The following is a 72,089-nucleotide window of genomic DNA, read 5'->3' on the forward strand; positions in this document are numbered from 1 at the left end:
TAACCCTAAAGCTATTTGAACGAATTCAAGTTCTCTCTTTTGCCTATTGCCACCGTTCAATAATCCAAAGTGGGACGAGCACAAAGGTCTCCAGGTGTTCCTCGAGCATTAAATTTAACGTGGAAGGGGCGTTTAACCCCGCCACCGGTGTTGCTGCTTTCGGGCTTGTTGTACGTAACCACCATGGTATGGTTGTCGGGGGTCTTGTTACGTAGGCTGGAAGGGACCCACACATCCGAATCGGTCGAGGCTTGTAGTTTTACGACAGGACTCCAAATTACCATTGAGAACGGTTGGGACAAGGTATTCGTCGAAGGAGAAACCATATCAATTGTTAATCGCCTGAATAACCCACATGAAGATATTTCAATGATTGAATTGATGTTCAATGACACTCGTTTAATATCGGTTTGTAATCCGGACCTTAAGATTCTTTATGTTAATTGAGATGTTGATTGTGTTATTTATTCTATTGTTCAACGGACTTTGTTGAGAATCAATCTTTTTTATTTCAACTTTGATATTCCAAATTATATATCAAAAGATATAATTTTCCATACTATTAGTATTTAATTTTATCTTTTCATTTCTTTAAAAAAAATCCAAAGAAGAGAATTGGTGCTTCGAATACTACAAGTGTAAAACAAAATAATAATAGAATTTACTTAACGAGCATGGATTAAACCTTAATTAACTCGCAATTGACTTGTTCGATAATTACCCCTAAATATATTAGGTCAAATCAAATATGAAAAACAACAAATTTAAAAATCTTCTATCATCAAGAGAATGATTGCACACATGTACACACATATTAGTGAACATAAGTCGCAAATGAGCCTAAAATACAATCGATTAATATAAGATTAAAAAACTGTTGTAATCAGAGATAATTGAAAATTTCATAAAGTGTGTAACTCTTTAAAGTAAATTGAATAACATTTTATGTTGAAATCGAAAATATTATATTCTCCGTAACAAAACATATATAAATTGCATAACTATTCTTGTTGTAACCTAAAAAGTTATCGTCAAGAAACATACGTAACATTATATAACTGAAATTATTACTAATTGTATAATTTAGAACAGATAGAGTAATATTCTAGTTTAAAATCGTTGCAATATAACAATTTTTTTTGTAACCGAATGATATACTTTTTATAATAGATAATGTAACATTTTAGATTAAACCATAAATTAACCTTATATTTTTCCCGACGCATGTTATGTCCAATTCGGAAAAACATTAGAATCATGAAAACATGGGAAAAGGAGGATTGATTTACGTACCAAAACAGCCTCAATTTCGTCATTGGAAAACAGGCGTTGGGCTGAACAGAAGCTTTCCCTCCAATGGTTGCCGGAGCCTTGTAACTATAGAAGACTGTTAGATCATTATCATCGGATATCGTAGAATCTACAATCAAGAATCTACAAAGTTTCGTTTCCAATTAAAAGTTTTAATCTTTGTTGCACAAGTACGGCAACTCAATGCCGTTTCAAATACCTAATACGTCTTTGAGATAGGTACAAGAAGGGTATATGTGAAAATCGTCTCATGTTGAAAGGATATTGATAGAATTAATTGAATATATTGGAGATATTTTCAAAGACGTATCAGAGACACATTTAGCCTTCATATTCAGTTAAAAATAATTAAGGAAAAGGATCTTTAGCTGTTAAAAAATCAGTTTACTTACATTTGTTCACTAAATTCAATTTGATCCACAATTCTCGTGGAAACAAGAAAGTAGACCATCCCTCAAAGCTCAAGCATTAAACTAGGTTTTAATCCGGTTATAGCCAGCAGACGCCTGAACCCAGCAACTCACTTGGTGGTTCAAGCTGAGAACTGGAACACTCCGGACTTGTCTACTCCATATTTGAAGAACCCCTCAAAGGACTCGATGCATTTCTGAATCTCTGACGGAGAACCAAGTTCTTATGGTCAACAATGAAGGGAAGTCAAACAGCCCATCAAAGTGGCAGTCTCGTCTCGTGTGGTAAAATGATAGCAGGTCATTAGTTTTTCATTTTCCCGATAATTACTATTAATATCGAATGATTAATTTATTATAAATCAATGATATCAATCACCAAATCATTAGTTTTAAAAATAAAAACTCAAATACAGGGACCATTTATGTAGTTAATCCAGAAATACCATATAAGAATTCGAAGATATGTATCTTTATAAATTAAACTCTCGAAGTTGAAAAAAGGAAAAAGAAGAAAATCTTACTACTTTCTACTAAATCGATTAGCATTCATCCTGCCCACCCGTCGATCTTCATTGTACCTGGAAACTGTTGTGCCAAAGAAAACATGTGGCTCTTTAGCTGGAAAGGAGCATCTAGTTTCTCCGCATATTCTACGGCAGAGGACATTACTCAAGGGATTGATGGAACTGGTCTCACTGCCATTGTTACAGGTTTTTAGTCCTTTTCTTAGATTTTTGTCTTCTGCCTCATTTAACTGCCATTTTCTTAATTTAAACTTCTCTTTGATAGGGAGACAGCTTTGGGGAATCATTTCAAAAAAAAATTCAAGTCTGTAGAAAGAAAAAGAAATGAACTTTTTGTTCCCTGGTGAACTTAATCCCCGGCTGTAAGCTTCCCATATTTACTAAACTTGTTGATGATCTTTTTGCGTTTGAGGTTGCGTATATTTTTTTCTGGGTTTTGGATATATTCACATAAATTTTCAGTAATTTATAAAAAATTTGAGTAGAGAAATGGAAAGATGGATTTTTTTTTTTCATTCCTTTGGTGTTTTAGTAGGATAGATGGAAAATATGATTCTATTCATTGCTTGCTTTATAGAATTGAAAAATGAGAGTTAGAAAATGAAGTTTTTGAAAACTACATCATTTTGAACTTATACCTTTCACATTTTCTTTCCTACTAACTACACTCAAAGTTTATTTTCTTTCCACTTTTCCACTCAACCAAACACACCCTTAGTGTTTGACATTCTAGAGGACACCTTCCTGAAAGAAGAATGGGAAGAAAATAGAGAGAAAGCATCCAACTTCTTGCTTGACAAATTTGCATTCATTAATTATTACCACTGCAGCCTTTATAATGGTGTTTTGATGTTTTTCTGCTCTTTTACTTGCATATCCTTAGTGCTTATATGAGTTCATTTCAGGAGTATCGAGTGGTATTGGCGTAGAGACAGCACGCGTCCTTGCATTTCGGGGTGTCCATGTGGTTATGGCAGTAAGAAATGTGGATGTAGGTAGGAATGTGAAAGAAACAATACTTGAAGAAATAAATGGTGCTAAGATCGATGTGATGGAATTAGATCTTAGCTCAATGGCATCAGTAAGGAAATTCGCATCGGAATTCCAATCTTCTAATTTCCCCCTTAATATCCTAATGTAAGGATTAAACTGCTGCAAGTTCAACCATTTATGGCATCGTTCTTCTATTTTCTGCACAATTGTTCGTGTGCATTTACGGTCTTTTCTGAATTAACAAGTAGCCTTTTGCACTTATTATTGCTTCTGTTATTTACTTTTTCGTTTTCTTTTGCCAATTACTATTTCCTTGAGCTCATGCTTGTGAGTGTGAAAACTAATAGTTTCTTTCTTTGCTTGAAAGTAACAATGCAGGGGTTATGGCTACTCCATTCATTCTATCACTTGACAACGTAGAACTGCAGTTTGCAACCAACCATTTAGGTTAATATATTTCATATAACTATGTTATATGTAATAATGTGTTGACAATAAGTAAATTATTGCAATTCCTTTGAATTGCAAATTAGCTTGTGATGTCTGTCTTCCTGAATGTCAAATCTAATGAGATATACTAACTATTTTCCAGGTCATTTTCTTCTTACAAACCTTTTGTTGGATTTTATGAAACGTACTGCACGAGAAAGCAAAAGAGAAGGGAGGATTGTTAATTTATCTTCAGAGGGTCACCGGATTGCATATCGTGAGGGAATTCGCTTTGATCAAATCAATGATGAATCAGGGTAAAACTGATGAGAGGCTTCACCGATTTGATCCCCTTAGGAATGTAAAATATTGGACGAATACTTCCCTAAATGCTCGATCATTTCTTTCTCATTTTTCTTGTTGACTTGCAGATACTTCTCTTGGTTTGCTTATGGAAATCAAAGCTTGCTAACATATTGCACACTAACGAGCTTGCGAGGCGACTAAAGGTACAAAATTTGGTAAATTTCTGTTTGATGTACAACCTGTGCAATCCAATGCATTTTACAAGTTCGGCATCTTATACACCATTAACATGCCGAGTGGGTTCAAATCTTTGAATGCTTTTCATTTTTCTCGATATAAGCAGGAAGAGGGAGTGGAGATTACAGCAAATTCACTTCATCCTGGATCGATTATTATGACCAATCTCATGCGCCACCAAACAGTAATCCTTCGAATCATTTTCGATCTAGTTGTTTTTGCCATCCGAAGACAGTCTCAGTATATTGAAAGTTAAAAATAAGTTGATTACTTAGCCGATGTATTGCCTTGATGCAGCCGTTGGACAGATGGTTGGCAAATACTTCCTCAAAAGTATTCCACAGGTAGTGCTCTTTATGAATGGTGATGAGATTTATTACTGTAAAAAGGTTGTCCTTGCCACAGAGCTCAGTTGCATATTGATTACTTTTTGATACGGTTGCAGGGTGCTGCAACTACATGCTATGTGGCATTACATCCGCAAGTAAAAAGTTTTAGCGGAGAGTATTTCATGGACAGCAACATAAGCCAACCAAGTTTTCAGGGTAAAGATGAAGACCTGGCAAAAGGACTGGGACTTCAGCTTGTCCTTAACCAATCCCAGGTAGTTTCTTGAGAAAGTCTTCTGGGGGAGGAGTTGCAGGCAAGGATGAACTGAAGGGGGACAAGTGGAGACAGTTTTCTTGACAATTTTAAGTTCTCATATATTTTAGATTTTTTTCTATATTTTCTATTGATAATATATTTTCGCCCTTAAAAATTTTATAATTTTGTCTTCTATCATAAAATTCTGCATTTGTCCCTAGATGCATACCAACTTTATCTTTGAAATCCAAAATGTATGACTACAACCCAATGCTCAAGTTGACAAATAATCTATGGCAGGCTAGCAAATTTTCAACAGAGTTCATTTCCCAGTTTTGGAATGTAAATACAAGTCAAATTAGAGTTCAACAAATTACATAGATGCATCAATATCAACAGCCAGAATTAAGTTTTTGGCTGAGTTGTTACATCTGATGGTAAAAAAGAAAAAAGAGAAATAAAATTACCAAAACCAGTCTTGGCTTGATTTCCATAAGTCATCCTGACAAAAGCCTAGAATTGGGTTTGGTTCCCCGCCTTCTGTACATAATTTTAATACCCAACCACTGTTCTTAGACCTGTAAAAATGTAGAGGGAAAAATTGCAAAAGAATAGCTCTTCTAACTATATGTGTTTCTTGGGTGTAATAAATGTACAGTTCTGTTTACGCTAGCTGATGCAAATTGTTGTCGGGAACTGCTTAAGTCGATCCTTATGAATGAACTATGCCTCCATTCTGCGCAGTCTACTACTCTCAAGTGACAATAGAATGCCTACTATGATGGTGAAATACATGCCAAAAGTGTCTTCGACACCATTGGCGATTTCATGAATGCAGCTAATATCCAGCCTCCAAGAACATCAGCTAATATATTCTGTTAAAACTTCCATAAAGAAGCATGTATCATCTCCAAGGAAAGTTGAACTTGTGCCCCTAATTTTTAGGAATGAAACCTGAGATTTCTGGAGCAAACTAGATTCCTCCATTTCGACCTAGCATCGATGAACCTGGATTAAGGTCCAGCACTGGTTTCAGCTTCATATGGTCCCTCAAAAGTTGTTGAGACACATGATCACCCAGGACTGGCCGTCCATACTGTTTTCCAAAAGCACCCGTATCTGATGAAATTGTTTCTTGAGAAACATTAGAAGCTTGTAAAATCCCTTGAAACATGTCAGGCTTGGGTTCTTGATAAGGGTTGCTAGCATTTGCATAGAAATTATTTTGGGTCCTTGGGATTATTCCAATACCTTCATGCAAATAGGTCATTGGCTGATTTTGGTGATGAAATGGAATGGCACCACTACCACCAGTAAGAGGAGTGGATGAACCAGAGAGAGCATGAGGGCTTGATATAGGAGAGGGGGACATCCTTCCACTAAAATTTTGCGGTGACCTTGGATGTAGTATAGGACTGCCACTGGGAGATACTGGGCACGACATGTTCCTTGGCGTATGAGCATCACTGCAATGTAGCATAAAAAATTATATGATAAGAATCATGATAACACCAGAAGATCATGATCAGATATAGTTGACATGTCAAAACCTTGGTAGCGGTTGCGTTTTCTCTAAATGCAATTGCAAAAATAGATAGAATTCAATACACCAAGAATCCCCGGGGGGTTAAAGACCAAAGGGCTTGGCAGAAAAAAAGACCTTAGTTGCATGTCATCAATCTATAATCATTCATGAAAACACAGTACAACATCTAATAACATGCATTATGATGGGAAAAGAGTATCGTTAGAATCAAATTAAAAACAGTGATCTATATATTGATTGGATGCTGACCCATCTATGACTACTATCATGTTAATGCCAAGGAAGTGGTAGCTGAAAATGCAGTTTCTTATGTTAACTTCCCCCATATATTGTTCTCATTGTTCAAGAAATTTAGATAGCACATGTCAGCAATTTTGCTAGTTCTTTTAAAAGTAGAGCTATTTTGAGCTCAAAGCAACCAAAGGCCCTCTGTCTACTCAAAGTTTGTATGCAGCATAGCCACTCATATGCACATTTACAGCACACTGAGGCATCCATGTCTAAGCTGCACCTATAAAGTACCAGCTGTATACATGAGTGAACAAGTGCATCCATGTTAGAGAGAAAGACCTGGATCCTGATCCTGTTTTCAAAGCTCTGCATGGAAGGCTAGCTGTCCCTTCTGAATCTATGCAAGGAAAATTTCTGACATTTCCAATTCCCTAATGAGAAATTCAAAAGCAGAATGCAACAGTCAGCAATGTCAGTAAAAACCTGAACAGATACTAATGATCAACAAAATCTAAAATGTGAAACTTGTAATTATGTCAATACCAGCGTTCTCATTGCATTTGTAACTGAAAGTGATGGATCTGATGCATCAGCGCTAAAAATAGATCTTTCTAGTGGTGCCGCATTTTTCACAAAAGGATGCTCTAGAAGCCAAGCTGCTGAAGGGCGATGTAACGGGTTTCTTTGTAAACACTGCCTCACAAAATCCTTTCCCTCATCTGAAAGACTATCAGGAATTGCTGGAAGTTCTTTACTGTTGCCAATTTTGAACATAGCAGCAACCTTTGAAGTAGTACAAAAAAGAATGAAAATAAGAGATTGAGACATTTTCACGAGGCAGACAATGTTCTTCATTAGAAAGGAATGTGATGCACTAGGATGCCAAGGGGGAAAAATACTTCTGTATTAGTGATGACACTTATTATTATTATTATTATTTTTTGAAGTATCAGGCAAATTCCAAATTCATGCCTGCGTATTTAAATTCACTTACCCCTTCATACTGGCTCCAAGGCGGCTTTGTGGTAGCCATCTCCAAGACAGTGCACCCAAGGCTCCATATATCAACAGCTAAGTTACATCCATTTGAGTTCTTTATAACCTGAAACACGAAATGGAATAAACAATATCAACAAAAATCAACAAAGAAAATATGACCTTGGAATAGACACTATAAAACCATGTAGACCTCAGGTGCCATCCAATAGGGGCTTCCTTTGAATGATAGCGGACAAGATGACCCCGTAATCTGCAAGTTATTTCAGATAACCAACATAAGCATCTAGAGACAAGCAATTTGAGCAATTGTGCATTAAGTATCCTAACAAATAAGCAGTAAATTGCAGGTATTACTTTTTCTTACTAGGATTAGGATAGTAGGATTATTGTAAGAAATGACTCAGGAATTTAAATTAATTAAGATAAAATTATATGCGAGGATCTATTTTGGTTAAACCAAACAGCATATGTATGACTTCCTTTTAATTTTATATGTAAGACCATTCATTATGAAATTATAGATAAAGTGCTCTTACATGCTTTGCCATCCCAAAATCAGCCAGTTTCACACGTCCATTGGGGTCAACCAGTATGTTTGCACCTTTAATGTCTCTGAAAATATTGCACAAAATAGCAAATGACACTCCAGCGTGATTGACACATTGGAGTGAATCCCAACGTGAAGTCCAAAGTATAACTAGAAAATAAATTCCAAAGTATAACTAGAAAATAAACTCACCTATGAACAGTATTTTTAGCATGCAAGTAAGCCAGCCCAGACAAAATTTGTTGAGTATAATTTCGAATGGCACTTTCACCAAATGGGCCATACTCTTGAAGAAGTTTATAGATGGAGCCACCAGAAACATACTCCAAGTATATGTAAAGTTTATCATCTACCTGTTCATGAAATAAAAAGATATACAACTGAATTAGAATAAACCAACCGCTCAAATTGATCTATTTATATTTAACATGAACTAAAGATGACAAAACAATCACATGAATGACCCTTTTACAAGGCCTTAAAATCAAAACAACAAATACTCACAGTTTCATATCCATAATATTGCACTATATTTGGATGTTGTAAGTGACTGAGCAGCATAATTTCCTGCCAAAACACAAACCATTAGTATAAAGATCACCTAAAATTATTAACACAAAAATAAAATTAGAACTTAAATGAACATCCGGGGAATACATTTATGTTCTTAAAACCATTATTTCCAGCAAATGTCTTTTTAGTAATTAAAAATTCTAAAAGAAAAAGACATGCCTGTCCCAACTGCTGTGCGCTTTCCTTTGATTTCGCATCATCGGAGAACAAGGTCACTTCCTTCATTGCACACATCTCCCCGCTTTCACTAATGCAAGAGAAAGAAAGCCAAGAAAAAGATGAAGAGAAAAAACAATTGAAGCATGAAAATAGCAAGAAAAAATTGCAAAAATCTATCTATATATATAAACCACCACTTGGGAAAACAAGAAGATCAATAACTTTGAACCAGGAATGTCCATATTCAAATTTGATGATAAAGTTAACAAGCATTTATCCAAGCTCAGACATTATAATTAGAAAAATAGCTGGGAGCAATCTCACATATAATCATATAAAGATAAAGTTGTGGCAAGCAATAATCCTTTTGACACACCTGTTAAAACCAAGATAGACATGTCCAAATGTACCCCTCCCCAGCAATCGTCCTTTCTTCCATCGAGAGCAAGGGCTTGTTGGGTTTTCTGCCCTACCAGGACTTCGGGGTAACGATGGAGATGCTGCTGCAGAATACCCAGGAGAAAACTGGCAAGTATTAGATATTGTTATTGGGGGAAGAGGCAACCTATGGCTTTGCTGTTTCCCATCATCAGGTCGACTTGTAGGTGACTCAGTGGCAGCCCCTGTTGCTCGTGGATGCAAAGGAGTGACAGCACCACTGTGTATTCTAGAGCTGGGACCAGGGCTTGTCATTCTAGGACTAGGTATAGGAGAACACTCAGGGCTACACCTGCTTTGCGGCCAAAGCAACTGTCCAGACATATTTCCACCAACAGAATTATGGCCTGAACCTGGACTAGAGCAGTGCCCGGATCCCAGGAAAACTATATCAGAGAAAGGCTTTCCTGTGCCTAGACCAGAGTTCCAAGCTTGCTCAAGACCAAATGCTCTCATTGGACTTCTAGAAGGACTTGACATTGAGCTGTCCAGGGCACTAGAGAAAGCACCACGTTGAGGAATCTGTAAATTCTGAACACGACTGTTCGCCGATCCTCGCTTAGGTGATGTGGACAGGTACTGATTGTTAAAAGATAAATTAGCTGGTTTCAGTGTCTCTTTGGTGTCCTGATTGACAATAGGCAACTGATCCATGTGCTTTGTGCTTACATAAAAATTAAAATGATAGTTGATCAGGGATGACATATAAGAACTGAAAGGAGGCTAGTTCATAGACACTATAAGTTTAAATGATATCATATCAGTTAAAACTCACCCAGATGGACTGTTCGCTGCAGTTCTCTGTCCATTCTCATAATCAGAAGTTAGGGGGCTACGGGAATCAGACGGGTCATCACTATCAATAGAGCTATCACTAGAAATAGAAGCAGTAGCAAAATCTCCCTCACCATCTACACGATCCAGTTTCTTAGCAAATTGTCCAGGTTCCGGCAAGGGTAGAAACAGAGATGACTTTGAGCCTCTGTCAAATCCTGGTCTTATTGATGCATTCATTCCAGAATTAGTACGTAAAACATTAGCATGATGCCCTGAAGGAAGAGGAAGTGGTTGAGCATAAGGCCTTTCTACAAAACTTTGACAACGTGATACTTGCAGGGAGGGTGATGGTGATCGTGACGGGACTCGAGAGAGAGATCCCCTTTCCGAAACAGCAGCAGTACGGCTTCTTCGAGAACCCCCTGATCTGCTAGTGGATTTTTCATCAGATGTGATCTTAAGCATACGATTCATAGTATAGATTAAACTCTCCTTGCTTGTTTTCTTTTTGTCTTCTTTAGAGGAAGACTTTCCCCACCATGGAGGCATATTGACGTATTACAGGAAAAATTCAGAGCACAAGATCCCCTTCTTAGTTACAATTGCCTGCCGCTAACTTTGACACCAGAGATCATTTACAATTACCACCAACTTCGAAACCAGTGATCATACTTGCCGCTAAGACATTAAACTTCAACCAAATCCATTGAATTTTTCCTTAACATGATTATGTTGCAAGCACAAAGACGGGAAATAAATTTGTGCTTGCCAATTAAAGCATGTTGCAATCTCTAAAAATACATCATCCTGTAAGAACCTGTATAAAAGCTTCATCATGTACCTCTAGCAAAGGAAGTAGCAAAAGATAATAAAACATAAACAAGGATTATACTAAATATACAGGTAGGAAGTTAATGATAACATACAAGCAGTACACAGACAGCACAATTTCAGAATGTGCTCGTCCGAAAAAATCTTAGGATGTTTAAAAATTTCCGCCATTAAATTTTTCCTTTAAAAGCATCCATACAAGCTGCATTAATTTCAATTTAACATCTAAAAGTCATAACTTTGAATTTATTGGCTAACTAATCATTGGTCCACATTCCTAGATAGACAATTTAGTCCAAAACTACTTCTAAAGTTGTAATTAATCAACATAGCATTTCAGCTCAATTTTACAGCTAAAAATAGAGCAGCTATTGAACTATTTGCACAAACAAAGAAGGGGACCTTGTCACTCAATTTATTAATACCAAAACAGATCCAAGATTCGGATGCCCATTTTTGCACCTAAAGTGAGATATGAACTCAATCTCAAAAACCCAAAACGCAGTTTTTCAAGCTGGGTCTACAAATTAAACCAACTCATATATCCAAATAAAGGGGAGCGGAGCGGAGGGGCAAACGAATTCACAACAATTCGCAAAAGATAAGAGGTTAAAATCTGACAAATTCTACCAAAAAACAACTCAAATCAAAATCCCTTCTCTAAATTCATCACAACCTAAAAAAATGAACAATAGCTCACAAGTTAATATAATAAAAAGTGGTTAAAATGAAGAAAGAAACGCTCAAATTACATTCTACACGCCAGAAAACGAGTAACCCTCGCTTCACCAGTTCCAAACTTGAACAGAACAAACAAATCAAATGCTGAAAACCACCAGAAATCATCAAGATACTCCAAATGTTTAGCTCAAAACACCCAAAAAGAAAACTTGAGAAATAAAAACAAAATAAATGAGCAAAAAACAAACCATTCCTTACAAGTGAAGGGTGGGTATAGCCCGTATAAAATAAGTGTCAGTTTTCAGAGCGAAAGCTCATAAGGCTCTAAAATGAATGAAAGAGGGAAGAAAGCAAATGAGAGAGAGAGAGAGAGAGAGAGAGAGAGAGTTTTTTTAATAAATTATTTTTTTAGTGAGCAAAATAATAGAGTGCTGTCTTTGTGCGTTTAAATCAGAACCTTAAAATTTATATATTTTTTATTTTATTAATATAAAATAATATTTATTCCAAAAATTCTTACTTATCTAATAACATATCTTTATAGATGTTATTCATAAATCCAATTTTTTTTTTAAAAAAAATCGTCTTGTCGGACGTAACTGAAAAATTAAATTATAAAATATGGAAATCTTCTTACATATATTTCGACGCATAATAATGGCCGTTGGATTTACCTTTGTTTGACAACAAGTTCATGATTTCCGTCAAGCTCTTGATGTAGAAATGGGGTGTATTGTGGCTATCGTGGTAATGGATGCGGTGGAGTGATTACCCTCCCTTTTTTTTAATCCATTTAAACGGCAACTTACTTGAAAAATATTCCCACGATCATTTATCCCATATGCTTTACGCAATTAGGTGTCTTTTTTCCCCAATTGAATATCCCTTGTATTTTTTTTGTTCAATAAATATTTGAGAATTAATTCAATAAATGGATTAAAATTGAATTGAAAAAGCAACATTAAATTAATTTAGTAAATATACCAAAATTAAATTAACTAATAGAGTAAAAGCGAAATCGAAATGAACAATTATAAAATCCTAATTTTTCAATTAAACATATAAATTATTAATTAGAAAGAAATCCAATTGTTGTGATTGGATGATTTCATATTTCATAACTCACATTAACATCTTTTTATAAATGGAATGAATTATCAAAAAAATTACTACAAAATACAAGAGTATATTAAAAAAGTCCCAGACTATACAAAAGAATGAATTAATCGAATCAACTATATCTATGCACTTTCTAACACTCTTAATTCTGCTTTGAAAAATGGTGAAAAGAAGTACATCTAAGATGTTTATTATGTATCTGCTTTGAAAAGCAATATCATCATTCTTGGTCAACTCCTGAAAAAGGATATGAAGTACATATGAAAAATTCGCTCGTTTGCCATCAAAAATAAAGAATGAGAATTGATAGCCCAGGTTGATATAACTCAAAATTGTATCTTTACAATTAATATCGAGTCGGGAGAAGACAAGTGCATGAAGATCACGATCAAAGATGATTCATGGTTATGACATCTATGATATGTGCATCTTGGATTTTCGAGCTTGAAGCTATTATCAAAAGCAAGCATGGTGAAAGGACTGTAAGAGATCAACCCTCCAAATCAATTATGTGAGGCTTGCATTAAATGAAAGCAACGTAAACAAATCTTTGAAGTTGGTAGATCTTGGCGTGCCCGAAGACTGTTGGAGATAGTACATACATATATAGCTGATCCTTTTGACATACCATCGCTTGGCGGTAACATGTACTACTTAACTTTTATTAATGACTTTAGAAGAAAATTTTAGATATATATTTTGAAAGAAAAGTCAAAAGAGTTGGAAAAATTGAAAGAATTTAAAGTAATGACGGAAAAGCAAAGCGGCCAATATTTAAAAATACTCAGATCATATAGATGATGCAAATATATATCAAATTTATTTGAGGGCTTTTGTAAAGAGCATGACATCATCCATAAACTAACAGTTAGATACACGCCACAATAAAATGAAGTTGTAAAAGGGAAGAACCACACAATCCTTGACATGGCAAGAAGCAAGATAAAAGGTAAACACCTACCGAGAAATTTTTGGGTCGAAGCAGTATGATGTGCAGTTTACCTGCTAAACTGATGTCCAACAAAAGTGTGAAGTATATGACGCCGAACGAAGCATGGAGTGGCCAGAAACCAGGAGTTGGATTCATCAAGATGATTTTTGGGTGCATTACATATGCCCACATTCCAGAATAGACAAGAAATAAGCTTAGTGACAGAGGAGAAAAATGTATTTTTATTGGATATGATGAAAGAAACAAAGCATACAAGCTATATAATCCTCTTACCAAGAAGGTAATAATTACAAGAGATGTCGAGTTCGATGAATGAGAATACTAGAGATGGAGCAAAGAAAAAAATAAGATTGAAGGATTTTTTTAATGAAGATAAAGATGATGATGATCTTATCATGCAAGATGAACAAAATGATGATCAAGGTCCTCAACAAAATGCACCATCGTCATCAAGCAGTGGTAGCAACATAATAGAAAATTATGAAGTACCTCGAACAGAAGTTCGAAGATCTACAAGAGAGAGAAAGATACTAGAAAGATACAATGATTATGAATTACAACATGTTTCATTTCTCTGCTTACTTATGAATAGTGATCCAATAACATACGAAGAAGCGATTAAAGATGATAAGTGGAAGAATGCAATGGATGAAGAAATTGCATCAATAGAAAGAAATGACACATAGGAGCTAACAAGCCTACCAGAAGGTCACAACCCAATTGGAGTCAAATGAGTTTATAAGACTAAGACCACCAAAGAAGGAAATATCGAGAAACACAAAGCGAGACTAGTTGCCAAAGGCTACAAACAAAGACAAGGAATATACTATAATGAAGTATTTGATCTAGTGGCAAGGGTTGTGACCATTACACTTTTCAAGTGGTTGCAGCACAAAACAAATGGAAGATTTATCAAATTGATATGAAGTCAGCATTTCTTAATGGATACCTAGAAGAAGTTTATATCAAGTAACCACCGGGGTACATTAAAAAAGGCCATGAAGATAAAGTGTACCGGTTGAATAAAGCTTTATATGGATTGAAACAAGCACCAAGAACATGGAACACGAGAATAAATGAATAATTCCAAAAAAAATGGGTTCATGAAGAGTCCATATGAGCATGCCTTATACACGAAGAAAAATGATGATGGTGATATCATGATCGTGTGCTTGTAGATGGCATGATTTTCACGGGAAATAATCCAAGTATGTTTAATGATTTTAAGAATGTTATGACTAAATAATTTAAAATGACAAATATTGATAAAATGTCATACTTTCTTGGAGTCGAAGTGAATCAAATGCAGATGAAATATTTATATCACAAAAGAATGACACGTAGGAAATTTTAAGAAAATTTAGAATAGAAGATTGCAATCCTGTAGCCACTCCAGTAGAACCAAACATGAAATTAAGTGTGAATTCAAAAAGAGAGCTAGTGAATCCGACGTTGTTTAAAAGCATCATTGGAAGTTTAAGGTATTTAACTATCATACGACCAAATATAATGTATGTTGTAGGATTGGTAAGCAAATTCATGAAGAATCCGAAACAAGATCATTGGATTGCGACCAAGAGAATTTTGAGATATGTAAAAGGTAAGACAAATCATGGTTTATTCTACACGCATGCAGAAAATTCGTAGTTAGTTGGTTATTCTGATAGTGATTATGGGAGAGACTTAGATGATCGAAAAAATACTTTTTATATTTATTTCACATTGGCTCTGCAGCATTTTCATGGTCATCAAAGAAACAACAAATGATGGCTCTTTCGACATGTGAAGCAGAATACATAGTTGTAGCAGCATGCACTTGCCAAGCAATGTGGTTAAAAAATATTTTGAACGGGCTAAACTTGGCACAAGAAGAACCGACTACAATTTATGTTAACAATAAATCTACAATTTCTCTTGCCAAGAATCCAATCTTTCATAGTTGAATCAAGCATATCGATACAAAGTATCACTTTATACGAGAGCAGGTGAAGACAAAAAATGTGGAGTTAATCTATTGCAGAACTGAAGATCATCTAGCAGACATATTTACAAAGCCATTGAAAGGAGATGCATTCCATATACTAAAATAAAAAAGTTTGAAATGAAAAATCAAGTTTGAGGGGAGTGTTGAAATCAAACTTGATTTCTTAATGTCGGCAAAATTTCTTTGAAAAGAGTCAAGGTGTCAACAAATTTCTAGAAAAGATAAGTCTAGTATATTATGCAACATCTAGAGTATTCAAGAAATAAGAAAGAACAACAACATGTGGCAAATAAAAAAGAAGTGGTGTGGCAACATATGAAGAAGCTTCAACAAGACAACATTTGAGTCAATAGTGGCAGCAGCTTAGAACATACTTATCAATTAAGAAGATAAGGCTGAAAAAATTAAAGACAAACAAGAATGCAATGGAGGTAAGAAGAAGAATGTAGAGACGTCTTTAGACGATTTATTTTACTTATAAATATATGTAGTTGGCATGTATGAATGTGTATTGAATATGAAAAAAAATAGTGATTAAAGAGAGCTACAAAAATTATAGTGGGGTTGAGTTATTGAACTATCCAAAGCTAGTGTTGTACTTATATTTTGTTTCGTATTAATAATAACGTGCGAGTTATAAATGTTGAAAGTATTGTTAAAAATGGTTTTTAGGTTTGGCAACCAACTTTGAACAATTGGTTTTCAAAGTTTGGTAAATGTTTCTTTGAAAATGGTTTTCAAAGTTTGGTAAATGTTTCTTTGAAAAATAGTTTTTCAAAGTTTGGTAGATGTTTGTTGAAAAATGATAATGGGATAATCACAATTAATCCCTAGGCTTTAGGGTATTTACAAGATTAAGTCCTTAAGTTTCAACTATAAATACCCTAGCTCATCTAGCTTCAAAACCATCCCAAATATCATTTCTTTCTCCCAATACTAGAGAGTTTTCTTGTGAGTAGTGAGTGTTTTATAAACACCTGTAAATTTTCTCTCTTAGTAAAAGATCTGCAGCAGTTCGGAAACGTAAGCACAATTGGTTGAACTCTGTTATCAATTTCGGGTATTATTTTTCCGCTTTTATTTCGCATTTTCACTAATCTGGTTATAGGGAAATTACTTGTACTCGGTTTATTTCCCAACAACTGGTATCAGAGCTTTTGGTTGTGAATTTTGTCAATTTTTTTGTGGGTTACTATTACTATTCACGTGAATAGTAAATTTCGTGAATAGTAGAAATTTTGTCGGCGATACGAGTTTGTCGACAGAGGTGTTCTAATACACGGTGGTTCGCAAGAATTGTCAGAAACGATCCAAACGAAACCAGATTCGAGTGGGAGCGATTGTTGCAGACGAAGGGAATGTGAAAATTGAAAAGTTCGATGGTGCGGACTTTGCCTTTTGGAAGATGCAGATCGAAGATTTTTTGTACCAGAAAAATATATATCAACCTCTCTCAGGAAAGCAACCAGAGGGCATGAAGAATGAAGACTGGGCTCTTCTCGACAGACAAGCTCTCGGAGTTATCCGACTGACGTTATCCCGTAATGTTGCTTTCAACATAGCAAAGGAAAAGACCACGGTGGGTCTTATGGCGGCTCTCTCCAGTATGTATAAGAAGCCATTAGCCTCAAACAAAGTGCACTTGATGAGGTGATTATTCAATTTACGGATGACGGAAGGGACATCGATGGCACAACACCTAAATGAACTCAACACAATCACAACCCAGTTGAGTTCAGTGGAAATTGAATTCGATGATGAAGTTCGAGCTTTAATTCTCTTATCATCTCTACCAGACAGGTAGAATGCTACTGTTACATCAGTTAGCAGCTCGTCGGGAAATAGTAAATTGAAATTCGACGATGTTCGGGATCTGGTACTGAGTGAAGAAATTTGACGGAGAGAATCGGGTGAAGCATCAACCTCCTCAGCCTTGCACACGGAGTCCAGAGGGAGAACTTCAGAAAGAAATTCAAATCGTGGCAGATCGAAATCCAGAAGGGGCAAATCAAGAACAGGAAAGAAAGATTTTACCTGTTATAATTGTGGCAAGAAGGGTCACTTTAAAAGAGATTGTCAAGCACTGAAGAAAGATACCGGTGCACAAGAATCTACCAACATGACAGATGAGACAGGTGATGCCATGATTCTAAGCATCAATACTCTGATTGAATCATGGATCTTGGATTCAGGGGCATCTTTCCACTCTAACTCATACCGAGAAATCATGGAGAACTATGTCAATGGTGATTTTGAGAATGTTCATCTAGCTGATGATGAAACCTTGAAGATCGTCGGAAAAGGAGACATCCGATTAAAGTTGTCAAACCAGACCACCTGGACGTTGAAAGGAGTGAGACATATTCCCTGGCCTCAAAAGAAATTTGATTTCTGTAGGACAACTTGATGGAGAAGGATATAGCACAACCTTTTCAGGCTGTGAATGGAAGATTACCAAAGGAGCACTCGTTATTGCTCGTGGTAAGAAGACCAGTACTCTCTATGTAACCTCAAATTTAGAGAATATCATTACAGTAGCAGATGCTGATGGAAAATCAAACATATGGCACCAAAGGCTTGGCCATTTGAGCGAGAAAGGGATGAAGACACTTTTGTCAAAGGGGAAGTTGCCGGATCTAAAGAATGTAGATGTCGGACTATGCGAGGATTGCATCTTTGGCAAACAAAAGAAAGTCAGCTTTGCAAAGACTGGTAAGACATCTAAGGCTGAAAAGTTAGAGTTGGTTCATACTGATGTATGGGGACCATCTCCAGTTCCATATCTTGCAGGCTCATTATATTATGTCACCTTCATCGATAATTCTACAAGGAATGTGTGAGTTTATTTTCTGAAGAAGAAATCAGAAGTCTTTGATACATTCAGAAAATGGAAGGCCATGGTGGAAAATGATACTGGTCTGAAAGTCAAGCGGTTGAGGTCTGACAATGGAGGAGAGTACAGAAATCATAGATTCAGAGAGTAGCAGAGCACATGAACATAACTCTGAATGAACGTGCCAGAAGCATGATGATATATATCGGATTGCCCAAATTTCTATGGGCTGAAGCTATTAACATTGCAGCTTACTTGATCAACCGTGGGCCCTCGGTTCCTTTGGATGGTAGAATACCAGAGGAAGTTTGGAGCAAGAAATAAATAAAACTTTCACACTTAAGAGTGTTTGGTTGTATTTCTTATGTACACATAAACTCTGCTGAAATAAGTAAACTTGATGTCAAGTCCAACAAATGTGTCTTTGTTGGTTATGGTGGTGATGAGTTTGGTTACCCGGTTTTGGGACTACGAAAATCGAAAGATTATCAGAAGCATAGATGTCGTTTTCAATGAGAATGTGATGTACAAAGACAGATCAACCATAGAATCAAGTAGCTCAAACATCGAAGCTGAAACAAATGAATTTTCTGAGTTCGAGTAGATTTCTGGAAATGATGTTCATATCAGTCCTGAAGCAGTTCAAGAAGAACCAGACACACCGGAACTAAGACGCTCCTCCAGAATTCCTAAACCAACCCAACGATATTCTCCTTTTTTGCACTACTTGTTGCTGACTGACAATGGTGAACCAGAGTGCTATGATGAAGCAATGGAAGTGGAGGATTCAGTCAAGTGGGAGTATTCCATGAAAGATGAGATGGACTCGCTTATGTCAAATCAGACGTGGGAATTAACTGAATTACCACCAGGCAAGAAAGCGCTCCACAACAAGTGGATTTACAGGATCAAAGAAGAGCATGATGGGAGCAAACACTACAAAGCAAGATTGGTTGTCAAAGGTTTTCAACAAAAAAAAGGTATTGACTATAATGAAATTTTCTCTCCGGTCGTGAAGCTGTCTACAATTAGACTGGTATTGAAAATTGTAACTGTAGAGAATTTACATCTTGAGCAGTTAGATGTAAAGACAGCTTTCCTTCATGGTGATTTGGAGGAAGAAATCTATATGAGGCAGCCAGAAGGCTTCATAGAGGCAGACAAGAAAAACCTGGTATACAGATTGAAGAAGAGCTTGTATGGTTTAAAACAAGCTCCTAGACAGTGGTACAAGAAGTTTGATAGCTTCATGGGTAGCAGTGGTTTTACCAGAGGCTAAGCAGATCATTGTTGTTATATCAAGAGGTTCGACAATAGCTTCATTATTTTATTGTTGTACGTTGATGGCATGCTCGTTGCAAGCTCAGACATGCAAGAGATTATAAACTTGAAGCAAAAAATTGTCGAAGCAGTTTGCAATGAAAGATCTGGGCGCTGCAAAGCAGATTCTTGGGATGAGGATCAAGAGAGACACAAAGTCGGGGACTTTGATATTATCACAGGCTGAGTACATCAACAAAGTACTCTCCAGGTTCAACATGCAAGATGCTAAACTAGTAAGTACACCTTTAGGTGTTCATTTCAGACTCTCCAAAGAACAGTCACCAAAAACGGAGGAAGAATGTGCACACATGATGAAAGTGCCGTATGCCTCAGCAATTGGAAGTCTGATGTATGCCATGGTTTGTACCAGACCAGATATTGCTCATGCAGTGGGAGCTTTTAGCAGGTACATGAATAATCCGGGCAAGGTACATTGGGAAGCAGTCAAATGGATCCTCAGATATCTGCAAGGTACCACAAACAAAGAACTTTGTTTCAAAGGTGGAGATACGATACTGACAGGCTATGTATATGCTGACTTAGCCGGAAATGTTGACATCAGAAGGAGCACTACAGGGTATGTCTATACTCTAGGAGGAACTGCAGTGAGTTGGGTTTCTCAACTACAGAAGATAGTTGCTCTCTCCACAACTGAAGCAGAATATGTCGCTGTTACGGAAGCCAGCAAGGAGATGGTCTGGCTCCAAAGTTTCTTGGAAGAGTTAGGCAAGAAACAAGAAAACAATGTCTTGTATTGCGACAGTAAAAGTGCTATCCATCTAGCAAAGAATCCGTCTTTTCATTCCAGGACGAAACACATACAATTGTGTTATCATTTTATTCGGTCTCTTCTGGAAGATGGGATTTTGAAACTTGAAAAGATTAGCGGAGCTCAAAATCCAGCAGACATGTTGACAAAGACAGTAACCATAGACAAACTGAAGTTGTGTTCAGCTTCAGTTGGCATGCTAGACTAACAAGACCAGAAATGTTGCTGCATTGATCGAGGTGTGAAGACAGATTAAAATCAGTCTTCAAGTGGGAGATTGTAGAAAGTATTGTTAAAAATGGTTTTCAGGTTTGGCAACCAACTTTGAAAATTTGATTTTCAAAGTTTGGTAAATGTTTCTTTGAAAATGATTTTCAAAGTTTGGTAAATGTTTCTTTGAAAAATAGTTTTTCAAAGTTTGGTAGATGTTTGTTGAAAAATGATAATGGGATAATCATAATTAATCCCTAGCTTTAGGGATTTACAAGATTAAGTACTTAAGTTTCAACTATAAATACCCTAGCTCATCTAGCCTCAAAACCATCCCAAAAATCATTTCTTTCTCCCAATACTAGAGAGTTTTCTTGTGAGTAGTGAGTGTTTTATAAACACCTGTAAATTTTCTCTCTTAGTAAAAGATCTGCAGCAGCCCGGAGACGTAATCACAATTGGCTGAACTCCGTTATCAATTTGGGTATTATTTTTCCGCTTTTATTTCGCATTTTCACTAATCTGGTTATAGGGAAATTACGTGTACTCGGTTTATTTCCCAACAATAAATTATCGAGTGCCCATTCACGCTTCCAACATCTTTCATCCATGATGACATTATATCACTTGAAATCTCAGATCCAATAGAATTATATTAAAGTTGTGTTGCACTATAGTTATTTGTTCATTTGAAATCATACAAAAAAAACAAAAAAAAACTAAACCTCACATAATCCTTCAGAATAATTATGTCTGTGAATTAAGATCATGTGGCAGATTTATCATTGATAGTTGCTGTTCAAGTTTTGCAGTGCGAATCTGCAGTCAAAGCATAGCAAATACTTACTTCAAATAAATTACAAATCAATGTATAGAACGGAGTTTATTAGCAATGAAAACTAGAAAACAAACATCTCCATCATTCTAAAATAAATAAAATGTATCAAAAGAAAAAGATAACAAGCGAAACATAATTGATTAGAAAAAATTCAATGCTCTAGTGATCCGAACTTCCACAAAACAATCACATGTTACCTTTAAAAATCTTGATATATCATCTGCTGCAAAATTTAATAACTTGGGATTAGGATAAACACAAGAATATGCACTCATAACGTCCAGCATTTCCTAATTAGTTGATGAATGACATTTTCTGAATATGTAAACAACACTATTAGTAACAATTGGCAAGAGTGTCCATCAGGGGCTGCATTGAAAAAGATGAATAAATCAATCTTTAAATAATAAGAAACTGATAGTAACAATTGTGGTGGCAAGAAAAACATTTATATCTCGTGTTAACAACAAAAAACATTTAACATTTCTCTCGACAGACCCTAAACAAAAGGGAATGTCCATGAATCAAAAGAGGACTCAGACAAGAAAACTCACTTCCAATAGAACCTGTAAAATATCCCAATAACCAAGCTGGCATAAAAGAAGGAATGGTTAGAACAAGAAAAGCATACAGAAAAATAATAAATTCTATCTAGATGTAATGGGAGCTCGTTCACATTTTTATCAATATGATTAGCAGTTGAGAGTAGAGAAACCGAAGGAAAAGCGAGGAAAAATAACCTTACCCCTTTGATTGCATTTTTTAATGCTTAGTGAATGGTCAATTTTTTTTTTATTTAACACGAGGTTAAGTTATGTTTTATCGCAATTGAATTTTGTTTTTCACATGTAACGTGTAAATGTTTGATTTGTTAATAAGTTATAGCCTGATATGTCTGTGATTTGTTGTTTTCTTGCATTGAAATTTAAGGTATAATAAGTAAATAATTTTTTGATTCAAGTACGTGTTTATGGTGTATTGTTTCGAGAGTTATCAATTTGGAAAATGTGTTGGATTTAAAATCTTAGTGACTTTTTATTGATTGATTTGGGTTATAATGTATTTAATATTTAGCTATCTACGAGAAAACTCAAATCCTAACCCTAACAACCATAATTGACGTGAAGCAAAATCACAAAAGTAAAAATAATTTAAAATAATTTTCCATCAATATCACTTAAATACAAACTTACCTTGGAAATAAAAGCAGCGGTGTGTGGATGGCGAACAGAAGCATTAAGCAGAAGGTTTATAAAATTGAACAGAAGAAAAGAGTTCGGACATGCAACAGTTAATCATTTGGTCTTGTTTATTGTAGCAACCAGATGATAAACAGGTGAAGAAGGAGAAAGGAAAAAAACAACAATGCTAAAACCAACTGAATTCTATGGAATACTACACTAGAAACCCCTAGAACTAAGAAAGCAACTTACGTCCTCCTGATTTGGAATATGAAAATTGCTGAGCTCTTGAACCATTATAATTAAATTCTCGTGCAGTTGGTCTAACTACCTACAGTTGAATGACAGAATTCATTTTAAAGCTGGATTTACAAATAAATTAGAAATTATGCAGATGCAATTATAAAAGAAAACTAACTCAAACTACATGATGGAAAGGCAATCCAAAGAGATTAAAGAATCAACTCATTAGCAGAATTGAGCACCGACAGTACCTTTTTCATTCCATGGTATGCCAAACCCTGGTTTTTAACAGCAGATTGCTGCAATGAATTACTTTGATAAGTATATCTTCTTTTTAATTCATTGATCTTTTGTTTCACTGCTGACTTCAATTCTTCTAGCTCATTCAAGGCATTGAGTAGTCTTTACAACAAAAATTGAAACCAAACTGCATATTCAAAACTTTCAAACATTATCAGATGTGTAAAGAGAAGCAGCTACCTTTTTTTCAAGTAGACCTTCTGGCTTTGTATAGATCTTTGATATTCTTATTAGCTCAAAAGATGTCAGCCTAGATAGCATTGAGTATTTCATAAAATCCAGATCATTTGGAGAAACAAGGTAATAATTCAATGTATTAAGAAATAACATGCAAACATAATGCTATTAAAGAAACAAGAAAAAAAATAATGAGGCAAGTTTTAAAGTATGACCAACCAAGTATTTAACAAAAGATGAGCAAGAATCTAATGCAACACTATTACTTGCAAGTCCAGTCAATAATGTACATTAATCAAACCTAAAGAACAAACCCCGATAGAAACTTGGATAAACTACGAGTTTAATACTTAAATTGTCAGATTTGGTCCGTTTTATCACCTAAACTTTCAATTTTTTCATAACCATACTTAACTTTTAGTTTTTATTTCATTTTAGTACCTTTGTTAAAAACTTAACATTAAGTTTTGAAAAAAAATGAAAGTTTAGGTACTAAAACGAACAAAAAATGATAGTTTAGGTACTAATACGTTAAATTTTTAATGGGTGGATACCAAAATGAAACAAAAATTAAACGTTAGGTATGATTTAAAAAAAATAAAGTTTAGGTACTAAACTGATAGTATAGGTGTTAGACGCGTAGGTTAACCTACATTCCAAATCCAAAGTAATCCTTTAAGCAAGTTCTAAATGATTTACTTTCAAGTCCCAAAAAATTAACAATTTGCATTACATACTAATTCAATGTCACTTTTTCAAACACATTTCACCCCGAACACTTCCTTAACCAACAAAAACCGACTTCAAACAATAAAAAAAAACATAAAAATCAACCACAAGAGAGGGAATTTACAGAGACCTTTCTTGACTTTGTGGCATTTAAAGCAATGAAAGTCCACCTTCAGCACCATTATCGTCACCTACAAAGCTTACCGCCATGTCAGAATGCATGATGATAGATCAAGCATTGACAAAAAAAGACAATAAATCAAACGAAAAGAAACATTAGCAGTTAAGAACAGTAGAAGGAAAGGAGATAAGACTTTGGAAACCTGCTCGGCCATAGCTTGGATCCCTCGCTGATCTGATATCGAAAACGAAAGTAGTAGAGCAGGCGAGAGGCTAACAATGGTTTATATATGTAATAAATTTAAATTGTATTTTAAGATGTTGGGTTAGAGACCACGTGGAGGATGATGATTGGAAGAGGATATTACGATTGTCGTTATTATGGTCTAAGGAGGGTCGAATGCAGCTTTTGCGCGTGATCTGGCGTTGATCAACACATTATGTTATGGGTACATCTCACCCTCCGGTTACTTAGAATCAAAATGATTCCATCACAAGCCTTTTTACCCAATTATTACCTTAAAAAATTAATTTCATTTTTAATAAGTACACTCGTACTCATGACATATACAATACTCGAACATGATATTTTAAAGAATAAAAACAAGTCATTTAACCACCGAAATCAAAATGTAACTTCATAGCTTGCTCGTTTCTGTGTGCGCATGATGGCTGTTTCCACACTTTTGGGAATTGATCAAAATGTTTTGGATATTCTAGTTAGGGTTTAGTGCATTAACGGAGGTATTTTATTCTTTGTTAACGTATTGTTAGAGAAGGAATAAATTGCGGAGACCATATCTTCAACAAATGGATATGCATCTGAGATGCGCAAGAAAGGCGGGGAGAAAAGTTGGTCCTTTGCAAATTCAAATCCTTTGGCTCTTGTTCCCATGTGCCATCCCGTGGGGATGCTTTGACTGTCATCCTTTAGTAAGCAAATTCGAAAATGATTGAACGATTGTAGAGAATGATGTATGTCATATAGAATAAGTGTAAAATGTTAAATCCATTTTATAAAATAAAGCTACTCAAAGTGCAGAGATCCAAAAGATGAGTGGTAAAATCAAAAGTTATAAAAATTAGGTGATCAAAATAAAAATATGATACAAGTTTAATGATTAAATATTTAATTTACCATTTCTTTAGCATTTTCGCTCTGTCTTCCAAATTTGAATTTGTTTGTTTTGTTTTAAACAAAGACTTAATACTAAAATACTTGAAAAGGCAGCCTTCCTATTGGCCCATTCATCTTCCCAAATCCATCATTAACTTTTTTTTCGTACCTTCTTATTCTGTTAATCTCTGTGGGAAAGTTTGAGTTTTCTTCGTTTTTGGAGATTTTTTTTTCCAGTGATGGCTTCTCAAGAATACCTGGACAAGATGCAGTACGCCAGAAATATCGGAATCTCTGGCACACTGATCTCATGAGCACCATTCAACGCGACCTTCCTTGTATTATTTTCTTCCACTGTTTTTCATTTTTCATCTTTGAAACTCTTATTGATCATTTCTTTTCTTTCCTTTTTGTATGTTTCTTCAGATTGCTGCTTTGCCTTCTGGTGGTAAGTAATTGTGGATCCGTTTTTTTATATATAAATAATATATATTTGTGTTGTAGATCTGATTGTCACTTGGTCGTCTGAATTGTGTGTTGTAGTATATCATTTTTCATTTATAATTAGCTGTTGTTAGGGTTTTGCTAATGACATTTTAGGTTAGATATTAAAGCAAATTTTAATTTAAAACTAAGATTATTTTATTATAATTTTAGTGGTCGAGAATAATTCGGTATTTAAGTTTATTTAATAATTAAATATTTATTTTAGGATTTTTTATGAAATAAGGTTAATTGGTGATTAATTATTTGACTACTCTTGATCTTTAGAATTATGATAGAATTATTTTGGAGAGATATTTTTTTTTGTTTGGATTTTGTGAGTGTTTTGGGATACCTCATGATTTGTTATAGATATAAGATTTTAGGATATTCATTTGTTTATACTCTTTGCGACCTCTATATTTATAGAAGATTATTATTCTTCATTTGTGGAGGTAAATAAAACTGAATCACGTCAAATATTCTCTTATTCGGACTTATTTTTCGTTGATAACACTTGGTTTTTTTTCACATTGAAGAATAGGAGGCTGTTGACTTGAGCGACTAGGGTTGACTCTGCCTGATTTCATGTTTCTGTTCTAAACTTGAATGCTAAAATGCCTTTCTAGGAATGCTTAATTTCAACCATGCACCTTGAGCTTGATAGTTTTACATTTTAATAATTTACTATGGGAGACTCACATACATAGTTTTATTAGCTTAAACCATCAAAGCATAATTCTCTAGCCAACTCATTGCTGATTGTTGTAGTGGACCATGTGCATCCTACATGCTTCGGGAACAAGCGCTGTATAATAACATGTCAAGGTAATTGATCCATTTGATTCGTCTTTGAAGTACAATTCAGTTATGTAACATCTTGTTTTCGTTGTAGGTATACATGTTGTGCTGGTTACATGCCATGTAGCGGTAGGTGTGGTGAGAGTAAATGTCCCGAGTTTTGCCTTTGCACTGAGGTAGGAAAGGAAGCTTGTTTATGTGGTCTGTATTGCTTTTTTCTGTTGCTTCAACTCGTGCTTTTGTTTTAAACAGATATCAATCTTGTAATCATAATTACTGTTTTTTGAGTGGCGATAGTAAAGTCCTTACACTGCTTTCTTTTTATTAATTTCATTGTCATGTGTTATAATTTCCAGGTTTTCCTCTGCTTTGGAAACTCAGTGGCCTCTACTCGATTCCTGTTGCAGGATGAATTCAACATTCAAACAACAAAATGTGACAATTGCATCATTGTAATCAATCTGTTCCTACATTTATTTATTTGGATAAGCTATATGTTTAGTACCTAAACTATTACTTTTATTTTGTTTTGGTATCTAAATTTTATTTAAAAAAAATCATATATAATGTTTAGTTTAGGTTTAATTTTGGTACCCGTCGTTAGAAACTTAACGGTGATGTTGATTTGTTACCATAAGGTAATGCCACATTATCATTGAAAAAAATATAAAAATATCACCTTAGTAGTTCTATTAATTTTTTAACGGCGAAGTTCTAAATTGAAACCTAAACTAAATGTTAGGTATGATTTTGAAAAAAAAAATTTGGATACCAAAACAGAACAAAACTGATAATTTAGATACTAAACGTGTAGTTTACCCTTTTTTATATGTAACTATGTTTGCACTTCCTGACTATTGATTAAACATATCCTGCCATTTGATTTATAGGGTTTCATGTTCTGCTTGCAACAAATTGCCTGCATATTTTCCATAGTTGCAATGATCGTTGGAAGCGATGAGATTCAAGAGGCGTCACAGTTACTGAGTTGCTTGTCTGATATGGTTTACTGCACGTAAAGTCTTACATTCCATTCAGCTCTATCAATCTCTTTGCTGGTTTTCTTAAATATACTATACTGAAAGCGTATTTTTATTTTTACTTTCTGCAGGGTCTGTGCATGTATGCAGGTAATGAACTGCTTCTACCACAAGCAAACGGGAAACTTCGTTATCCTTATTCCGAATCATTAATCTTAAAATTTTTCTTTGATTACAGACGCAACATAAGGTTGAAATGGACAAACGAGATGGCAAGTTCGGTCCACAACCGATGGCAGTACCCCCGGTTCAGCAGATGTCCCGCATCGATCAAGCAATTCCTCCTGCTGGCTATCCACCAGCAGCATATGGACAGCCTTATCAAGCTCAAGGCTACCCGCCACCTGCGTATCCTCCTGCTCAGTATCCTCCACCGGGTTATCCACCATCTGGTTATTCTAGGTAAATCTTTCTCTGGATTACTGAGACATGGATGGAGCTGGCATTCATTATAAAAGTTAGATTTGCATGATGTTGCGGTTTATATAGTGATATACTTATGTATGATTTTCTTTTCCTGTGATTTGAGCAGCCAAAGATTAAAAAATATATATACTACCATGTGTGTTCTCATTAATTTTTCCTTTCATTTTCATGAACTCTGGTGTTTTTGAAAATTTGTAAAGTTTAGACTTTCGGAACTGTTCATATTGAGCTTGACTTTATCAACGACCTTTGATTTGAATGCATATAAAATAAAACTATTTATTATTTCGTGGTAAAAGTCATTGTCTCATAAATAATTTTATACGGATTGGTGGACATTGCCTCAAGGTTAACACAACCTTCCAAATTTTATTTTGTTAATTTTTTAACAGTTTGTGATTAAAATATAATGTTAGATACGATTTTGAAAAGAAAATAATTAGGTGACCAGAACAAAACAAAAATGATAATTGGTACTAAACTAGTAGTTTACCATTATTTTTTATTATTTTTTTTAGTTTTTATTATTAAATTAAAAAATGCATTAATTTAATTTAAAATTTTAATATAATTAAATGATTATTGATATAATTTATATTGTGTGTAATCTAACACGTGGCATATTAACATAGCACTACCTTATCATCTAGTTATTAGTCTCGACTGTTTAAATTTTTTAACTCTTTAAACATTAAAAGTAGTATTCAAAATTATATATGATTGGTGAATTAATCTAAAAGATTAAAATGTTATTTATTAATTGAGTTTAGGGTTGAAGTGAATGTTACTTTTTTAAAGGTTTTGATTTTGATCAACTATATTGTAGAGTGTATGTGTATTATCAATTATTTAAGAATCGGTACAATTATATAAATTATTCATATAATTATACTATTCAATTTATTTTTATTAAGGCATAATTATAAAAATAGCTCCAAACGTATATTAAAATGATCATTTTAAGTTATATTTTTTTTGAGTATTTTGACTCACTTTGGGGTAAACACATGATAGTTTTTTTTATCAATTGTCACTCAGATTTTCTGTTAGTGATTTATCAAGAGTTAGCGATTGAAGAACTAAAATCGAATAAATAATTGAAGAGATGAAAATTGCTCTCTTTTTAACCCGATGACCACAATCAAATGGACAGAAAACATAAAGATCAATCATGTAGTTCACCCTAAAAACTATCCCATGATAATTTAGTATTTCGTCAAAATCCGACGGTGAGGCTATTTTTTGGGTTAAAAAGATAGATTATGATATAAAAAACGAACGGCTCTTGATCACACGCATCTACGAGGCCTTTATAAAACTTAAAAACTGCTTGTGATCACAGTCTACATTATTAGTTTCTCCCTTGATCGAAAATCATCCAAATATCGCCTTCTACAGTCTTCTCTGACCAGTTCATCAAAAGATCAAATCTAGATCCCCGCGAAAATGAACGACGCAGATGTATCCAAGCAGATCCAGCAGATGGTGAGGTTCATCCGCCAGGAAGCTGAAGAAAAGGGTAACGAGATCTCAGTTTCCGCCGAAGAGGTACTTCAATTTTCACAACTTTATTCACTCTTCGCTTCTTTTCGGTGTTTTTTTTGCTCTTTGAAGTTTTTGATATCCGGGTGATTTGATGGTTAAACGATGGGTATTTTAGGAGTTCAACATCGAGAAGCTTCAGTTGGTGGAGGCGGAGAAGAAGAAGATCAGACAGGAGTACGAGAAGAAGGAGAAGCAAGTTGAAATTCGGAAGAAAATGTACGCCGTAATTTTGTAAAATTTAATTTAGTTTTCATTTTTTCTGCTAAATAAATGCCAATTTTAAGTTCAATTTATTTGTCTTACTGGATTTCTATATTTTAATGGATATTTAGTCGAATTCAAACTGAGACTAATATTTGTACTTAAATGTAAGTAAATTATAGCACTTAATTTTGGTTTATTGGAAATTAGTCAGATCTGAAGATGGCGCTATTTTTTTTGATAAGAAAGATGGCGCTATTTCAATTACTATTGAACCTTAATGTGATTTGGGTAAAAAATTATTGAGCATTGAAATCAAGCAAGTTTAGTTTGTTTTGATGCTGGATTGGCACATAGGAATAATTAGTGAGGATATACCTGTGTTTTTGTAAAAAAATAGTTAAGCTTTTTTCTTCTTCTTTTTTTGCAGTGAGTATTCAATGCAGCTTAATGCTTCTAGGATTAAGGTGCTTCAGGCTCAGGATGATGTGGTTAATGAGATGAAAGAATCAGCATCCAAGGACCTTCTGAATGTGAGCCAAGATCACCAAGTGTACAAAAGTCTTTTGAAAGATCTAATTGTTCAGGTCAGTGTATAACAAGATCTTTCTTGAAAATTTTAGAAAGTTGTAACACTAGATATGCTCTTGGGATCTTTTTGATTTTGAATAACTTCTATTGCAGAGTTTGGTTAGACTGAAAGAGCCTGCTGTCTACTTCGTTGTCGCAAAGAGGATTTGCGCTTGGTGGAGTCTGCTCTGGATTCAGCGAAGGAAGAATATGCTTCTAAAGTGAATGTTCATCCACCAAAGATATTCATTGATGATATCCATCTTCCTCCTGGTCATCATCATCATCATGCTGAAGCTCATGGACCTTTCTGGTAAACAGATTAGTTTTATGGAAATGCAAGATTAAATGTCCCTGGTCATGCAATGCTTTGGCAAGTATTATTAATCCTTTGGACCAACCTTGCTTCTTTTAGATTATGAATGGAGTTAATATATGGTATACTATGCTATGTTTCGCTCAACTTTGCAATCAAGTGTTGACTTGTATGCTTGTGCTTCTTACCATACAAAATACTAGTGATACATAACTGATTTTCAGACAGATATTTGATAAGGTTGCTCCTGTTTTGTGATCTTCTCCTTGATGCACCCTTCCTCTACAAAAAAGAAGAAAAAGAGCAAAGAAGTAACACTAATACATTTTCATCTTAAAATTTTGCAGCTCTGGAGGCGTGGTCATAGCATCTCAGGACGGAAAAATTGTGTGTGAGAACACGTTGGATGCACGTTTGGATGTTGCATTCAATAAGAAACTTCCAGAGGTGCGTTTCGATAGTTTCTGAGATACATTTAGATTATTTCCAACTTGTTTCCATAGTTATATTAATTCTGCCTATTGTACCGTGGTTATCCATGTCTTCGAAGCCTGGATGGAGGATTATTTCTCTAATTAACTGTTCATTGCAATATTTTTAGTACTTCACTAGTCTGAAAATGCAAATAGGCAGTGCAGAATGCATAGACTGCTTGTATGCTTGTGTATATTTATTTCTTGTTTGCATAGCCATACGGTGGAGTGCATTTTATTTAATGTATATGCCTGTCAACTGCATTATGCTTGTAGGAAAGTTCCAAGGTTTTGTAATTCTGATCATATATGTTTAGCATAGCTTAATTTTGACAGTAAAATTAATTTCTTATCTTTCCGTTCTTCTATTTCCCTCTAATCGCAGATCCGCAAGTGGCTTTTCGGTCAGGTTGCCGCTTGAAGGTTAAGATGGTATTGTTTTGTGATAAGCATAGAGCATAGTGTTGAAGTTGTTTCTCATATTGTTTTTCCCGGATAATTTGGTTTGGTAAAAGTCATTGAAACTGTTGTTTAATTGGTACGTATATAATTTTCGGGATAGTGAATACCCTTTTTTTCTATAAATAATGAATAAAATTTGAAGTGTTTGCTTTTCTGAAAGAAGCCTCGTGCATGACCTTAGAACTCGGCTGTGTTCCATTACCTTAAAGCCCTCTCCTTAGTTATAAGCTTGTGGTTCCGGGAAGTTTTGCTATCGGCAGTAGTGAACTTGGGGCGCAACCGAAAAGTTAATAAAAATCACAACATTTTAGGTTGAACACAATCTAAAATGCTACATTTTTATTAACATTTTCTATTGAATCTAAAATGGTATGAGAAAGGTAATATTTTCGGTTGTGAACCGAAAATGTTAGGAAAATTATAATATTTTAAGTTGCGTCTAAAATCGTCGTTTTTTAGTCTTAAATTAGGCTGCCGCTTCTTAAATTTTCCCATGTGATACCATGCTCGACGAAAAGTGATAGTTCCTCTGTGCTACCCGGTTTCTGCTCGATGACTAAAATGTTTTGGGTAAATTATCTTGGTAGTCATTAAATTATGAGGTCTGTTCAAATATTGTCGATTTAACAAGTACCTCCAGTTAAATGTGGTCATTGTAATCTTTTTTTAATTGGAAAAATAATACATTAAGTCCTTAGAGTTTACATGTTTTATTAAAATATTAATTTAGATTTGCTTTTAAATAAATCAATAAATTTAATTTTCATATTTATGATGTTATCATTTCGGTCTTAAATTCCTATCATAAAACTTTGTATTAAATATGAGTTAACTGCATCACACATCCTTAAAGTATAACCCTTATTTTAAATTGACCTCTAAACTTTTAAATGTTTCAATTTCATCTTTAAACTATGATTATCATTCTAAATTAGTCCTTAAACTTTTAATCATTCCAATTTCATTCTTAAACTATGACTTATATTTCAAAATGATCCCTAAATTTTTTCAATATTTCAATTTCATCCTAAATTATGCGTATATATTAATCACATCTCTTGGAAAAAATATTAAGCCAAGTTATGTTACTATATGTTTGAAAAAAAATAAAATTTAGGTTAAACTATGGTTGAAGTTGATTACATATTTGGATAAATTTGAGGATGAAATTGGAATATTCAAAAGTTTGGGGGCTAATGTAGAAAGTGGGTCATAGTTTAGGGATGAAAATTAGAATGTTCAAAAGTTCAAGGACTAATTTAGAATGAGAATCATAGTCTAGGAATGTAATTGAATATTCCAAAGTTTAAGAATCAATTTAAAATGAGAGTTATAGTTTGAGAACATATGATGCAATTAACTCTCATATTTAATAATTTTGATAATGTATTAATTATTCCCTACAAATACCCTTCCGATAATCCTTGAAAGGCTACACCTAATGAAATTCCCTTCCCTAATGATTTTTTTTCTGAGTCACTCGGTTGTTATTTGTGTAATCTCGGTACTAAAACCTAATGAAATTTGCGTTTTCGATATTTTTGTTTATGTAATTAGGTTAATAGTTTGATATTCTTCTCCACCAATATTGATTGTGGTTGATCATTATTAGCGATATTATTGATGTAAAAACGTTCTCTCTTTCTTCTCAACTTTGTCCTCATCGAAGTCGATAAAGCTTAAACAGAGTTTCATTCTTTTCTTGGTTTGATTTACAAACTCCACTATTTGATAAGTGTCAAATTGGATCTATTACTTTTCTCATCCTTCTCGATCTTTCCATTATTCGAATTTGAAAGAAATTACTCTAGTACTGACGAGTCTAAAATTTGGATGAAAGGAAATTTTAGGAGGCGCAAAAATTTACCCAAGAAAATGCATTACATACTTAACAATCAAGTGACCAGAAAAGCAAAATTTGAATGTTGAGTGAAAAAAATCAGAAATATATAAAGTTGAGTGAACACTAAAATACAGACAAACTTGATTGATTAGAAACACAATTTACGCTTTTATTTTTAAATTTCAAATGGAAAATTTGAGTTTCTTCCGTAGAGTTCTTCGGGTCTAGCGATTGTTCTTTGCGATACCATGCTATTATTTGATGATTTTTACCATTTTTTCAATATATAACTAGAATTAATCCTCCACTTCGATAGGGAATTAACATTTTTTATATTAATTGAAAATAAAATTATATTATATTAAATAAGATAAAAACAAACTTGTTTTAGTCATCCATTTAAAATTCGGTATGAATATTCAAAAGTGTATTAAAACCTTATTATTTGACATATTTTTCTATCTAGTTAGATAAAGTGTTTATTATTATATAGGATATTAAATCTAGACATGGAAAAGGGAAGAAGAATCTCTAGCAATCATATCACTACATTAGATATAGATTTTGAATCAACCTAACTCAGTAACACGCATAATTTTTTTTATTAGTCACCACGCACACAATCTGCAAATATAATTGCTCGAACTTAAACTTTTTAAGAAAAACAACACTTTTTTTAACCACTGACTTCTTGATGGGTTACTACCTATGATTTCAAGAAGGTTGATACTACTAACACCTGCTGAATAATGCTGGACTAACTTTATTAATTTATCAAGAACAAGTAAAAAAAAATAAGAACCAATGATATCAGCATCTGTTACTCTAATGAATCGAAAAAGAAACTGGCGGTAAACTCCAAAGACTTTTCATAGCATCAAAGATGATGAGATTCAAGGTTAGTACCAAAGTTCATATATATATAGCACAAACTCCATTTCTTGATAGTCAAAGTTTACATGAATATTTTACACATGGACAGGAACTTGAACTTGTGGTTATTATACAATCCTGATAAAAGTAAAACCGAACATCATACGTTCATGAAAGAAATCTCCTTTTCTGGCTGATTAATTTACCAGAACTTAATACCATATGATGCTAATTAAATTTGTAATATAGTAGTACAAGGAACAGTGCAAAATCAAGCAGTAGAACTGCAGATGTACAACCCACTTATCTGAAACAAGACAGCATCACTTGTGTCCAAACAGGTAACCCAGAGATGAATCTCCGCCAGGAACCGATTTAACTTTGGTTGATGGACAATCCTGAAATCTCACAATACGCAATTACTTAGCTTAAAAGCTAAAATGAAGAGCTAATAGTAACAGTTTCCATTTCACGAGCTAATAACTCACAGTTATGAAGTTGCTTGAATTCTCTCCTCGAGCTCTATGATAATTATTGGTGATGTTTGTCTCTTTCTCTTTCATTGAACTTGGTTTGTTGGGAGTTGGGGGCTTCTCTGGGGTAATATCAATTCCATATGGAGGCTGGATCGGTGGTGTTACAGCTGCTGCACTTGGCTACTCATCGTCACTAAACAGGTAGCCCAAGGAACTCTGCCCGCCGCCGTAGCTACCACCTCTACTCATGGTTGGATTAGTACTGCAAGAGTTAGCTAACAAGTAAATTTCAGACGAGGGAAAGAAAGGGAAAAAACCCTATTATATATATTGTGTTTAATTAGGTATGTGCCCATGATGAGCCGAGGCATTAAGATGCGGTCGTACTTTTTGAAAATTTTAAATTCCCTTTTATTTTATGTATTTTTTTTATACTTTCTACTGATAGTCTAATTCCGTATCCCCTAAATTTTAATATAAGTTCTTAAGTTCGTTCTATTTAATACATGTATGGATGGATGTTATGATATATGTATCCTATAGCCAGATGCTGATGAGATGCACCATAGCTACTAGACCAATTATATACATTAGTAATGAACTGTTAAAAAGAAGAAGAAAAATGCACCATATCGCTGTTCTTGGAAGGGGAATACTTTGGTTTCCTTAGCGTTGATATGGTTTTGGCAGAGATGTAAATTTAAACACTAATGTCTCATCACATGAATTATGAAAAACTTTTTATTTCCATCATCGGCCACATCAATTTATAGTGATTAATTACCCACTATATGAATCAGTTATACAGTATCATCTGAATATGACAACACGGATCAATTGGTCTCGGTGGTAAAATGAATTGTTGTTATTTTTTAAAGTTTCGAGTGGTGCTATATCAACATAAAATGTAATATTTACAATGTATCAATTACAATTTCTTTTTAACTTTATATTAACTGGTTGTATTTTAGACTCCCATGTCTGTGAGCTATTCTTAAATATCTAAATCAGAAAAAGCTAACCATTTCAGCAGCTAAAGAAAATAACCAGCTCGTCCAACCAGCTAGATCATTTGAAATGCCCAGATATGGTGTAGTGAAGAACAGGTTTATATGACAAAACATAGCTCAACCACCATACCATGCAAGTTAGCACAAAAAATGACTCTAGAACTGTCCCTATGCAAAGTTGCAGAGATCTGTTGGTTAAGTGTTCATAACAGGTGGGCTCTATCAGCCATCCAAACTCATACAATTAACCATAATTATAGGATTGGTGGTTTTTAGTTCAATACAATAGTGACACGTAATGAACTTTAGGATTGCTTAAGACACGGTCATTACTTACACTGGGGCCATTTCGGGGGTGAACTGTGGAAGCATCTACCAGGACTTACCGTTCACCTTACACATTCTAATCAACCAATCAAATCAGGGAATTAAGGGGACGATACCTCACCATAAAAAGTACAGATAAGAAAAATGCTTGCACTGTGATTTTGCTATACAATCATGAGAATATGGCATCAATCATGGATTCATGACATTCTATAAAACAGTGTTTAAAGAGAGAAGAGGAGAGTAGATGGGGTTAAATCAAGAGAATTGGAGATTCTTTTTGGTTGCCGATTTCTTAGAGTTTTGCCTTGATTAATTCAGACCGATCTATGTTGCATACTAGATTTTGGTGGACGAGTCTCTCAGTGGAGATTTTTTTCATACACAAGTTCTCAAATTCGAGACCCGCTTAAACAATATCAAACCGTTTACCATTTGAACCAATCCATTGATAGAGAATTGATGACTTTAACACAACATAGGAAGAAGGAAATGATAATTTGATTGATGCTGCATGTAGTGTTTTTAAATGGGCCCATATATTATCAATATTAATTTTTTGTTAATGGATGAACAAAAATAAAATCTTAAGATGGACAAAAACAAAAATGAATAATTAATAGAAGAAAATTCGAATTTAGTAAGGGTGAGCACTTGTCTATCTTAAGTACATCCTGCATCTGCCTCTCACTCAAGAAAAAGTAAGAATATGAGAAAGGAACTAAGCTTTCAGATGGTAAGGTTCGGTGCTTTGGGCAAATGGTGAATTAATAGAGCATTGCTGCACGAATAAAGATAATTCTCGAATCAATGTTTGTGTATGGGTAATCTATGAGACGATCTGAAGTTCTGAACATAACATGTTTCAGGGATGCATGAAGACAGTTTCCTTGTAAAAGAACTAGCATTTATAGTATTATCTAAATTTTGTATTATTAACAAAAACTTGGAAATTTGACAGGGACCGAACTAAGCTTTCAGTTTGTCGAGGTCTAGCCAGATATTATATGTTTCCCTTACATACATACATATGTATTTATATATAGACAAATATCATCGTCGAGCCCTTTTGCAATCAGCAATTGTGGATTTTTTTTTTGAATTAATATTGAAAATACTTTTTAGAAATAGATTTGACTACCTAATAATCACCAGTAACTACCAAGCCCAAAATTGGGATGTTATAAATATCAAAGCCTAAAAATAGTCGTTTTGAGTTTAAACATCTAAAAACCCCCTCGAAATACTCTAGTTAAGGCCTTACTCAATCTCTAAGGCAATATAGGATCATTTAACATTCATTCTTCACAATTTTAACAACATGGCATCAAATTGAATAAAAAGTATGTTTAACACTCAACATGCATACACCAACGAGTAATGCATCACAATTTTGAAGTTCAATAAGCATTTTAAAGTTTAAAGTATACTACCTTAATGCAAAAATCCTGAAATAAAGTTCATTTACTCGGTTACTACTAAAATTTTCCTTCCTTCTAGTACAAGAAGCCCCTCTCACCTCTTTATCTAATCAAACAAACAAGACGAGATTTCTAATTAAATAAAAGGTTACGGGAAAGCATAGGAACGGATTTAGGGATTAAAAAAAGTAATAAATGAAGCTATAATAACACCCTATAAGCTAAAACCCCACTTGAACCCTCAAGCTTGCTCTATATCATCTTTTATGAAAGACGTGAAACTTAAATTGAAGCTATATGAATTCTAGAGCTAAAACATACTTTATCTTATTCCAAATCCTCAGCTAGGATGGTCAAGTTATCACCTTTAAGCTATGAGGTTTGGATTATGGAAGACGAAGGTAAGATGAGAAACGAAAGCTGGGGTGAAAAAGCAATCACCGATGAGAAATTAACCTTATTTTCATAAATAAGATATTTACTTATATGGTTTCTCCTCATTTGATCTTATTTCAAAAAATCCATTTTTTTTATAGCAATTTGGATCCAGATCTCATCCGACTAGACTCATATTTTGTCTAACGATTTTAACCACATACTCACATCGGTCCACAAACCTCCCGATAAACTCGCATGTGTTGTATCATAAATTTGATTGTTATATTTCAAACCCTTTGTCTTTCATCTCCTTGTAACACCCTCTTTATGTCTATGATTTTAGTCTTATAAAATAGTAAAAACTTATAAAATATTAGCAATTGGAAAAGCAATATAATATCTTTTATATTGTTATTTGTCTCTTTTTTGTCTCTCGTATTCTTGTAATCTTAGCTAAAAAAGAACATACAATATTTATCATTTTTATTTTTAAGATAAAATTAATTTTATCAAATTGGATCAAATCTAAATATGTCGATTTTAGATTAATTTATCATTCCTATATGTATATGTAATATCTTGGAGTAATGTTCATCCTTATCGTTATAAAAAAAGAAAAATCAAATTGTATTTATATTTTTGAATTAATTGTTGATATTTGATTTATTTATAAATTAATTTAAATCAAGTTTTGCAGATATATATTACGGAAGCGAAATTTTTTATTTATTGATTAAGTGCCAATAACTCTTAAGTGGAAATCGTGGAAATTGAAAGGGAATGATTCACATTCACGATAAAGGCCACAACTCCTGACAAATACATGAATTTATTCCCTACTTTTTTTTATTGCCTACCTAAAAATCACGTCACAACTCACAAGAGCATGAATCTCAAAATGAATTATTAATATTAAAATTTATTTCAATATAATTATAATATAAGCATGGGCGGAACTGACACCTCAATTTTTTATTTAGAAAAATCCTTCTAAATTTTATAAAAAATATTAAAATTAAAATTTATATAATTTTATAAGAACATTAAAATTACTTTAAAAATGATTGATTATCTTTTTAGGAAAATCAACACCTCAAATTTATCCCCACCCACTTAAAAAAGTATTTTCTAAAATTTTAATTCTGTAATCTATTTTTTTAATTCTTCCCTTAAATATAAAGAAAAATTGACAATATCAATTTATAAATTATTATCTTAAATAGAAGGAAGGAATTAATAATAAAAAATTATAAATTATTAAAAATCCTAGTGTTATTTTCCTGTTTAAATTATATTTAGAAGTGGTGATAAATATTATCTCCATATATATATATATAATGTTATAAGTTAATCAAACATAAATTAAAATAAAATTTTATATAAAAATATTTCTATAAATTATTCAATATCATTTTAAGTTAATTTTTAATTTAAATTTATTATATGATATCTTATAAAACATAATTGTTACGTAAAAATCAATGAACTCTTTGCTCAAGTGATCAAAAGTTTAGATCTTTGAAGACCCAATTTTAATTCTCACTCTATGTAAAAATAGCCATTTATATATAGTGTTATAAGTTTGCACGAGTTGTATAACTTATAGCCAAAATGACATTAAAGCATAACAACATTCGATATGGAAAATAAGCATAGCAAGCAAAATATACCTCGTGTTTTATTTATATTGAACCTGATATGTAATCAGGTCTGTCTCAAAAAATGTACAGATCATGTGGTACCTTTTAAAATGAGACCCTTAAAATATTTTATAATAAAGATTAATTTAAATTTGAAATTATGAGACATCTACGAGGTCTTTTTTTTATTAAAATTCATCATGAAAAATGATTAAAATATTATCAAAATCTACATTTGTAACTTTCTGTCACTTTCCCGATAACTAAACGGGAAATTTGTTTTCCCTTCAAACAAAAATAGTGTTAAGGTACAAATGTTGTACATGGACATGCTAAATGACATTAATGTGTGGCTCCTAAATATTAGAATCATGTGATGCGTAACAAATGAAGCACATTGTTCGAAAATATCAATTGGGCTAGATAGGATTTTTTTCTTTTGAAAAAAAAAGTGAACCTCATTAAAAAATTTCTTCGAAACTCAATCAAGCACAAGTTCGATCGTAACAGTGAAATAAAAAAAAGAGTATCCAGAATTTTATTAGCAATTACCAATACATACAATGTTCGCTCCCGGGCCACCAGACATTGGGCTAGGCAGGACTATACTAAGCAATGAAAATTTTCACTTCAATTTCGATGGAAATATAGTGAAAATTTTTAAGCTTAAAGCTCAAAGACAAAATTAATAACAACTACAAAATTAGATATTAAATTACTAATTTAAATTTTGTTCAAAGACCTTAGTTTTTTTTTTAAATAAATTGAAAGAAGATGTGAGGGCATAAAGATGACATATGGTTTTGGTTTAGAAATGGATCAAAAGGACATTTGAAGCAGTCATGCTTCTAAAAATTTTAAATTAATATATATTTTAGATAATTTTTATATTTTTAATTAATAATATATTTTTATCTTCTAAAATGTTACAAATTTATCTACTACTTAAATTTTAGAATTTCACATTTATAATATAAAATTTTGTATCCGTCTAAATTTTATAAATACAGAGTTGAGAGAGAGATATTGGAGTTTCCATTTATAAATACCAGTGTACCATGTTAGTGCTCAAAATTTAGGGGACATTCTGTGTTCAAAGCATCACGTTTTCAAATCAATTATAAATTCATATATTCAATTATATCCCACCATTTTGATCCACGCTCACAAATTTACTTCCAGCAATTTAAGTATTCATTCCATTTAATTTAATTTGATGAAAAATTTAAATAAACTAAATCTATATTTAAACTAAATCTATATTTAAATTAAATTTATATTTAAATTGATTGAATCATAATATAAAGAAAAACGACCAAAATCTAAAATGATTAAAAAATTTTAAGTTTTTAATTTACTAAACTTATATTAATTCCACTCAAAATCAACTCAAAGACAACCATTTGATGTTTTATACAAAGGGAAAAAAGACCTTTAAAAAAATAATTATTTTGGACTGTAATATTTATCAAAATAATTATTTTGGCTCATTTTTTTTTGAGTATTTTGGCGCTTCAACGTTTCATTTTAAGATAAAAAGATCTTTAATATTTGACTGAATAGCAACTTTAACCCTTATTTTTTTCCTAAAGTATTTTAACAGTGATGGAAGCATGATTTTATGTTATAAGGATGGACTTATAAAATTATAGGGAACAAAAACAAATTATCAATAGAAAATACATAGAAAAAATCTAAAATATATAATCATTTGAAATTTTTAGAGGGTGAATTTTCCCACCCACTTCCTTCGATCCACCCTTGAGTTTATTTCTATTTTTGAGCGTTAATCATTTGTTAATTAACAGTTTCCATCAACATAATGACATTTTGCTTCAAAATGAAACTTCGGGAGTTAAAATGCTAAAAAAAAGAATAGAACCAAAATAATCATTTTAATAAACATTGAGGGTTAATTTTTATCCATTCCTTTGATTCATGGATAAAGGAAATGAAATCCTCACGTTAAAAACTTGTTTGCTTGCTGCAATGAAAACTGTGTGAAGCGAAAAGGCAAATTGTTGAAGGAGCAGAGGCCAAGTTACCAAATTATTTAGGGGATTGAATTGTAATTTTGATGTTGCTTTAACATCTCCCACAACCTGTTCCCTTTCTGAAGAGTGAAGGTTCCTCAATGTTTTAAACATGAGTTTGTATTTAAACTCCGGGCTCCATTGTCGAATTGAAAAAACCACATTTGTTTTCTGGTTTGTAGGAGATGTGGACAACTCCATGAATAAAAAAGGAAACCAAAGAACCATTCTCGAATTGAAAATCCATGTGCTTTATTCATTGATCTTATGTTACCATTGTTGGTGCACATGGCACCGAAAGGTGTTGAAGAAAAAAAAAATAATTAAGTCAAGAATTATAGGCACCAAATGGTAGGTGCAGAATTTGTTGCTTTTTCAACAATGCTAGAACCTCAATTTTAGCCAATGTAAGTTAGGGTATTTACAAATTAGTCCTTAAGCTTCAACTATAAATACCCTAGCTCATTTAGCTTCAAAATAATCTCAAAGCATTCTAACTTTCTTCCAATACTAGAGAATTTAGAGAGTTTCTTGAGAGTTGTTTTCTCCTTTTTATCAAGAGAGAATTATCATTGTTTTCTCCTTGGTAGATCGAGAGAAGTTGTAATTCTTATTTTCTCATAGTGAAATTCTTCTACCGTTGCCCGTGGTTTTTACCCTATATTATTTAGGGGTTTTCCACGTAAATTTTGTGTCTCTTTTATCTTCATTTTTATTTTCTCAAATTATCAGTTGTGATTTTGCTCTCTCCGATAGCCGTCTTCCGCAACAATTGGTATCCGAGCCAGATTTGAGTGTGTAATATCTGCTTATTGTCTTTGTGGTTGCCACCAAAAGGTGGATCCTCCTACATAAGAAAGTAAGAAGTTATTACCCATTCTTTGAAGGTTCCAGAGAACTATTCACGATAGTGAAATAGTGGGAGCTATCCGTAAAAGAAGTTATGACAACGAAATTTGATATTGAAAAATTCAATAGGAGAAATTTCTCATTGTGGAAATTGAAGATGAAGGTCATCCTGAGGAAAGACGGATGTCTAGCAGCTATCAGTGAAAGGCCGGTAGATTTTACAGATAACAACAAATGGATCGAAATGGACGGGAATGCTATGTCAAACTTTCATCTAGCATTAGCAGATGAAGTATTGTCAAGCATCGAGGAGAAAAAGACAACTAAGGAGATATGGGATCATCTCACCAAATTGTACGAGGCCACATCGATGCACAATAAAATTTTCCTTATGAGAAAATTGTACACTCTCCGTATGCAGAAACTACTTCAGTGACGGATCACTTAAATACACTGAACACTTTATTTTCTCAGCTTACATCTTTAAGCTGTAAAATAGGAGAATAAGAACGTGTTGAACTTCTACTTCAAAGTCTACTGGATTCATATGATCAACTCATCATCAACTTGCCAAATAGTAATGTCACCAGTCTAGTCTTCGATGACGTTGCAGCTGCTATTCTATAAGAAGAAAATCGACGCAAGAATAAGGAAGACAGACAAGTAAATCTGCAACAAGCAGAAGCGTTGACAACGATGAGAGGGAGATCAACAGAACGTGGCCAAAGCAGCAGTCACAAACATGGTAGATCGAAGTCGAGAAGCAAGAAGAATTTAAAGTGCTACAACTGTGGAAAGAAGGGTCACTTGAAGAAGGATTGTTGGAGTCTAAATAAAAACTCCAATCCACAAGGCAATACCGCAAACACTTCAGAAGATGGAGATGCTCTATGCTGTGAAGCGTCAACCACCGTGGAAGGTAGAAAGAGATATGCAGATATATGGCTCATTGATTCGGGAGCAACATATCACATGACCTCAAGAAGAGAATGGTTTCATCATTATAAACCTGTCTCAGGAGGATATGTGCATAGTTGTAATGATCATGCCTTAGAGATCGTTGGCGTGGGAACCATCAAATTGAAGATGTATGATGGAACAATTAAATTTGTTCGAGATGTGCGGCACGTGAAAGGCCTGAAGAAAAATTTATTATCTTATAGATTGTTGGATAATAATGCAAGCAAGATTGAAACACGGAAAGGAATCATGAAGGTGTTCCGTGGAGCGCTTGTGGTGCTGAAAGGCGAAAAGATAGCTGCTAACTTGTACATGCTGAAGGGAGAGACTTTGCTAGAAGCAGAAGCCTCCGTTGCCTCATGTAGTTCAGATTCTGCAATGTTGTGGCATCAGAAACTTGGACACATGTCAGAACAAGAAATGAAAGTCCTTGTGGAGCAAAATCTACTTCCAGGCTTAACAAAGGTATCACTTACTTTGTGTGAGCATTGCATAACAAGTAAGTAGCACCGGTTAAAATTCAACACGTCAAATTCTAGAGGCAAAAGTGTTCTAGAATTGGTTCATTCTGACGTATGGCAAGCACCGGTTACATCCCTAGGTGGAGCAAAGTACTTTTTCTCATTTATTGATGACTATTTCAGGAGATGTTGGGTGTACCCTATTAAGAAGAAGTCAGACGTGTTTTCAACTTTCAAAAACTTCAAAGCGCGGGTGGAACTTGATTCTGGAAATAAGATCAAGTGTTTCAGAACAGATAATGGAGAAGAATACACAAGCAAAGAATTTAATGACTTTTGCAGGAAAAAAGGCATTAAAAGACAGTTCACAGTGGCAAACACTCCTCAACAAAATGGAGTGGCAGAGCGGATGAACAAAACCTTGTTAGAAAGAACAAGATCAATGTTGAGGAATGCAGGCCTAGAAAAATCATTCTGGGCAGAAGCAGTCAATACCGCCTGTTATTTGGTGAATCGAGCTCCATCAACTGCAATAGATCTGAAGACACCAATGAAGATATGGACTGGTAAACCAGCTGATTATTCAAACCTCCATGTATTTGGAAGTATTGTGTACGTGATGTACAACTCCCAAGAAATCTCAAAGCTGGATCCAAAATCCAGAAAATGCAAATTCTCGGGGTATGCTGATGGAGTCAAGGGGTATCGCTTGTGGGATCGCACTGCCCACAAAGTGATCATCAACAGGGATGTTATCTTTGTAGAAGATAAACTACAAAGAAAAGAAGACGATGATAACACTGAAAAGTTAGAGACTACACAGATACATGTGGAAAAGGATGTTGAAGAAGGAGATTCTTCTGAAGCAGAACCAGCACATGATGAACAAGAACCAGAGAGTTTTGAAGCTCCAACAACTCGTCAATCAGATCGTGTGAGAAGACGTCCCAATTGGCACTCAGATTATGTTATAGAAGAAAATATTGAATATTGCCTTTTAACAGAGGACGGTGAGCCATCAACATACGAGGAGGCAATAAATAACTCAGATGCTTCACTGTGGATGATGGCGATGCAAGAAGAAATTGAAACCCTTCATAAAAATAATACATGGGACCTTGTGCCACTACCACAAGGAAGGAAGCCAATTGGTAACAAATGGGTCTTCAAAATCAAGCGAAATGATGACGATCAAGTTGAGAGGTATCGTGCAAGACTGGTGGTCAAAGGATATGCTCAAAAAGAAGGTATTGATTTCAATGAAATATTTTCTCCTGTGGTTCGACTAACAACAGTTCGAGTAGTTTTGGCAATGTGTGCTACATTGAACTTGCATCTAGAGCAGCTAGATGTTAAAACAACTTTTCTCATGGAAATCTTGAAGAAGAGATTTATATGCTCCAACCTGAAGGATTTGAAGAAAAAGAAAAGAAGAACTTGGTTTGCAGGTTGAACAAATCTATTTACGGTCTAAAGCAGGCGCCGATGTGTTGGTATAAGAGATTTGATTCCTTCATTATGTGCCTTGGATACAATAGACTTAATGCAGACCCTTGTGCTTATTTCAAGAGGTCTGGTGATAACGATTTTGTTATATTGCTGTTGTATGTGGATGACATGTTGGTTGCAGGACCCAACAAAGATCATATTGAAGAATTGAAGGCACAACTGGCTAGGGAATTTAAAATGAAGGACTTGGGATCAGCAAACAAGATTCTAGGGATGCAAATTCACCGAGACAGAAGTAATAGGAAGATTTGGCTTTCACAAAAGAATTACTTGAAGAAAATCTTATCACGATTCAACATGCAAGATTGTAAGTCAATTTTTACCCCTCTTCCTATTAACTTCAAATTATCATCCAGTATGAGTCCTAGCAGTGAAAAAGAGAGGATGGAGATGTCTCAAGTACCGTATGCATCAGCAGTGGGAAGTTTAATGTTCGCTATGATATGCATAAGACCAGATATTGCACAAGCAGTGGGAGTGGTTAGTCGGTACATGGCGAATCCAGGCAAAGAGCATTGGAATACAGTAAAGAGGATCCTAAGATACATCAAAGGGACCTCAAATGTTGCATTATGTTACGAAGGATCAAACTTACTAATCAATGGGTATGTCGATTCTAACTATGCAGGGATTTGGATAAAAACAAATCTACTACAGGATATGTGTTTAAAGTTGCTGGTGGAGCTGTAAGCTGGGTTTCAAAATTGCAGTCAGTTATGGCTACATCCACAATAGAAGCAGAATATGTAGCAGCTACACAAGCCAGTAAAGAAGCAATTTGGTTGAAGATGCTATTGGAGGAGCTTGGGCACAATAAGAGTATGTCTCTTTGTTTTGTGACAGTCAAAGCGCCTTGCATTTAGCAAGGAATCCAACATTTCATTCAAGGACAAAGCACATACAAGTTCCGTACCATTTCATTCGTGAAAAGGTGGAAGAAGAGACGGTAGATATGCAGAAGATCCATACCAAAGACAACATAGCAGATTTCATGACAAATGCGATCAATACTGATAAATTTACTTGGTGTCGATCCTCGTGTGGTCTGTCAGAAACGTAAGCAACATGATGGTACAAGGTAGAAAGAATTATGTGAAGATATGATTGTTCCAATCAAATCTTCAAGTGGGAGATTGTTGGTGCACATGGCACCGAAAGGTGTTGAAGAAAAAAAAATAATTAAGTCAAGAATTGTAGGCACCGAATGGTAGGTGCAGGATTTGTTGATTTTTCAACAATGGTAGAACCTCAATTTTAGCCATTGTAAGTTAGGGTATTTACAAATTAGTCCTTAAGCTTCAACTATAAATACCCTAGCTCATTTAGCTTCAAAACCATCCCAAAACATTCTAGCTTTCTTCCAATACTAGAGAGTTTCTTGAGAGTTGTTTTCTCCTTTTTATCAAGAGAGAATTATCATTGTTTTCTCCTTGGTAGATCGAGAGAAGTTATAATTCCTATTTTCTCATAGTGAAATTCTTTTATTGTTGCCTGTGGTTTTTACCCTATATTATTTAGGGGTTTTTCACGTAAATTTTGTGTCTCATTTATCTTCATTTTTATTTTCTCAAATTATCAGTTGTGATTTTGTTCTCTCCGATAGCCGTCTTCCACAACAACCACTTGTTTAATTCGCAGGTTTATGGTAACATATTATTACTTGGTATACTTCTGGTTTTGATTGATAAAAATAGTGCCGCAAGCCGAAAGGTGAGAATTCTAGACTCGTTTGACGATTCGGCCGCAGGTTGTAGTCATTGACAGACTTTGGAGGTGTTGGTGATGGGGTAACATCAAACACAAAGTGCTTTTCAGGCTGCCATTGATAGCCTGAGCCAGTTCGCATCGTATGGTGGATCTTTACTCTTCGTTCCACCGGGAAAATGGCTGACTGGTTGTTTTAATCTCACCAGCCATTTTACTCTGTATCTGCATAAGGATGCTACTATTCTTGCTTCACAGGTCAGAAACTGACCATTGCAATGTGTATCTGATCCATTTTTGTGATATTAAGTAGTTCCTTTCTTGTTCATGTGTTAGGATGAGAGTGAATGGGCTGTTATCGACCCTCTACCGTCCAACGATGGGATGCAGCTGGTGGAAGGTACATCAGTCTTATTTTTGGAACCAACCTTACTGATGTTGTGATACAGGTATCCGGAGCCATAATCATCGTCGATGATTTTTTTCGAAACGAAATATTAGATTCATCAAGTGTACTAAATTATGGATTTCCAACATTTTTTTTTCAGGAGAAAATGGCACTGTTGATGGTCAGGGTGTTACCTAGTGGGTCAATTTCCACTAGGGAGAGCTTAAATACACAAGGCCTTACCTTATTGAGATAATGCACTCACAAGATGTTCAAATCTCTAATATCACATTGATGAACTCCCCATCTTGGAATGTTCATCCTGTTTACAGCAGGGTTTTCCCTCAGTTTGATAGCTTAATGTTTTCTTCAGCATGTTGTATCATGTTACCAAGTTGTTTGTGATAAAAAAAATTGCAGCAATGTTGTAGTTCAAGGATTAACGATCCTCGCACCGGTAACTTCTCCGAATACCAAAGGGATCATTCCAGGTGAGAAAGTGGACAATGAATATAAAAGATAAATTTCATTATCAGTGTTAATAAGCTTTCTTTTTGCTTCCTGTTGCTCTTTCAGACTCTTGCACGAATACGCGGATCGAGGACTGCTACATTGTTTCCGGAGACGATTGCATAGCCGTTAAGAGTGGCTGGGATCAGTATGGTATCAAATTTTGGCATGCAAACAAAGCAACTAGTGATCAGACGTCTCACCTGCATTTCTCCTTTCAGTGCAGTGATTGCACTCGGTAGTGAGATGTCTGGTAGGATCAAGGACGTAAGGGCAGAAGACATCACAGGCATCAATTCGGAGTCAGCCGTACGGATCAAGACTGCCGTGGGAAGAGGGAACTATGTCAAAGACATATGTGAGGAGGATGACTATGAAAACTATGAAAATGGTGTTTTGGATGGCGGGGAATTGTGGCTCTCATCCTGACAATGATTATGATCCGAATGCGATTCCGGTTATCCGGAATATAAATTTCCGAGATGTTATTGCAGAGAATGTGACAATGGCAGGTAGGTTGGAAGGAATTCCAGGGCATCCATTTTCTGGTATATGCATATCCAATGCTACCATTGAACTAGCAAAAAAGCCGAAGAAGATTCAATGGAATTGCACTGAAATTTCTGGGGTTTCAAGTGATGTTACTCCTAAGCCATGCAATCTGCTTATGGATCAAGGACCATAGAATACCTGTAACTTTCCGGAGGAGGATTTCCCAAGTGTCTAACTCTAAATGTGCTCTTTACATGATTTCACAAAATGAAGTAAAGATCAAATTTCTTCTTTCTCAAATAATATTAGTAATATCATCAGAAATTTAAAAGTTTCTTCTTTCATTTCGTTACTAAAACAATATTTATAAAGGCAATTGGTTTGGACCACTGGTTCAATTTATTCACCTAATAGAAGTTCACAACACCTGTTAACTGGTCAGTGTTAATTAGCGTTGTTGTACCCCTGTTAAAAGACAAATGTTGTACCCGATTAAAGGTACTCCGCACATATTATTGTCGACGTCTCATAGCTACCTGAGAACCCTAAAGTATTTTTATCCTCCGACATCAAGGAAACTCTAAGAGACAGAGAGAATATTTCCGAAAGAAGGATCTTGAATATCTAACATCTCTCGAGAATTCACGACTTATTGACATGACTTCTTATAGATCCATGTGACCTACTAGAACCAAATTCATCGTCGCTTGACCTTATTCACCTAATCTGCTAGATTACGGGCAACCGTTATGATCCTTTGACCAACACACATACTAAAGACTACTATAAAACCTCTCGAGCATGATCGAGAGATTGGATGCGACCCAAATGAAACCACCTCTCATTTGCTCATCTTCTCTCTACTTTCTCATGGAGACAAAGTACTTTGACACTAATCAACGATCGATCTCTTAATGTTGTGGCTCTTCGCCCAAACCAAAAGTAGTAAACCGCCTACAAACATCGTAACTTATTTGGTCTCACGGTGAGCACAAAACACCTCCTATAAGAAAATAACCGTCATTCTAAAAGTTTCACATAGCCACCATTCTAGGAGTTTTTAGTAAAAAGAATCTTTACACTGACAAAGTCGAAAATGACTTGCAACCGCTGGATGTAATCTTAAAATCAACTACGATGATCGATGCCCTGAAAATCATTAAACAAAGTAAGCTTATATAACTTAGTTAGTTATCAACCCTACTAAACGAAACATCTAGAATCATGATATTCTATCTTAATCAATAACAAAGTCATCAATAATAAAAACAATATCAATATCAAAGAACAGGAACATAACATTAGTTTAATTAATAGTCTAATGGTGTTCTTTTGAAGTATGGATACACGAATCATCTACGTCACTATTAACAGTGTAAAAGTACATAAAAATGGTCAATTCTCCGTCATTGCCTAGACATAAGTTCAACCAAATATCAACATCGTTCTGTCACTAACGAGATCAAAGTTTAACAATACTCATACAAATGTGTTGGACTCTATGAAATGTTAACTGTACCTCGAACTCAACAAGATAATAATGGGTAATCATAGTAACATTACTTATAAATTACATAATTGACCTCATAGTTCACATAAACTCGATTTAATCAGAAAGGAATCTCGAAAATCATTAGAAATATCAATGATTTCAGTACCATCACAGTAGATAAACATCATGATCAAATATCCGTAGAACTTATCAATACTTTCAGTAACCATGTTTGCAATCTTATTGCTCTGAGTTAATAGCAATGCGTACATATTATCTACATGATCGATTACCTCAACTGAAGCTGCTCGGCTTTATCTAAAATTAAACACTAGCAGGAACCTTAGCCTTCCTTCTTTGTATGATTACCTTCATCGAATGCTCTTACTCTAGGAATGAGAAAGAACATATTTTCAATGACAACTTTATCATTTATAAGCAGTTTCAATAAAAATTCTCAAATTGTCATATATCCTAATTAAGATTTAATTTAGGGTTTAGGATAAATTTACCCAGCATATAATTGAGATTATCAATGGGAAGCTTATGAGACGAGGATTCCAAATATATATTTAATTTTTTAATTTGGTGAAAGAAAAAACTTGAATCTTAGAGAGAATTAAGCGTTTCGAGCTTTCAAAAGGGTTTCAATGATGTTTTTCCAAGGTTGAAGATGTAGTAGTTTCATCGTCTATTTGTTCGTAAGTTGCAGTGTAGGAAACTCTCTCATGTGGGTTAACTAATTTAATAATTTATGAAAATTGATCAATTTATAAGAATTTTACACCTAAGTAGTTTATTTAGCATTTTGAAAAATGATGGAATTCTATGTTTAATCCTTCATCTTTTTTCATCGGCAAACTGATTATTGCATAATCTAATTAAACCTATAGCCATTATTTTTTGGATAAACTATGTGTTTAGTATCTAAATTATCAATTTTGATCCATTTTAGTACTTAAACTTTCAAATATTTTAAAATCATACCTAACGTGTAGTTTTTTTTCTTCATTTTAGTACCCGTTAAAAACGTAACGTTAAGTTTTGAAAAAGATTGAAATTTAGGTACTAAAACGGACCAAAACTGATAGTTAAGGTACTAAATGCGTTAAGTTTTTAATGACGAGCTACTAAAATGAAACAAAATTAAACGTTAGGTAAAGTTTTAAAAAATATTAAAAGTTTAAGTACTAAAATAAACTAAAACTGATAGCTTAAGTACTAAAGCATAATTTACCTTTTTTCATTTAAGCATCAAAATTCCACTTTCTACCAATGTCACTATGTTCTATATTTATCACACTTTAATCCTTAAATCTTTTTCGACACCGATTATTATTTATTGCTATAAAATAAAACTAATCTCATTCTCTAATATCTAAAATAACAAAATAATTTATTAAAACATAAATTTTCGATTATCAAATATTAAAAATTTTCTAGATTAGTTTTTGAGATATTACAAGTATAAATAACGAGTTTTTAAATATATGAAATATTATGTATTTATATCTTTTATGATATCTAAATTTATAGTATATTATCATTCTTTTTAGTCGCGGAAGTATGGAAGATTGTAAGCAAGTTTAAGAACTATCAATCCTAAAATTATCTTTGTTTTCGATTATTGTGGTCGTTGTGCTTCTCATGGGATGTAAATTATCAAGTGTTACATTTAATAATTTTATAACTTATATATTAGTTAACTTAAAAATAAAAATATTAGATTCAAAAGCTTGTAAATTTTTATTTCAAAATAATAAAATTACCAAGTCTGGAAATCCCTAAAATAATATTCCCTCCAAAACCACTAGCCCAAATATTAGATAAAAAAATTAAAGCATATAGATGACCATTAATTTTTTTTAATTATTAAAACCATTGGCCTAAAATAATATTAGAATTTATTAAAATATTAAAAATAATTATTAATTTTATCGAATTATTATAAAATAATGTTTCAATTTATCATTATTTTATAATATAATGATTATTTTATTATAATTTAACAAATTTATAAAAGTTAAAAGATAAAAAGATATTTCAATATTTTTTATTAATATTTTTTAAATTATTAAATTATTTCAATGTAATTTACCATCCGAACCAAATCATGGAACGAAGATTCTGGACTGAGCGGTTAAGAATGAAGGGCAGAAAAGGAAATAAGAAAAATCTAGAACCCGCGGGAAACCCCCATTCCACACACTTCCGTTACTTTCTTCCTCTCACTATATATTTCACGTCTTCCTGCTGTTTGTCAAGCAAGAGAAAAATCCAAGGCGAAATTCGAAAAGAAAACGAGGAAATTTTCCATCGTTTCAGCATTGTCATCTTAATAGTATCATCAATCGTAAGCTCGGTTTCTTCTTCCCCTTGATCCTTTGATCTGAAAGTGATGGCGGACGTGCATATGGGATCAGAGTCGGAGACCTTCGCATTCCAGGCGGAGATCAACCAGCTACTGAGTTTGATCATCAACACTTTCTACAGTAACAAAGAGATCTTCCTTCGTGAGCTCATCAGCAATTCTTCTGATGTACGTATATAACATTACTTATGTCTGCTTTCCTGTTTCTCTTCTCTTTAGCCGATTTCGGTTGCATTGTGTTTATAGTAACGGGAAATATAACGGTCTACTATTATTGGTGTGATTTATTTTACAATTTATTTTACAGTGCCGTTATATAACAATTGCTATTATGTTATCCAACTGTTATTTGAATCCGTGCTCTTGGCTATGAGAAAATGATCCAGTGGAAAAGGAAGCTTTCCTTGGAATTTAAATGGTTTACCTGTTTCTGCCATACATTTAGCTTGTTTCTACTCTTACTAATGCTATATTGATATTGAGCAAACGGAAATGTTTTCAGATTTGAACAGAAGCTATTGTTTATTTGGCTAGCGATAGAGAAAAAATAATTTTTATTATGATCTGTTATTTTCTGTTTACTTTTGTTTCCTTTTCTCGCTTAGGGAGAGATTGACATGTTTGATTTAGAATCTGAATTTTGTGTTTTCATAGGCATTGGATAAGATCCGATTTGAGGGCTTAACAGACAAGAGCAAGCTCGAAGCTCAGCCGGAGCTCTTTATCAGAATCATCCCTGATAAAGCTAATAAAACTCTCTCTATTGTCGACAGTGGCGTTGGCATGACCAAAGCAGGTACATTATTAATTAACAATCTTTCCAATTAGAAAATGTACAATTTGGGGTATTAATCATAATTTGTTGTCTAGATTTGGTGAATAATCTGGGAACAATTGCGAGGTCTGGAACAAAAGAGTTCATGGAGGCCTTACAGGCGGGTGCTGATGTCAGCATGATCGGTCAGTTTGGAGTAGGATTTTACTCTGCTTACTTGGTAGCGGAGAAGGTGATTGTCATAACAAAGCACAATGACGACGAGCAATATGTTTGGGAGTCTCAGGCCGGCGGGTCTTTTACGGTCACTCGGGATGTGACTGGTGAACCTCTTGGCAGAGGTACCAAGATCACCCTCTTCCTTAAAGACGATCAGGTGAGTTATGGTAAATTGATGTCAATGAGGTGGTAGTACATGTAATTATTGTTTTGATATGATTCTTGTTATTGATGAACCTTCCGTTTACATAATCTAGTTGGAGTACTTGGAGGAGAGGAAGATAAAGGATCTAGTGAAGAAGCATTCCGAGTTCATCAGCTACCCAATTTACCTATGGACTGAGAAGACAACTGAGAAGGAGGTCAGTGACGACGAAGATGAGGAAACCAAGAAGGAAGAGGAAGGAGATGTGGAAGAGGTCGATGAGGACAAAGAAAAGAAGTCGAAGAAGAAGAAGGTTAAGGAGGTGAGCCATGAGTGGCAACTTATTAACAAGCAGAAACCAATTTGGTTGAGAAAACCAGAGGAGATTACCAAGGAGGAATACGCGTCGTTCTACAAGAGTCTCACTAATGATTGGGAGGACCACCTTGCCGTGAAGCACTTCTCCGTCGAGGGGCAGCTGGAGTTCAAGGCTATCCTCTTTGTACCCAAGAGAGCCCCGTTTGATCTCTTCGACACAAGGAAGAAGATGAACAATATTAAGCTCTACGTTAGGAGGGTGTTTATAATGGACAACTGCGAAGAACTCATTCCTGAGTATCTGTCGTTTGTCAAGGGGGTTGTCGACTCCGACGATCTTCCTTTGAATATATCTCGTGAAATGCTGCAGCAAAACAAGATTCTTAAAGTCATAAGGAAGAACCTGGTGAAAAAATGCATCGAGATGTTCTTCGAGATCGCAGAAAGCAAAGATGACTACAACAAGTTCTATGAAGCATTCTCCAAGAACATCAAGTTGGGTATTCATGAAGATAGCCAAAACAGGGCGAAGCTTGCTGACTTGCTTAGGTACTATTCTACAAAGAGTGGTGACGAGATGACCAGCTTGAAAGACTATGTTACTAGGATGAAGGAAGGTCAGAAAGATATCTACTACATCACCGGTGAGAGCAAAAAAGCTGTTGAGAACTCACCATTCCTTGAGAGACTCAAGAAGAAGGGATATGAAGTGCTGTTCATGGTAGATGCTATTGATGAGTATGCCGTCGGGCAATTGAAGGAGTACGACGGAAAGAAATTGGTCTCTGCAACTAAAGAAGGGCTAAAGCTCGAGGAGGAGTCCGAAGAAGAGAAAAGGAAAAGGGAAGAGAAGAAGAAATCGTTTGAGAACCTTGCAAGACAATTAAAGAGATTCTAGGAGACAAGGTGGAGAAGGTGGTTGTGTCTGATAGAATTGTGGACTCTCCTTGCTGCTTGGTCACCGGAGAGTATGGATGGACTGCCAATATGGAAAGGATTATGAAGGCACAGGCTCTGAGAGATAACAGCATGAGCGCTTACATGTCTAGCAAAAAGACGATGGAAATCAACCCGGACAATGGCATAATGGAGGAGCTAAGAAAGAGGGCAGAGGCTGATAAAAATGACAAATCAGTGAAGGACTTGGTGCTTCTGCTCTACGAGACTGCTCTCTTGACATCTGGTTTCAGCCTGGATGATCCCAACACATTTGCAGCAAGAATTCACAGGATGTTGAAGCTGGGACTGAGCATTGATGATGATGATCATACTGCTGCCGACGACGTCGACATGCCATCCTTGGAGGAAGAGGCTAACGAGGAGAGCAAGATGGAAGAGGTAGACTAGGTAGCTGAATGTCATAAACAAATAGTCAATACTACATATTTGTGCCTGCTTCGGGCCTAAGGTTTACTGCATGCATGATGGTCGAGTGTTTTTAGGTTGTTGTCTGTGGTTTGTCTTGGCGCCATCTGCCATGTTAATAACGATTCCGTGTTACTAGTACGTCTGATACTTAAGGGCTTTTATAAATTTCAAAAGTTTTCTATCTTAAAATTTTATAAATTTGATCTTTTAATATAAAATTTTACATTTGTCCCGATAATATTATCTAAGAATTTTTGGCTATCGACTCTGTTATGTATCAACAGCCCATGCATTTAAATTATGTACACTATGGAGGAACATAGAATTGGGTTCTTGCATTCACTCCGCTGTATTAAAATCTAGATTGCAAACGGATGTCTTTGTAGACAACTCTCTTCTGGACATGAACATGAAATGTGGATGTACAGAATACAGCAGAAAACTGTTCGATCATATGCCTGAGAGAGGCTTGGCATCATGGGCAGCAACAATTTCATGTTACTGCCACAATATTCGGCTAGCTGACCAAGGGATTTCTACTTTTGTTCAGATGTTGGATAATTTCGCGAGTGCCAGGGATGGTAACTTAAAATCGATGGATTTTGATCGATTTAATTTGACAGTGTTAAAATTAATAAAAAAAGGAAGAATTAAATTTAGGGCAGGTCGGGCCAAATTTTATATATGGGTGAAGTTGGGTCGGATATAGGTGGAGAGTGAAAAAATTTCTACTCAATTTGGGAGTAATAGTATATTTTTTCTGTATGAATCTATGGATAATTATTATAATATTTTTCTATACATTTTTTAATTAGATTCTTATTTTATATCAAGTTATATCGAATCATATCAAAATTATACTTTAAGAGTTGGATTCGAATGAATGATATATTTTAAGTCAGGTTGGATTGACCAAAAATTCAATTCAACATGTTGTTACCCCTAATGAGGGCTTCAACGGTACTTTTGCACAATAAAGTAGTGCAAGTTCGTCCTAAACGATATAAGCGGGATGATGAAACATGTAAGAAAATAGGGGTTGGCATTTGATCGTCTCAAATAAAACAAAAAATGAATTTCGAATTGACCCATCTTATTTTATAACTCAAATTTAATTTAAAATTTTCTCGAGTTAAATTTATAAAATTTGAATTGAATCACGTCGAGTTATTCAAGTTTTTTTTAATTTAATTATAAATATTTATAATATTATGATACTATTTCATTCTAATTTAAATGATTTTTTATAACTATAATATATATATATGTTTCTTTATAAATGATATAAATATATCATGGAGAGTCAAGCTTTTCGACTCGAATCAAAAATTGAATTTTTGAGTCAAATTTGACTCGCCCTGTGAGAGAATGTGTTATATAAATCAACTGTAAGCGACTAGCATTCATGTAAGAGTGCAGCATTCCGTTATATTATGACTTTAACCTTCAAACTAGAATGAAATTATCAGTATTCTACTGCAACACAACAAAATGTGTGTACGGATAAATCGGGGAGAAGCAATACCTTATAATCATCCAACAATAAAAATGATTAAAACATGAAAGCACAAGACAACCTTGTATTAACTCCAACTGCCAACAAACCTAAATTGACAAAACTCTCATGGAAAATCATCCATCTCAGGGAAGGCCTAAACTGCCGGCAGGTCCAGCATTACCATAAGCACCACCTCCACGACCAAAGGCAGGCCTTGTTCCAGGACCCTGTGAGTTCAAAAGTTAGAAATTCTATCAAGCCTTTCAGTTTGTTTAAAACATGACCTCATCAATGCATACACAACGACTATCATATTCTATGGTCTCTTGAGATAAATGACAAAATTATTCAACATGAAAATTACTTCCTTCAAACTGAAAGTGAAACAACAAGCATTTATTTCACACAGATCTGTTTCAAAGTTATAAGTCAGCCACAAGCAACAACTAACCTCAAATTTATACCTTGATCAAAATTGAAATAGGTACAGTTTAGTCAGGGGAATACTAAAAGGCGAGCAAATCATTCCGAAATGTACAAAAACAGACAAAAAAGAATTACTTGCTAAGCTGATTGTAATATTCAATCATAAGGGCAATTATCTTAAGCCAACCAAAAGCAAAAACAACTATCCTACAATACATAAATTGACAAAAGGTAATTTGTGCACCCAATTGAATGAAATGATAAAAAAAGGAACAGAACAAGCAACTTTCAGCCAGGGATTTGAATAGCGGCTGTTATATGGCGGTAAATGCACCATCCAAAACTGTTATCTCATAAAGGTGATGCCAGCAATAACCGCAAGAGCACCGCTGGTGCTATTGCCGCAATCACAGTAAACCAATTCAGCGACCATAACAACAATTTAAATCCCTGCTGTCAGCTATTCATAAGTAAAAAGTACAAGTTAGAAACTTTATGCAGCATTACCCTGAATGAAGGCTGATAGTCAGCAGGAGCTCCTCCTTTGTCCCCGAAATCACCTCCTCCTCGTGGACCGCCACGGTAGCCATCCCTGTCACCAAATCTCCTCTCACCGTCACCAAAGCGTGGTGGACCACTGATTCATAACCAATAAAACCAACAGAATATTAGCAAATAAAAAAAATCACCAAACTATAAACACAGAAAAGAAATACAAAATAAAAGAGCAAAGAACCCAAAACAATTACCGTGGGCGGTCTCCAGGAGGGCCCATAGGACGACCAGCAGGCTTAGCTTGCTTCTTCAAAGTAGCTGGCACGATCTCAGAAGGGAGATTCAGGTAAGTCCTTAGGAACTCAATGCCGTCATTGGTAAGGTACCAGTAATAATGCATCCAAGCGAAAGTTTCACGCACGTATTCCTTAGATTTGAAGCTTTGCATCAGCTTTATTACTTGAAGATTCGGAACATCGATTTCTGGGTGCTTCGCCAAGTTGTAATCTTTCTTTGCATAGCAAACACCCTCTGGTAAACAAAAAAAAAACGCAGATTTTCAATCCAAATATCTAAACCTTTTACAGATAATTCGAAATGGAGATTTTTTTTATTTAATTACCTTGGAAAAGGTACTTGGAGATCTCGCGGCGGTTCTTCTCTGGGATGATCTGGAATCAACAAAACAAACTTATTAAAGATGTTCTCTTGCAAATATTTTCTCACAAGCAAAACACAAAACTAGAAAGCGAGAGAAAGTACCATTGTTGCTATGAAATAACAGGCGGCGGCGAAGATAGTCTAATAAAATGGTGTTTTTCTTTTCTTTCTCCCTGCTCTATCGCATATATCAGAAAAACCCTAGTGTAGGGTTTTTTCATGACAAATTACGCCTTTAGTATTTAAACTATCAGTTTTATTACGTTTTAATACTTAAACTTTTATTTTTTTAAAACTATACCTAATGTTTAGTTTTAGTTTCATTTTAGTATCCATCATAAAAAACTTAATAGACGAGCTGATGTGGTATAGCTTTTAATGGCGACCGATATGGTACTAAAATGAAACAAAAACTAAACGTTATGTATAATTTTGAAAAAAGTAAAAGTTTAGATATTAAAATAGATCAAAATTGATAGTTTAGGTACTAAATACATAGTTTATCGTTGTTTATTACGTATATTGTTTAGCGTTTGGTTTTATTTTGGGTTTTTTGTAGGCTTTTTTATTACGCCTAAAATTGAAATATTGAAATATTTGAAGCAAGATTACGTACATAAGGATTCATACTACTTTGTTTATACACCACAAAAGTATTTAAACACATCAAGTATATCTGACGATAGTCATATACTAGTAACTTGGATGCCTTGGTCATTTCTCGAGTGTCAAACAAATGTATAAGTCTTATAGAATATTACATCATAATGTTCTTATACTTATCACACACATGTTATCAATCATAACATTATAAATCGAATTCTCATTATTAAGTTTCAACATATTACTTATTAATCGATCTCTATCGTTATTAGACTCTTCACATTCAAACCTTATTAAAAAATTCAACTTCCACTAAGCAAAGTTCATTGGTGGTATCGATACCAACTCATGTGTATCGATATTTCCCTAGAGTATCGATATCGAAAATAATCTCGAAGTCCAGTAATTACCTTTGGTATAGATATCATACCTTGTGTATCAATACCAACCCATAGGTTATCCATACTCACTTTGAGTATTGGTAACAATTTAAGCCTCGAAGTCTCCTAAAAATATCCTCGCATCGACAACAAGCCTTCAGTAACAATACTAGAGGAGTAGTATCGGTACTTCCTTTACAAAATATCATATTTTACCCTACAAAGAACAATATCGATATCAATGATTTAGTATCGATACTCAAATTCAGAAATATTCTTTTTAATCATGAATCACCCCAAACTCACATTATACACTTGTTTTAAGCCTTGGCTCTTATTTTTTTTATTTACTTTTGAAACAAGGAGACTTAAGCTTGGCTCCTATTTTTTTTTAGGTCAAATTACTTTTTAGGTCTCTTAATATTGAAAATATACAAATTAAACCTAAGTTCGCCTCTTCAAATTTCAACCCAGCGTTATCCCTAACTTCATGTGAAGTGTTTGGGACGTAATAAAGTAATTGAATTTGTGTGTAATTTATTGTAATTACTAAGGTGTAGTACGTCGAGTGATCATTGTAATTGATGACATGTTCTACTAAATTGAATGTAATCAGAACATTTAGTTACACTTTTCAATTCTTATGAAAAAATTATTATAATTATGCGTATAATTAATTATAATGACTTCTAAACTTTTTTTTATTTTTAAATTAATTGGTCCTATCAAATTATGTACAATGCCATTTTACCTATTAAACATGTGGGAATTGTAATTTTCTATAATTACAGTATGTATAACAACTGATAATTCTTTATAGTTAGAAAATAGTGTAATCACCGTTATTATAAATTACCAATAACCAGTTGGTCTAATGGGATGAAGCACTATATCCCTTAAGTAAGGTAAAAGGTTTAAATTCTGACGCTTGTGGATGGAGCAAATTGGGTTGAGAGGTCACCATTGCCTTTGCAGTACCTGATCCGAATTAATTAATTAATAAATAAGAAATTGATAATTATACCAAAAAAAATAAAACCACCCTTACAAATTATATTTTGGTATTCAAAGTCAAACACACTGTATAAGTTAAATTCAATTTTTAAGTTTAATTACAAATATTAAATTAAAAGAAATATATAACATATATTTTTTGACTGAGCTATAGATTAATTAATGCAACATAAGATTAATGAAAAGAATGATTTAATTGTATTATATGTCCCCAGACTAGAGCCTCTACTTTAAATTAATTCTTAAACTTTTGAATATTTTAATTTCATCCTTGAACTATGACTCTTATTTTAAATTAGTCCTTAAATTTTAAACATTCTAATTTCATCCCTAACCTATGACCCTCTTTCAAAATTGGTCCCAAACTTTTGAGTCTTCATTTTAAATTAGTTTCAACCACAGTTTAACTTAATTTTTTTCAAACATATAATAATATAACTTGGCCTAAAGATTTTATTAACAAAGGATGTGATTAGTATATATATATATATTAGTTTGGGATAAAATTGCAATGTTCAAGAAGTTTGGAGACTAATTTAGAATGAAGGTCATAATTTGAGGATGAAATTGAAATATTCAAAAGTTTAAGGACTCGTTTAGAATAATAATTATAGTTAAAAGATAAAATTAAAATATTTAAATATTAATTTAAAAGAAGATTATAGTTTGGAAATATGTGATGCAAATTAATTTGAAAAGAAATAACAAATGCTAAAAGAAAAGATAAATTCTTAATTTGTCTGAAATAAAGCAATTTGATGATGGGACAAGGAAATGACGTTAAAGGTTAAATTTAAGAAATTAATTAATTAATAATCTATGAATTAAATATTTGCTGAATTAAAAAAATATGAAAAAGAAATTACAATGTGACAGAAATGATTTATGGAACACCGAACATTATGATGAGTTATTGATTTGTATTTGGGCAATGTGACATAATATTCTGCCGCTTGCTTCAAAAGAGGGGAAAGCTCCATCACAACACAGACCAATTCACTCTTTTACCAAAAGTTCCTTATCATATTAAAAAATATTTTAGTTTTTTATTATTAAAAATAACATTTTAAATTTATGTATTAAAAAGTAAATATTTTAGTTCATAACATTAAACTAATTGTTTATCGATTTATAAACTGAGTAAATTAAATGTTTTTCCAAACATATAAAGATTAAAAATATTTTCTTTAAACTAAAATATATCTTTAAATAACAAGACTAAATAAATTTTTGATAGATTACATGAACAACTAGTAAACTTTAACCTCATACAACTTAACTCCTAATTTAAGTAAACCTCATACTTAATATGTTATTGAAATTATGTCTATTCTCGTAATCTGACTGCTATTAAGTTAAAAGATTACAAAATAACGAATTTAATGAATTGATTAGATTAAGTAAGAATTTTTTTACTCTAGGGTGATTATAAATGGTAATATTTATTCTAAAGATTTTCAATCATTTGACAATAAACGCTTAAATACCCTACAGTCGCTGGTACTCGAATTCGAAATCTTTAAGAATAACAATTATTTCTTTAACCACTGAAATTAATTGGTTCGTGCAAGTTGGAAACATCTTTTGATTCACGGTAAGAGAAATAGAAGGCGTACAAAGTGATTATGGATATGTTAATGGACGACCAAATGTATTAGGGCACATCAACTTTTAGAATTTATGCAGAGAAAATGTAACAGGAAACTGGGTCCTATTTTTATTATTATTCAAATTTAAACCCAAAGTTTTAATTTGTTTTAACATTCGCAATTCCTTTCGACCTAATATCACATTCACATTAATAAATAGTTTGTTTTCTAATAGATGTTGGATATATTTATATGCTGTGTTTAAGGTAGTTTTCTTAATGTCTCATTTTGTCGAAAGCTATGATATCAAAACTCTAATAATCCAACAACTTCCATATTTTATGCATGTAGAGAGATCGCTATCGTTTTGTATAGAATATGTGAGCAGTCGAGATTAGTGCACAAAATTTCTGGTCATATATTGTAATTAATCAAAGTTTAATTTACACTTTTACAGTTGAGAAAGACATGGAAACAGTTAGAAAATAAGTATAATGATAGCAGAATAAAATAAATATTAAAAGTTTACGTTAGACATTCTTTTGAAAAAAATTACGAGCAAAAGGAAAACAAATTTACTAATGTGGACAGTAAAGAATACAAAAGGAACGGTCATAAAAAAACATGACCTGTAATAGAAATTTGCAGTATTCATCTATAGAGATAGTTACTTGATTACAAAACAAATTTATTTAAGGCTTGATGTAAAAAAAAGTGCCCAAATTATATCTCTTTTCCTATTTCAATGCTTACATTTTTTTCCGATTAATTTAGGTGCTTAACATTGCCAACGTTATTATTTTTTTTTGGTCAACAAAATGATTTTTATTAATCGAGCCTGACTCAAAAGCCTCGTTAAAAAAATCCTAAACCTAAATGGAGGAAAAGAGTACTCTTGACTTGGGGCAGAGAAACAAATAATAATAAAGCTTCAGCCACACAGATGCACCATATCCCCCGAGGCCATGCAAACATAAAGCTGGGATACAAGCAGGCCACCACAATATTACTAACATCACGTTGCATTGAAATATAATCCCATCTAAACCAAACAACCTATATGAAGTCCTCCGATCCTGCCAGCAAAGAATAAAAGACTCCTTATCTACATAACAACAAAATGCAACAAAACAGTCCATATAGTAGCCACAACAGACCTCCCACATGGAAAAGAGTGAAGAACTAGGTTGCTACAAATAGGACAACACTATAGATCATTGCAATAAAAACAAAACAAACAATAACCAAAGCCAAAGGCATAGCGATCTCTAAGCCAATCCCGATTTCGCAACTTTCGAATAAGTTACCACCATGCTTTAAACATAATACTCAATATATTCCTTTCATTGCCAGATGACTAGCCAAAGAAGAAAGTTGCCAGCTGGAAGTAGAGAAATGAGCATCTTTAATGGAACTCACCAACCTGTCGATCAATATTAAGCATTGCCACCAATTCCACGGCCTTGATTCCACATCCACTAACCACTTCCACATTGTCTTTGAGGGCAATAAAACCTTTAGCGTACTCTTCCCCGGCCACTTAGCCTCAATGAAAATCTCCAAAGCTCTTTTAACATTATCCTTCGAGAGAAAGACTCCCCCGCAACCCGACGTTGTTGCTGCCACATTTCCAGCTACAAAGAATTTGACAAAATCTACTGCAGGAGTACACCTCGCATATACCTCGCAAAAACCACCAGAGACGTTTTTCGGTTCACAACGCGGATTAATCCACCAATCATCTTTCGATTCCTTAAGTGTAACACCCCCAACCCTTATCCGACCCAGATACGAATCCGAGGTGTCACATTGACTAGTCAAAACACATATTTTTATAAAAGAAACCATAGAAAATTTAAAACTTCTATTTTATAGAGTAATTATTTTACATAAACATGTTTAAAACCTTAACTAACTCTATCAGAGCGTACATATTTAATGACTTAATTACATGCCAATATACCGAATTACATAACAAAACATACTTTACAAAATATTTCTGATTTGAACTTTGTACGGAGATATGCTGCTCTACGGATCCGAAACTTGATCTTCTGACTTATCCACACCTACGTTTAAAACACTTACACGCTATGTCATAGACTTAGTGAGACATGTAAATACATAAAGTAAACTAACAAATGCATGAACATCCCATGTAACACATATTATACTTATATACCAATTAAACCCATCACTTACTGGTTTATCCTTACTTATTTCCTTATCATTGATTCAATTCCATCATATGAGCATATATTGAACATAAACATATAATATAACTTCAAACACAACAATACATGGATAATTATTATGATCATATCATACATAACCATATCACATCTCATATCACTATTACCCATACACTTGTTACCATTATTAGCATATGATCCTAACTTATCACTTATACATATCGCATATCACATGTACCATTTCACGAGAAACACACATATCATTATATCAAATTATGGTTTCTTTTCAAAGCCCATGCACACTATTGAGAACTTAAGGTATGTGAGTACATAGAGGTTGTGCACAATGCTGTCACCACAGCTCGTATAAATCCCACTAGGGGCGCGTAGAATTTGTCCCGAAGAACCACGTAGATGTCCGAAGGACCACATATAACACATATATCCCGAAGACCACAATGTACCGAAGGACCGCGTAGACCCTCGACTCTTGGCATGCCAACTATACCTATAGCTCTCATAACACATGACATGGGCATTATCTTTTACCTCATTACACATTTACATATTCACATCACATAGTTCTTTCACATAGCTCTTTATCACTTTTCATATGATCACATAGTCACGTAGTTTAATTTCACGTAGCATTTTCCCATGAAATTCACATTATTCATCCTTTTCACACATGGTCACATCACATAGTTTTTTATTCCATTTCATATAGTTCACATATACCTTTTTTTCTCATATGCATATAACATATTATCTATTATCTTTTAACTCATATTACCTATGCATGTAATCTTACGACTTATTATCAATATCTCATGATCACATGACCTATTATCGTAAATACATGCATTTACATAGTTCACACATATATGCATTCAATAATTAGACATATGCATTTTCTCATATATGATACATCTAACACCATATCACTATATTTTTATGCTTTAATACTTGTATCATATAATATCGGAATTAGACTCATCGCAAGTCTTAATTCCTTAACATAACATACACTTATGATCATGTACTCATCTGGTCTCAATAAACCCTCTTAATCTCTTATTTCCGTTGCGTATCTTACTCTGTCGACCTATCCGAACTTTGCTTTCGATGATGTCTACACAATCATATATATATACTATCAGTATCCAATTAATATACTTTAATCTATCATTTCATAGACTGAATAACGATTTATTTCATTTCCCATTGAAGTGCATCGGTGCATTCTACAGTGCATCGATGCATTCTTTAACAGGTGCATCAATGCACTACCATGCATCGATACACAAATTACATTTGATGTTTCCATTTTAAGGGGATGCATCGATGCACTCCTCATGCATCAATGCACCAACTGTACTCGATGTTTATTTACTTGAGAGTGCATCGATGCACATTGAAGATGCATCGATGCACACAACCCAGAAATACATTTTGAGCCCGAAAATTCTTACTTTGACCTCAAATTCTACTTGTTAACCCCTCCTTATGCCTTAAAACTTATCTATACATATATAAACCTTCTTATAACACTATAACACATTACCATCTCCCATAATCCACCATAATTCTTGAATCAAAGAATTTCATTAAATTTTCCATGTGTTCTAAATTCAATTTTATCACCTTTAACTTCTTAATTAACCCATTGACAAGTCAAATCCATCTTTAAAACTTCAAAAACCTCTTTATATCAAGAATTCATTTCTCAACCCTTAATCAAATTTCCTTTCAAATTTTCTCTGCTTAATGCTTTAAGCTTACATAAGCTTACCTTAAGCTTATATAATACCCAAATATTCCATCCCAACTTATAAATTCCAGAATTTAACCAAATTAAATCAACTTACCTTTGGGAGTTGAAGCCACGAGAGGAAGAAGAAGAAAGAAAGAAGATAAGCTTTTGAAGTTTTTTCCCCTTTCACACTTGTTATCTCCCTAAATAAGGGAGATAAAATATCTTCCAAGCTAAATTACCATAATACCCTTATAATCATCTCATATTTACCCTTTTATCCAATAATGAAATATTCCTATTAAAATTCTTAAACTTTCAATTTTTCCTAAATTAATCCCCAAATTTCAAAAATTCTCATTTTAGTCACTGACCCGATTTCGGGATGTTACATTAAGCCAATATAATGTAAGAAGCTTTGTGAAAAAGATAACATCCTTAATTAATATAGATTTCCCTTCAAAATCTCTTTCGTTCCTTACCAATCACAAACTCAAAAAGGTTGTCTCAATCATGATTAACCAAAGAGACTTGCTAGCACCAGAAAATGGAACATTGAAACAAAAAATAAATAACTTTCAAGGTCAACTAAACTATTCCAATTGATATTCCACCATTCCGAGAAGAGGAACCATAATATTTCTGCAAAAACACAACCAGCAAAAAGATGGTAAGGTTTCTATGTTGTAACGATCGTTAAAAAATTAGTCAACCAATCAATATTTTTACACGTGACTTTATTTCTTATTTCTTTTAGTAAAAAAAATAAAATTCACAAATTTTCAAAAAAAAACCTTCATTTTTCATGAAATACCCCAAGACTTTCAATTTCATCACTAATCACCACCATTGTCAACGATCATCGACTCACCTGCCGACCACCCATTGACACCCAACCACCGATTGGGATGGATGTGTGTTGAGATTTAGGGGTTTAGGTTTAAATTTAGGGATATGAGTTTAAAGATTTTAGGGTTTGAAGCTATGATTGGGTAGCGACTTATGGGGACGACAGCGACGGTAGACGACCAACAAATATGATGGATGCTTTAAGATTAAGGATTTTGAGAGTTTATTTTATATTTTAGAATTTTTTTGAATAATAATAATAATTTTAAATTTTTTAAATAAAATTTATAAATAAATATGCCACATGTCACATTTTGTGGGGTTGATGGAATTTTTTTAACGTCTGTTACTATTGTAATCACCATTTTTCTACCTAAACCAAAGCCTAACTATAACCTAACAAGGCCCAACCAAAACCCAACCTAAAACCCAAATAAAACCTAACCAAAACTCAACCTAAATACCCAAACCAAGACCTGACCCAAGGCCCAAAATAAACCCGACCCGAGCCTAACCTAACCCTAGGGTAGCTGCCCCCAATCAACAACCATCGTTTTCTGTCCCAATGCTAGAAGCATGCATGCCACCATCCCCCAGGCTCCACACTCCACACCACTGCATTAGAAACAACCAGCAACAAACAAAATGTTATCATTTGATTTTCCTTTGTAAATGGGTTATTATTAATCTCCTTTTTTAAGTTCGAATAAGTAACTTTTTATTTATTTATTGTTAGCTTCAAATCTCAATAGAGAAATGAAAACCCTTTTTTAGTTTTCGAAATAAAAAACAAAACGTTTTTAGTTTTTGAAAAAGCGGATTACAATAAAAAAAGAGCCTTCTAGTTTCTAATAACCAACAAACAAAGAAAAATAAAATCTTTTTTAGTTTCGGCTTAAAACAATATTCAAGCTTTTTCGTAGTAAAAAAGGGGAAAAAAGGTAGATCTGAGTTTACCTGAGTCGGGGAGGCTTCGTCGTATGTTGTCGGAGTTTAGGGAAATCAAAAGGTTTAAGGGATTTTCGAGGGGTTAGGAGTGTTTTTTTTTGTAGTTTTAGCACTAAATAAGGGCCTAGGCTGGTAGATTTATGATTTTTTTTAATCTTTTTGGGTGTTCCAACCACCGCGTGTGGCAGCCAGACGGCGATAAGAGAGGGGTGAGAAAAGAGAGAGGGGAGAGCATTTAGGTTTTTTTTAAGCTTAGGTTAAAATGAAATGAAAGAGGAAAAATGGTATATATTGGCATAGTTTAGGGGGAAATCACGCCTAGGTCCCGCTACTTTAGGCGTATTTTACAAAATAGTCATCTGTAGGGTTTAAAACTGTTATTTTCCATTTTCTTTACATGCTTTATAAATTTTGGATTATTCAATGTTTAGTCCCTCTAACTTTAGCATGTTTTTATATTTTGGTCAGTTGTAGGGACTAAAGCTATTATTTTCCCCTTATATTTTATGTTATATATTTTTTGGTTAATTCACTATTTATATGTTATATATTTTTTGCTTAATTCACTATTTAGTCCCTCTAAGTTTAGCGTATTTTTACACTTTGGTTTAGTCCCTATAAATTTTGTTTTAATTTGTGTGGACTAATTTTGTAACTTTTCCACTTTAGTTTAAAAGGTTATTTTAGGCTTAAATAAAAAGGATAATTATATTTTAGTCCCTATAACTTCCGCGTGTTATTGCATTTTAGCCCCTAAACTATTTTTATTTTGTTTAGATTTAGGCATTAAATTTTAATTTGTTTTAATTTAGTCCTCGTCATATGTCTAATTTATATTTTTTAGCTTGGTATTTTGATATTCATGCAATTTGATCATGATATTTATGTTTATGTTTATTTTTATTTTTTTATGTTGTGTTTTCTGTTTTTTTTTTATTTATTTAATTAGGTTTATTAGCTGATTTAATATTTCATTGTTTTAGCCTTTAGGATTTCATTCTTAGATTAGGTTAATAATTCAAATCAGACTTAGAAATTAGGATGGCACACTAGTTATTAATTAGGGAGCAATTCGAGTCGCGTTTTCACATAAGATGCCCGATTACTCGAGTCGATTTCTTGACTTTTAAAATTTGTTAATCATTGAAATTTTCTATAAAAAAAACTTTTAGTTTAATCCCTTTTTATAGGTTAATTTAGATAATCCTTAGGATTTTTGTTTATTAATTAGCCCGTAGACTTTAGGAATTCTTGATTTAGGTCATTAAACTTCTAGTTTTTTTAGATCTTTGACCATTTAGTCTCTGAACTTCAATTAGACCTTCAAGATTGACATAATCGAATAGGTTAAACAGAGCCTCCACTTTTAGTTAGATTTCAATATAGTCCTCTTAATTTAGGGAATAATTCGGGTTGGCCCTAGCCTAAATGCTCAAGGGACCATCTCGGTTATTCGATTCAATAATTGATTAAAAATCAAATAGTGTTAATATTAGAATCTACATTTCTAGGTTTGTGCCTTTAGGTTCTTTAATTATCATAAATTGACAATTTAGGATAGAGAGAGCCTTAATTTACCCTTAGTTAATTAGGATGAATAGAAATTTGTTTGATTGCATTTATTTTTAAACCTAAGGCAATGTTCACTTATTAGGGAATTAATGGTATATCTCACGCAAGTATATTCAAAGGGTGACTACTGGTGATTCCCGAAATAGGTCGACATTCTTTTTAAAACCGCATCATGATTTCTAAAATATCAAGGCAATATTCGGTTATTGGCACAATAGTTGATCTCTTGCATTCATGCTAGGGGCGAATGCTATCGGCCTTAATAAACGAATACCCGTTTTAACTTTGCATCCGTAATGATTTTTAAATTAAATAAAGTTCAAACTCAAAATTTCCAATTCTAAATATAGAGTAATCAACCAGGTACCAAATTTTGGACGCTTGTGGGGATGCTAATTCTTCCCCAAACGTAACTAACTATCGAACCTGATTTCTGGATTTTTGCAGACCTTAAAACTTGGTATTTTGATAAAAAATGTTTTATTAAAATCACTCAATTTTTATGGTGTCCCAATCGCACCTTAAATGATTGGTAGCGACTCTTCATATTTCAAAACCTTTTCAAAGAAAAAACCCCTAAGTCGGTACTTATATTTCCCTGCCCGGACGAAAAGCGATGTCGATAACTACTAAGGCATCTAAATGATAAAATAGATAACGTTAGACACCTAAATTAATCGAGAAAAATTTAATCACCAAAATGAGAAAAGAAGTATTATTTAAGATTTTTTTTATATTAAGCCCTTATTTCATAGAGATATAATCAATTAAAACTAATTTTTCACTTTTAATCAACATTGAAAATGAATATATTTCTTAATTTCAATAAACTAGTTTCATATTTCCCTTAACTTTTTCTTAATTTATATTTTTATTAATCGAGTGAAATCAAAGTCGAGTCAAACTTTAAGAGAAACAATCTTAATTTAAAAATAAATGTAGTTCCCCCTCCATGCACACTGTTTCAACATTCAAACGAATGACAAACTTGGTATAATTGCACCAAATTAACAAGTAATTAGAGTTCTCTCATTAGCATCAAACATTATTTTTGGCTGTTACAATTAGATTGCTTTTTATTCTTCCGTTTTCTGTTTTCAAACACCAAGAAGAACAGCCGGGGGGGGGGGGAATCATGCATAGTTATGTATGTTGCAGTCCCTCACATTTCACAACCTCATCACCAGATAAAGTTACAAAGAAAAGAAAGCCGAAAAGAAAGAAAAAGAAAAAACAAACTTTTTTTTCTTCTTTCGAAAAGCCTTTTAATAATTTATAATGAAGTGGGGAATGAAGATAGTGTTGTAGTTGGCATGTTTGATGAAGCTGGTGGCAATGCTTCTTCCCCATGGATTTTAATGTTATCCCAGAAGAGAAAGTTTGAACATTGCTGGGATTCCACCCATTCATTCAACTCCTGCTGCTGCCTCTGCAAGTATTCAAGTGTCATTTCTCCTTCATCTTCCATGTTCTCCACCAATGGTGGCAAATAGTTGTTCGAATCCATACTCACTATGAAAGAAGTTGAAGGGGGGAATGCTTGTACTTGATGCTGATTCAGGTTCCAGCTACTCTCAGTGTTTAAATTAGCCGCTTCATTAAAAACCTCTCCTCTTACATTATCCCCATGTTCATGAACTTGAATCCCATCAAGTGTAGTTCTTGTGTCGAATATGAATAATGGGGATGGAGAAGAAAATAGGGTTTCTGGATGACTAGGGATTGCCGTGCTCATCAAGTCCGGATTTAATAACTCTAATTGGTTTGAAGGATAATTAATCTGGGAATGATTAGTACTAGTAGGAGCAGTGCTGGTTGGAGGTGCTGAAGGCTTGCGTATCTTCTTCTTGATCCATGAGTTCCAGTAGTTCTTTATCTCATTGTCTGTTCTTCCAGGCAAGTGGCTTGCAATATGAGCCCATCTGCAGCAATTCCCTCACACATATCAGACACTGGATTTCATAGACACAAACTAACATGAATGCAACCGGAGATTTAAATAGCAGCGGTTATATAGGTGCCGTCTGGAACTGTTATTAAACAACTGCGACACTCGAGATGACCACAATAACACTCATTATTACCATAATCGCGATAAACGCAAATGACTGCAACAGAAATTTAAATCCCTGGCAACCCCGTTAGAAAGAACCTTGAATTGTTACACTGTGTGTATGTAAAATATGTGACTTCAAACCTGTTCCCTACAACCCCATGAAGGCTAATGATCAACTTCTCTTCCTCGGGAGTAAATCTGCCTCGTCTGATGTCAGGTCTCAAATAATTAATCCATCTCAACCGACAACTTTTGCCGCATCTTTGAAGACCTGAAAAAAAAAAAAGCAAAAGCAAAAGATATGTCTTCATCAAATGATACCAGGAACATGGAAACTCCAGGAAAAAGAAAGGAGCAAAATTATACCAGCTTTCTCAGGGACTTCACTCCAACACCCATATCCATGAGTGGTGATGTACCGAATAAGCTTTTCATCTTCCTCTGGGGACCAAAGCCCTCTTTTAACCTTCTGTTGATTGCAGCAAGAATGGTGACCCATTTTTGATTTGGACGATATATCTCTATCTTTTGCCTTTGATTTTGTTGCTTTACACACTCTATAGAGAAAACAAAATGATGTTGTTTACAAGCTGATGATGATCCGTTTTATGATCAAAGAAGCTATAATTTTCCTTGGGGTTTGCAGGAAGTGGAGGCTGAGACTGTCTGTCTCTCAGCTCCCCAATATAAAAGTAAGAGA

General features: G+C 33.9%; 3 protein-coding genes, 1 long non-coding RNA gene and 6 pseudogenes across 6 annotated transcripts; 5 read left to right on the forward strand and 5 right to left on the reverse strand.

Annotated features, from left to right (window-relative positions):
- The first annotated feature begins 2,266 nt into the window (after positions 1-2,266).
- Positions 2,267-4,850, forward strand: LOC120117358 (annotated as a pseudogene).
- A 674-nt stretch (positions 4,851-5,524) lies between these two features.
- On the reverse strand, positions 5,525-11,946 carry LOC120117355 (mitogen-activated protein kinase kinase kinase YODA-like). 3 transcript variants are annotated; one of them, XM_039137640.1, is made up of 13 exons: positions 11,839-11,946; positions 10,714-10,875; positions 10,067-10,674; positions 9,230-9,955; positions 8,854-8,941; positions 8,626-8,688; positions 8,314-8,474; positions 8,111-8,186; positions 7,765-7,824; positions 7,570-7,677; positions 7,119-7,358; positions 6,915-7,006; positions 5,525-6,264 (listed from the first exon to the last, which is right to left on the reverse strand). In XM_039137640.1, exons 3-13 carry the CDS (start codon positions 10,615-10,617, stop codon positions 5,772-5,774), a joined length of 2,658 nt encoding a protein of 885 aa, XP_038993571.1. In that variant the 5' UTR covers positions 10,618-10,674; positions 10,714-10,875; positions 11,839-11,946; the 3' UTR covers positions 5,525-5,771. The 3 variants fall into 3 exon arrangements, with proteins under 3 accessions (XP_038993571.1, XP_038993570.1, XP_038993573.1); XM_039137639.1 differs by having other exon boundaries at positions 10,714-10,885; positions 11,839-11,934; XM_039137642.1 differs by having other exon boundaries at positions 10,714-10,885; positions 11,829-11,894.
- Positions 11,947-23,036: 11,090 nt separating this feature from the next.
- LOC120117240 lies at positions 23,037-23,555 on the reverse strand. Its single transcript, XR_005515605.1, has 3 exons — positions 23,513-23,555; positions 23,284-23,434; positions 23,037-23,120 (listed from the first exon to the last, which is right to left on the reverse strand). It is a non-coding gene; the product is annotated as an uncharacterized LOC120117240 (long non-coding RNA).
- A 2,159-nt stretch (positions 23,556-25,714) lies between these two features.
- On the forward strand, positions 25,715-28,313 carry LOC120117435 (annotated as a pseudogene).
- A 1,233-nt stretch (positions 28,314-29,546) lies between these two features.
- On the forward strand, positions 29,547-31,954 carry LOC120117457 (annotated as a pseudogene).
- A 2,877-nt stretch (positions 31,955-34,831) lies between these two features.
- On the reverse strand, positions 34,832-35,233 carry LOC120117479 (annotated as a pseudogene).
- A 10,940-nt stretch (positions 35,234-46,173) lies between these two features.
- Positions 46,174-48,901, forward strand: LOC120117209 (annotated as a pseudogene).
- Positions 48,902-52,434: 3,533 nt separating this feature from the next.
- LOC120117461 lies at positions 52,435-55,533 on the forward strand (annotated as a pseudogene).
- Positions 55,534-56,808: 1,275 nt separating this feature from the next.
- On the reverse strand, positions 56,809-58,482 carry LOC120117439 (40S ribosomal protein S10-2-like). Its single transcript, XM_039137726.1, has 4 exons — positions 58,396-58,482; positions 58,028-58,304; positions 57,786-57,915; positions 56,809-57,079 (listed from the first exon to the last, which is right to left on the reverse strand). The coding sequence occupies exons 2-4, from the start codon at positions 58,219-58,221 to the stop codon at positions 56,996-56,998; spliced, it is 408 nt and encodes a 135-aa protein (XP_038993657.1). The 5' UTR covers positions 58,222-58,304; positions 58,396-58,482; the 3' UTR covers positions 56,809-56,995.
- An 11,980-nt stretch (positions 58,483-70,462) lies between these two features.
- Positions 70,463-72,026, reverse strand: LOC120117451 (transcription factor MYB26-like). The gene is made up of 3 exons (XM_039137738.1): positions 71,756-72,026; positions 71,531-71,660; positions 70,463-71,255 (listed from the first exon to the last, which is right to left on the reverse strand). The coding sequence occupies exons 1-3, from the start codon at positions 71,886-71,888 to the stop codon at positions 70,607-70,609; spliced, it is 912 nt and encodes a 303-aa protein (XP_038993669.1). The 5' UTR covers positions 71,889-72,026; the 3' UTR covers positions 70,463-70,606.
- Positions 72,027-72,089: the final 63 nt, after the last annotated feature.

Source organism: Hibiscus syriacus, unplaced genomic scaffold (genome assembly GCF_006381635.1).
Source record: "Hibiscus syriacus cultivar Baekdansim isolate YM2019G1 unplaced genomic scaffold, ASM638163v2 tig00110319_pilon, whole genome shotgun sequence".
Classification (NCBI taxonomy): domain Eukaryota; kingdom Viridiplantae; phylum Streptophyta; class Magnoliopsida; order Malvales; family Malvaceae; genus Hibiscus; species Hibiscus syriacus.

Bases quoted from the DNA above. Each gene is read 5' to 3' on its own strand.
- LOC120117451 (XM_039137738.1), bottom strand. From the start codon at position 71,888: ATGGGTCACCATTCTTGCTGCAATCAACAGAAGGTTAAAAGAGGGCTT. The intron at 71,661-71,755 runs GTATAATTTTGC...TTTTTTTTTCAG, and splicing joins TGAAGTCCCTGAGAAAGCTG to GTCTTCAAAGATGCGGCAAA. The intron at 71,256-71,530 runs GTTTGAAGTCAC...GAATTGCTGCAG, and splicing joins CATGGGGTTGTAGGGAACAG to ATGGGCTCATATTGCAAGCC.
- LOC120117439 (XM_039137726.1), bottom strand. From the start codon at position 58,221: ATGCAAAGCTTCAAATCTAAGGAATACGTGCGTGAAACTTTCGCTTGG. The intron at 57,916-58,027 runs GTAATTGTTTTG...GTTATGAATCAG, and splicing joins CCTCCTGGAGACCGCCCACG to TGGTCCACCACGCTTTGGTG. The intron at 57,080-57,785 runs GTAATGCTGCAT...TTGAACTCACAG, and splicing joins ACTATCAGCCTTCATTCAGG to GGTCCTGGAACAAGGCCTGC.
- LOC120117355 (XM_039137640.1), bottom strand. From the start codon at position 10,617: ATGCCTCCATGGTGGGGAAAGTCTTCCTCTAAAGAAGACAAAAAGAAA. The intron at 8,942-9,229 runs GTGTGTCAAAAG...CTCTTGCATTAG, and splicing joins GTCTATCTTGGTTTTAACAG to TGAAAGCGGGGAGATGTGTG. The intron at 8,689-8,853 runs GCATGTCTTTTT...GTGTTTTGGCAG, and splicing joins GCGCACAGCAGTTGGGACAG to GAAATTATGCTGCTCAGTCA.